Here is a 72,089-nt window from a genome sequence, read left to right on the forward strand (position 1 = left end):
TCTGATTTATTCTCTATGAAATACGTGTTATGTGGGTGTGCCTCATCTGTTATGTGGAATATGTATTGAATGAAAATGCTATACAGGTTTTAAACTATGTATAAAAATATGTATTTTTATCTACTAATATGTCAGGTAGAACATGGATAGATAGTTGGTGTGTAATAAACAGATGAGAGGCCTCGATGTTGTTTTGATCTAGTCATCTAGCGGAATTTAGATGACGACCACAGACTTTTCTAGACAGTCCAGTGGAACGCTAGCAGGCTCATAACCTGTAGGTGTTAATGAACTTGGGTGTTCATTCGCTGTATTCCATCCCCCTCATGGTTGTCTTATTTGACTTATATTGCTGAGGAACCCCCGAAGCATGTGTTGTCGCCCCGATGAAATATTCTTAGACTAGGTCCCTTATGTTAGTTGTCTTAGGGACGTAAAGTGAGAATAACGGGAATGGGTAATTGGGTTATTGTTGGTTGGTGGAAATTAAATATAATTATTTATTGTGGGTTGAAAACCCTATATGCTCACCAGGCTCCCAAGCCTGACCCACTCAGTTTATTTGTATTACAGGAAGTGGCGCAAGGGCATGAGATGGATGAATCATCAAGTTGTTTTGTTTACAAGTTTGTATATGTATATATTTGTTGAATGACTTGTAATGTTATCGTTTATGCTTTATGGTCTATATCGGAACATGACATCCCGAGTTTTGATTATATAATGAAAATACATTTCTTTATGAAATGCTTTGGTAAATATTATTTTATCACGTTTTGTTTTTGGGAACAAATTCCGCAACTCTTTCAAATCAAAAGGATTTACTTTGAAATTATTTTAAAAGCATAGATGAAAATCGGTCTTTTCTGGCCGAGATTTTGGGGATGTCACAGTTGGTATCAGAGCATTAGTTTAAGCGAATTAGGAATTTTTAGGATTTCTAGACTTAAACTTAGAATGCTAAGTGAAATTTTGAGATATGTGTCTGTTATGTTTTAGACATGAGCACTAGTTTATTTTAGGAAAGTTGCCTAAAATGTTTTATGTGCTAAATGTTATATGTTTCCATATATGATATTATTTGTTCGGATCTATGGTCTGTTGCCGACCGGATCTGGAAACCTTACGTGTGTAGGATTCTAAGCATACGTCTACGAATTTAGAACTTTCTAACTTGCAAACCATCAACCTTCAACGGAAAGGAGGATCCGATTGGAGTTATGGATTGGATTTCCGAAATGGAGTTAGCCTTCATGACTTGTGGTTGCAGAGGCAAGTTGCAGACTATCTATGCAGTGCGTCAATTCCGAGGTGGAGCTGTTAGTTGGTGGAACACTCTAGGGAAGACTTTAAGCCCTAATGAGCCACTGCAATTGACATGGGCAGAATTCTTGGTGCAGTTCAAACGCAAGTTCTGTTCGGCCCAAAATTTGTTGGAGTTGGAGAATAAGTTTTTGGCATTGACGAAAAGCAGCATGTCAGTTGATGAATACACCAATAACTTCACTGATAAGATGGAGTTTGCCTTGTGTATCGTCCCAGACGAGTTGACAAAGGTGGAGCGGTATGCGAAGGGACTCCCATGGGAGTACGAGGTGCCAGTACGTCAGGCACATACTCTAGAGGCAGCTATCTGGGCTGCCAAGTCTATTGAGAACATGATTAAGGGGAGAACCATTGACAAGGTTGAGGTTGGTGAGAAGAGAAAGTTTGAGGGAACATCTGGTTCCAGTAAGAAAAGCAAATTTTCAAAGTCTGATTCGAAAAATTTTGGTGGAGGAAAAGGAGGCGAAGCGAAGTGGTGTGATAAGTGTAAGAAAAAACACTTTGGGAAATGTAGCGAGGATGTAACCTACTACAAGTGCGGAAAAATTGGGCATTTTGCCAATGAGTGTCCGAACAACAAAAGGATGTGTTTTGGTTGTAATGAAGAGGGGCACATTTTGAAAGACTGTCCGAAGAAGAAGGAGACAGCTAAGCCCAACATTCTACCAAAGTCGAAGGCGAGAGCCTTCCAAATGACACTTGAAGCTGCGAAAGATGAAGTTGATGTCGCTTCAGGTACCTTTCTCGTAAACAAATTACCTGCTCAAATTTTGTTTGATTCTGGAGCCAATTACTCCTTTATTTCGGATGAGTTTGGTAGGAAACTAGCTTTGCCTGTTAATAGACTAGATAATGCTTTATTAGTCGAAGTTGCTAGTGGCAAGTTTGTACCTGTTAGCCATCGTATGAAAAACATCTTAATCGACCTTAATGGTAATAAGTTTCACGAGGAATTATTGCCTATCGAACTTAATGGTTTCGACATCGTTTTAGGAATGGATTGGCTTAGCACCAATGATGCCGAAATTTTATGCAAGAAGAAGATAGTTAAAGTAAACCTGCCTGGGAAAGATTCATTTATGGTGTACGGGGACAAACGGCGAGTAAATTCTGGAATCATTTCTCTAATGAAAGCCAGAAAGTGTTTGACCAAGGGATGTATATCATATTTAGAATTCGTGATCGATGCTAAGAAGGAAAAGAAGGTGATGCAGAGTATTCCAGTGGTGCGTGATTATCCGGAAGTATTTCCCAAAGATCTTCCTGGATTACCACCTGATAGACAAGTAGAGTTCAAAATAGACTTGTTACCAGGAACCACGCCAATAGCAAAAGCACCGTATCGATTAGCACCGACGGAGATGAAGGAGCTGATGATGCAACTTTAGGAGTTATTGGACAAAGGTTTCATTAGACCTAGTTCATCACCCTGAGGAGCTCCGGTGTTATTCGTGAAGAAGAAAGATAGAAGTATGAGAATGTGCATTGATTACAGAGAGCTGAACAAGGCAACAATAAAGAATAGATATCTGTTGCCAAGGATTGATGACCTGTTTGATCAATTGCAAGGTTCGAGCTATTTCTCGAAGATCGATCTAAGGTCAAGATATCATCAGCTAAAAGTAAGAGAGCAAGATATCGAGAAGGTTGCATTCAGAACTAGATATGGACACTACGAGTTCTTGGTTATGTCGTTTGGACTAACCAATGCTCCAGCAGCGTTCATGGATTTGATGAATAGGGTTTGTAATCCGTTCCTTGATAAATCTGTGACAGTGTTCATAAACGACATTCTGATTTATTCGAAAAGCCAAGAGGAGCATGACAGATACTTGCGAGAAGTGTTAGAAGTTTTGAAGAAGGAGGAGCTGTATGCAAAGTTCTCCATATGTGATTTTTGGATTCGTGAAGTCCAATTCTTGGGTCACGTGGTCAACCAGGAAGGGATAATGGTTGATCCAGCAAAGATTGAAGCTGTAATGAAGTGGGAACAACCGAAAAGTCCCACGGAGATCCGAAGCTTTTTAGGATTAGCCGGATATTACCGAAGGTTTATCCAAGGCTTTTCTTCGATCGCTAGTCCATTAACAACTTTGAACCACAAAGGAGCTACTTATGCTTGGAGTGATAAGCATAAAGAAGCATTCGAGAAGCTAGAGAAGAAGCTATGCGAGGAACCGATTTTATCTCTACCCGATGGAGTTGAAGACTTCGCTATTTATAGCGATGCGTCTGGAGTTGGATTGGGTTGTATTTTGACCCAAAGAGATAATGTGATCGCGTATGCATCTCGACAACTAAAGGAGCATGAAAAGAATTACCCGACTCATGATTTGGAGTTGGCAGCAGTAGTTTTCGCTCTAAAAATATGGAGGCATTACCTCTATGGCACGAAGTGCAAGCTTTTCACTGATCATAAGAGTCTCCAATATCTCTTTAATCAGAAAGAGCTAAATATGAGGCAACGACGCTGGCTAGAGTTACTCAAGGACTACGACTGTGAGATACTTTACCATCCTGGTAAAGCTAATGTTGTTGCTGATGCTCTCAGTCGGAAAGTCAATCTTGAAAGGAAGAGGCCAAGAGCGTTGAGAATAGAAGTTGTCTCAACAATTGTGGAGAGTATAAAGAAAGCTCAAGAAGAAGCTTTAGAGAAGAATGACTGAAAGGCGGAACGTTTGGGTAAAACGTTAGTGTTCGGTATAAACAGTCATGGACTGAAGGTGTTCCAAGATCGGATTTGGGTACCTAAGTCCGGAGGAATTAGAGATCTTCTGATGGAAGAAGCTCACAAGACCATGTACTCGATTCATCCGGGTAGCAGTAAAATGTATAGGGACCTGAAACCCTACTACTGGTGGCCGACGATGAAGCTTGATGTTGCAAAGTATGTGGCCGAGTGTGTGACTTGTGCGAGAGTCAAGACACAACATCAGAAACCATATGGGAGTTTAGAACCTTTACCTGTGCCTATGGGTAAATGGGAAGACATTGTTATGGATTTTGTCACTAAACTACCCCGAACAAAAAATGTTCACGACATGATTTGGGTGGTCGCTGATCGATTCACTAAGAGTGCGCATTTCATAGCAGCCAATGAGAAATGGTCTATGGAAAAGCTTGCAAATTCTTACGTGAAGGAAATTGTGAGGCTTCACGGTGTTCCGTTAACGATTGTATCGGATCGTGATAGCCGTTTCACCTCAAGGTTTTGGAAAAGTCTACAAGAGGAAATGGGTACCCAGTTGTGTTTAAGTACAGCTTACCATCCGCAGACTGATGGTCAGAGTGAAAGAACAATACAAACACTTGAAGATATGATGAGAGCATGTACCCTGGAATTCCAAGATAATTGGGATGATCATTTACCTTTGGTAGAATTTTCCTACAATAATAGTTTCCACTCGAGCATAAAGATGACACCTTATCAAGCTTTGTACGGACAGAAGTGGCGTACGCCGTCTTGTTGGCTTGAGGTTGTAGAAAAGCAGTTTATGGGACCCGAGATGGTCCATTAGACTGCTCAGAAGTTGAAAGTGATCAGGGAAAGAATGTTAGCAGCTCAAGATCGTCAAAAGAGCTATGCTGACAAGAAGCGAAGGTCGATGACTTTTGAAGATGGAGATTCGGTTTTGCTTAAAGTCTCGCCGTGGAAGGTACTTATAAGATTTGGTAAAGGGGGAAAGTTAAGTCCAAGGTTTTTTGGACCGTTTAAAGTTCTTCAGAGAATTAGGAACCAAGCTTACAAGCTAGAACTACCAGAAGAACTGAATGGAATTCACAACACTTTTCATGTGTGTTATTTGAGGAAGTTCACGAGAGAAGTTCCCGACATAATTTGAATTTCTGAATTGAGAATTGATGAAAACAAGAGGTTAATTGAAGAACCGGAGGCAATTTTTGACCGAAACACTAAGAAGCTTCGACGCAAGATGGTCGAATTAGTGCTCGTCATTTGGAAACATACGAATGGGCCAAATCTCACTTGGGAAACGGAGAGTGACATGTTGAGTCGCTATCCGCATTTGTTTGTTGATGTGTGATTCCGGGGATGAAATCATCCTAAGGGGTGAGAATTGTAATGCCCGCGTTTCCAGGCTAGGCATTATCATTGATGTAATAGTCTAGGTTAACTCTTGTAACTCTTTTAGGAGTATTAATGATGAAATATTTGAGTATTATGTGAATTATTTGAATTATGTGTTTATTTTCTTAATTATTATAATTTAATGAATTAAGAATAAAATAAGCGTCAAAATTAAAGTATGAGAAAAGCTCGATATCTTTGCATAAAGATGTAGTGGTCGAAACAACGATTTTGAAGATATAAAGAATGCCAAAATCCGAGTTATAACGAAGAAGTTATGACCTGTCGAAGTTTCGCGACTGAACCGGCAACGCTGAATGACGTAAAAAGTGAAATTTATGCTAGAGTGATATTTCGCCTTAGTGATCTAAATGAAAGTCGTAGAGTTCGTTAAACCGAGAGCGTGCATAAAAAGAACGCCCAAATCTGACTTCGTATGAGGAAGTTATGATTTTTCGAAGTTTCGACTTAGCGGTATGCAGCCCGAATACTCGATTTGAGACCGAGCGATTTTTAGCCGAAACAATCTAAATCAGAATCAAATATCTCATTAATTGTAGTAAAATGATAAAAAGATAGGCGAAAACGGACGTCGGATGAAGAAGTTATGATTTTATAACGGAGTTTTCCTGTCCCGGCCTACTAAAAATAAATAATAAAAATAAATTCAAAATTAGCCGACGGAGTCTAAACGAAAGTTGTAGATCGTAGTCTCACCTACGCGGGGATATAAAGTACGTCGAAAACGGAGTTCGTATGAGGAGGATATGAATTTTTGAAGTTTATTAAATATTTTCGATATTTAATTTAAATATATATTAACCGATATTATCCTTGGGGGAGTCAGCGACCTTATCGTCATTACGCCCAGCGTAATTTCATATTACGCCCAGTGTAATTCGAACTTCCATCCCCTATAAAAGGAGGTCGAGGGTAACCGAGTTCATTGCTCATTTCTTCCCTTTTTCTCGCGTTTTTGCATCTTTTTTCGTGCAAGAATTATCCCGAAGCCCCGATATCATTCCCGAGCCCCGAAGCAAGTCCCGAGGCCCCGAAAATCCCGAGAAGTAATATTCCCGAGCCGAAGCTCTGCCCGCGAGGATTCTGGTTTTTGTGAAGATCTTCCAGATCTGCCGAAGAATACTACTTCTACAAGCCGTAGTGCTGTCCGATCATCTTCTGATCAAGTGAGTGTGTAGTTACTTTCTTCTAACGCATAATTATGAAGTATTATATATAAAATACGTGTTATGTGTATACTTTGTTGTTATATGTGTGAATGTATATTCACTTTCTTCTATCTCATAAATCTGATTTATTCTCTATGAAATACGTGTTATGTGGGTGTGCCTCATCTGTTATGTGGAATATGTATTGAATGAAAATGCTATACAGGTTTTAAACTATGTATAAAAATATGTATTTTTATCTACTAATATGTCAGGTAGAACATGGATAGATAGTTGGTGTGTAATAAACAGATGAGAGGCCTCGATGTTGTTTTGATCTAGTCATCTAGCGGAATTTAGATGACGACCACAGACTTTTCTAGACAGTCCAGTGGAACGCTAGCAGGCTCATAACCTGTAGGTGTTAATGAACTTGGGTGTTCATTCGCTGTATTCCATCCCCCTCATGGTTGCCTTATTTGACTTATATTGCTGAGGAACCCCCGAAGCATGTGTTGTCGCCCCGATGAAATATTCTTAGACTAGGTCCCTTATGTTAGTTGTCTTAGGGACGTAAAGTGAGAATAACGGGAATGGGTAATTGGGTTATTGTTGGTTGGTGGAAATTAAATATAATTATTTATTGTGGGTTGAAAACCCTATATGCTCACCAGGCTCCCAAGCCTGACCCACTCAGTTTATTTGTATTACAGGAAGTGGCGCAAGGGCATGAGATGGATGAATCATCAAGTTGTTTTGTTTACAAGTTTGTATATGTATATATTTGTTGAATGACTTGTAATGTTATCGTTTATGCTTTATGGTCTATATCGGAACATGACATCCCGAGTTTTGATTATATAATGAAAATACATTTCTTTATGAAATGCTTTGGTAAATATTATTTTATCACGTTTTGTTTTTGGGAACAAATTCCGCAACTCTTTCAAATCAAAAGGATTTACTTTGAAATTATTTTAAAAGCATAGATGAAAATCGGTCTTTTCTGGCCGAGATTTTGGGGATGTCACAACGAGTCTGGTATGCCCCACCCGACCCTCAACTCGTATCTGGAATGCTCCCGAGCACACAGTATGAGTCTAGCATGCGCTACTTGGCCCCCAGCTCGTATCTGGAATGCTCCTGAGTCCTCAGTATGAGTCGGGCATTCACCGCCCGACCCACAACTCATATCTGGAATACTCTAAGGTTTGTTGTTTACCGCACGGAGCAGTACAACCTCAACCCAACCCACATAATATGTTGACATATAACACAATTACTGCACATACAAATAATCACATAATAATATAGGTAGTCCTACAGATCTACCTAATTGGCATAGCAACTAGCATACAACACTAATTCATACTACCAACATACTACCAACTACTAGGATATCATATCCAATGGGCCGGCCTTGGTTCCTTAGACCCCTTAGTATAGTTAGGATAACTCACCTCGCAAGTAGTGTTGTAGTACTGAAAATCTCTGATCGTTATCTCACCGGAAATCCCGAACTATCACATAATAAATACCAAGCCAATACACAAGATATTAGTCTTGACTAAAGGTCCACACAATCCATCATGTCCTTTCTCTTTATTGGGTTAAGGCCCAATACCAAATCTATAACCTTGAAAGTCCTTATGCAAAGCCCATTATTGGCCCAATTTACCAAATTGGTCCCAACTCCCTGATTGGGCCTCATTCCAAGATCCATATTCAAAATTGGCCCAAAACACTATATTCATAAAGTATAGCAAATTCCCAAGTCCAACTAGTCCATAAACAGCCCAAATCCCGAAGCCCAAATGTCAAAAACCCAACAGAGGACGTACGCGGGGTGTGCTCCTCTGGTACGTTGGGCGTACTCGTCCTGATGTTGACCACCATCGAGGTGGTTGACCCAGTACGCTGGGTGTACTGGATTTACGTTGGGCATACATAATGATTTTCTAAAAACCTTAATAAGTGCTTAATGGCTTAAGCACTTAAGCCCAAACTTCAGATAAAGTGACCAAATGTGCCTAGGACCCATAAAGTCACGAGCTTTATCACTTTGGACGTCTAGAAAGCTCTTAATACTTGGTATTAATCCATTAAGACCTTCCTACTCCATGCATGGGACATCTTATGCCATTGGGACCTCATTTTTATCACTTAAAACCTCTTCATGAGTCTAGAAGGACAGTTTATTTCATCCAAATCACATCGTGCACCATGTTGGGAATTTTGGGACAAAAAATGGTTCCTTAAAGCCAAAATAGCAAGATCTACAAATTGCATGTATAAAGTTTGAAGCTTTTTACCTTATGGAGCTTCTAGGGCACCAACAAACTTAAGATCTACAAGCTTGATCTTCTTCTCCAACTCCTTGATGCAACACCTTCTTCTCAAAATACACTTTATAAGCTCATACACTCAAGGAAATGGCTAGGGTTTGGGGGAAACGACTCTAAGTAGTGGAGGCTGAGGTAAGGGAGGGTTATGAGCCCATAATGTTGCTTATATAGCCCCCAAACCCTAAATATTAGGGTTTCATTGTAACATCCAGAAATAAATGGTATGACTTGAACCCCTTTAAATTAGAGTTTTTGCGTTATTAGTCCCTTAGTACGCTGGGCGTACTTAGGAGTACGCTGGGCGTACTTAGGAGTACGCTTAGCGTACTAGGACCTTTTATGGTCACGGATGTTTGGAAGTACGTTGGGCGTACCATGGATTGCGCGGAGCGTAAGCGCCAGGGACCAAAAAACCCTAATTTCGGACTTGAGGCCTATATAAACGACTTTAATCCCTTGGGACTAAACCTTGGAGGGCCTCCACTGCCCTTGAACATCATTTTCACTACTGAAAGCCTTGAGAAATCATTTTTGAGCTTTAAAAGTGTGCATTTGGGATCTTTAGTGTTCATTTCAAAGAGAAGATTTGGTCAAGCAAGCTTGGATCAAGAGGGTGCTTCAAGAAATTACATCATAATCAGAGCTCTTAGAGGTAAAAAGATTGCACCTTTCCTCTTTGCTCTTTAGATCTAGCTATGGTTCTTGTAGTTTGTCCTTTTGATGGATTTTGGGCCTCATTTGTTGGCTAGATCGTCCCCATTCGATAATAAGGTCAGATCTAAGGTCCTTAAGCCATTTAAGAGCATAAAAATAGGAGTTTGGTGGAGGTCTTAACTGTTGGATATAGTGTCTAAGTCCATAACTTTATTTGGTATGTACCTGACCCGACCCGGCATGGTCCATTTGGGTTGCATGGCATTGCAATACTTGGATAGACTAGATTAGAGAATAAGGCACTTATGATCATTAATACAATATAAGTTCTAATATATTAATAATAAGTATTGATCAATTATTAATCTAGTATTAATTTGGTGATCAAAGTGAGACTAATTAAATAGATAGGGTTGATTATGACAATCATCAATTCTTTTATGGTGGATTAATGATCCATGGTTTATGGGTTTGGTTATAACCATATGGAGCTCCATGGATAGTACATGGGAGTTACAAACCCAAGGGTCATAAGAAATGAAGAGTCATGACATTTAAGAGTATTCATGTGAAAACCCTAATTATGACAACACTATAAAAGGAACCCTTTGGCTAGCAAATCGGCTACCTAGAGTTTCTAGAGAGGGCATAACCGATTTTCAAGTGTAAGAAGTATTCTCTCAAGTTATTCCAAGTTTTGTGGTGTTGTGTGAAGCATTTGAGGCACAACATTTAGGGTGCTAGGCTCACAAAGTCTTGAAGGAATCCAAGCAACAACAAGGTATGTATTTCTACTAGTTTTTATGTTTTTTGTAATCCCCACGCCATGCTAGTTAGGAAATAACCTTGAAAAAAAATTTGCATATATATAGAGAAAACATAAATTCAGGTTATTAGGGTTGCATGTACACTTAAAAGTGTTAGAATGCTCAAAACCCATCATTAAACTTGTGCATGAATTAAAGACTTGGGGAAAGGTCTTAATGATGACTTTGGAGGTTTAATGGACATGCAAAGGCATAAAGTTAGCAATTTATGCCCTAGGAGGTGTTAATGGACTCAAATCTAGATTTCGAACGTAAAAGCAGAATGGAATAATAAGCACTTAATAGGGAAAGTGCTTAACTGAGACTTACGTCGGGTGTACTTTGAGTATGCTACGTGTAAACTTTGAAAACCCGGTACGTTGCACGTACTTGAAGGGTATGTTGGGCGTACGCGGGGAAGTTTGGGACGTTCTTGTTTTGGGTTGTCGAACTTTTGGGACTCTTTTGGGTTATTGGGCCTGAGTGGATTCTGTGAGTTAAAGGCCTTTTTATCAGTTGGACCATGGACTTATTGGTTAGGCCTTTTTGGGCCAAGGGGGCCCATTAAGGATATTGGACTTAGATCTTGGGCCCATTTGCAATGAAAGGGTGATTGGGCCTTCGGGGTAGGGTTTAAAGGTTGGGCCCTCCCTTGGGATAATTTTTGGACCAATCATTGATGATATTATTATTGTTATTATTTAGTTCGGGAGGTTGCGGGTCATTAAGAGTGCAGTATTCGTATTCTTCGGGCGAAGGTGAGTCTTTTCACCATACCCATGGGTCTGCGGCACCAAGGCCGACCCGTTATGTGTTTATGGTATATGTGCAATCACTTTGTGTTTTGATATGTAATGTGATCGTATGTTTTTCATGAAGACCCCGGGGGGGAGCCCATGGCATTGGATGTAAGACCATGTGGGGTAGCCCATGGCAGTCCTATGTAAAGACCATGTGGGGTAGCCCATGACATTGGATGTAAGACCATGTGGGGTAGCCCATGACAGTCCTAGGTAAAGTCCATGTGGGGTAGCCCATGGCATTCTTGCTGGTTCTATGTATGCATGGCCTATGCGATATGTTACTTGGATATGTGTATGTGTGGTGTGTGCTATGCTCTTGGGAACTCACTAATCATTTCGTTTACAGGTTGTTGAATTGTATCAGGTACATCGGAGCCAAAAGGCAAGGGCAAGGCGTGATGGCGCGGCGTGCACTCTATCTATCTCTCTTTTTCACTAATATGTTTGGGGACACACTCTGATAATCTATATAATGTAATGGATGGTGTTTTAAACTAAATATGGGGCTCACAGTTTTATGTCAATGTGTTATTTAAATTAAATGAAATTTTCGTTGTAAAATTTGGGCTGTTACAAGTTGGTATCAGAGCCTTGGTTTGAGGGATTCAGGCACAATCTTGAGTGTGTCAGGACTCAAACTAAGGAATGGTAGAAATGTTTTCAAAATAATAACATGAAAACGAAAAGATGAGAGCGCAACGCGCGTGATCAGCCGAGCCAAGTAAATAGTTCCTCTATATGCTTGCCATGTTATACTAATTTTAAACCATGTTGCTTATGTGAAATTTGCTACATGTATGCTTTTAAAATTGTATAAGGTTAGGAGCTTATAGCCTCAGAATGATTGATTTGGCCTTATTTCCTGTTCCTTGTTTGGTTGTGGTCTTAGGGTAGAATCTTTTATTCGAAAGTCTATTTGATCCCTTATCTGTGTATAATTTGCATGCATAAGAGCACCCTGTTATGATGATGTGATTGCTATGGGTAGAGGAACCTTTAGGATGGTATGAGAAGGTGATGTGTGGTAAATGTGGGGTATGGTTTAGTTATGGGACGAATTGGAGTTATCGGATTGAGCAGTGGAGAAAGGTACGGGTAGGTGTGGAAGGTAGTATTGGGCCCGTACTACTGGAAGCACATGATCTGTACCCAAAGCACCGATGGATCCGACAACCCCAAGGAGGACCGGTGTGGGAATATCCCTTATATGGAAACCCTGATCTTTGTTATTTCTGAAATTTCAGTTATCATGGTGGTGACACGATTTGGAGTAGGAGGGTCAGGATCGGGATCGGGATCCAGGGCAGGATCGGGAGACACTACTGATGTTATTGATGATAGGCTACGAGAGCTCATTGCAGCCGAGGTTACCAGGGGAATCCTTGACGCAATCCCAATCATTTTTTGTCACACCCCAAAACCGAGAACGGCGGAAACGTTCTGGGGCGGAGGACGTCATGTATGTATCACAACAATGTAAAGTAGTAAACAAGCAACAACATCGTCCATTGTATTAATAGTAATAGTTTAATACATGTGTGTTCTTTCATAGAAATAAGACATTACAACAAGTAATCAAAATAAAAGACGAGTCTTGACTGCTTCGTCTTCGCAAAACCTGGCCATCGCACCTGTCTACTGGTGACCTGAGAATACAAGTTATTTTGAAAGTGTAGGTCAGCATTTAAGCTGGTGAGTTCATAAGTATTTAATGTTATTGTTCGTATAAGTTTGATGATAACATTTGAAATCGTTCAATGTAATTGTTTGTATATGTTTTGAAAACTCCTAGAAAATCCCATCATTTTCTACTAGTATAAAAGTAGTCTTCTACCAAGACCTGAATGTTTTGAAAGTAGTCTTTAACCAAGACCTGACTGTTTTGAAAGTAGTCTTTTACCAAGACCTGATTGTTTTGAAAGTACGCATCACTTGAAAATGTGACGGTTTTTACTTGTTTAACTATTATTATAAAACTATAAAAGTAATAATATAATAACTTATGTTGTATCCTTTGGTACTAAGATACACACGGCGTGGGAACTCGCCGTAAACGGATCAACCGTAGACATCCGTAGATGTGCATTTACCTCTGTTGCTAACAGCCGGGTGTAGGAATAGTTAGTCCCTTAAGTATACCTGTAACGGTATCAACCGAAAACATTCGTAGATGTTCATTTACCTCTGTAGCTAACAGTGGTGATAGGAATAGTTAGTCCCACAAAGTATCCTTTGGTACTAGGATATAAAGTCCAATCTATCTCGTCGATGATGTGATTGTATCACAAGGTAAAGATAAGAAGGAGAACTATATAACAATATCTACACATATAATATGTAATAGTAACTCATCATATATTATCTACGTAAACGTACTCATCTAAGTGTATCTATGTAAACGTATTCATGTAAGCGTATCTATGTAAACGTATTCATGTAAGCGAAATCTCTGTAAACGTATTCATGTAAGCGAAATCTCTGTAAGAGTATCCCTTCATATAGCATGTAGTCTAGACTCATGAATGAACTGACTCTGGTGTAATTTCTTGTAATAGGGATAATGTTTTGTATACCCTAAACTATTCCTATAATAGTTTACTAGAATGTAATTGATGAGTTTCCAAGTAGGTTTATACACCCTTGCTACCCAAGAGCGTCGAAACTGAATTAACTGATGGAACATTTATGACTATATATGTACACATGATGTATAACTAATATTTAAAAGACCTTCGGAAGAGTACCCGATATCCCACCAGACCACATCCAAATCGAGGAAAAGGAAACAGGGTGGATAGCCTTCCTAAGTATTGTAATCATTTCTTATATAACTATACATATAGAGGCATGCAATTTATAATATAAAAGCATAAAAGAAGTTTTGTAAAACCTTTGAAAATTTTAATAAATAAGAATTTATGACTTGATGTCAGTTTATAAATCGGTTAGAAAGACCGTTTGACAAGACAGTTTAAGTGTGAGAAAACCTTTGTTTGAAGCACAACTATAATAGATTCAAAAAGGAAACCTACAGTTTGTAAGACAGTTTCTAAGAGTATTTCAACATGTAAAAACGTTTGAGAAAACTATTTGAAGTACATATGAAAATGTTCGTTTGTTCAGGTATATGAATGTATCTCCTTGAAATAGTATTTCTAGTAAGTAAAAGTTCGTGATGTTCTCGTAAAACTATACCTATTATAGTTTTCTTTAAGTGTGTCTTGTTTGTATAGTAATCCCTAGTAAAATGTTCACTTGTTATGAAAAGTATAATTTTTATAATGTCTAAGATGGACACATAAACATACAGTATAAGCAGAATGTTTGATTTATACATATATAACAACATTTTTCATTTCAAAAGATATGATGTTATCGTGATATATTTTGCATATGAATGTTTCCTTATAATAGTTATAAATCACATATGATTCCATTCATAAAAAGTGTATAATGAAACTTTATATAACACACGAAAATTATCGTGTGTTTTACTTGTATTTCCCCCTTAAAAGCATATAAAAACATTTATAAAACATTTAAAAGTGTGGATTATAGGGGTATGAACTCACTTGATTGATTGAAGAAAGCGAGACGAAAACCGAGCAGAACTTCTACTCGAGAAAGCGGATTTCTCGGGAGCGTAAAACTTCCTTCCAAACTTGGATATGAAAACCGGGCCCTTGGGATGACTCCGAGGGTTGAAACGTAGAGCTTCGGCGCGAGAAAGGAAAGAAGTTAGCAAAAAAGGCTGGCACCCTCGCATCCCTTTTATAGGGGCTGGAAACCTCGCGTACGCTGGGCGTACGTAACGTCATGCATGAGCACATCCTCGGTCGAAGCATCGAAGCAACGTGGACGAATTGAGGCCGAGCATCCGAGTACGCTGGGCATAACCTGGATTGGTCCGATGACTCCTGCTTCGGATAATACCGGATTTTGATTTTAATTTATATTTTAATTATTTAGTAAACTTCAAAAATTCATATCTTTCTCATAGGAACTCCGTTTTCGACGTTCTTTATATCCACGCGAAGGCGAGACTACGATCTACAACTTTCGTTTAGACTCCGTCGGCAAATCTTGACTTTATTTTTAATATTATATTTTAATAGGTCGGGACAGGAAAAGTCCGTTAAAGTTTCATAACTTCTTCATCCGACGTCCGTTTCCGTCAGACTTTTTACCGTTGCGCTTCTATTGTTGAGATCTTCAATTCTCATTTAGTTTGTGTCGGCTAAAAGTCTCCCGATCTCTATTTCGAGTTTTTAGTTGTCTACTGCTACATCCATAACTTAGAAAAATCATAACTTCCTCATACGAAGTCAGATTTGGATGTACTTTTCATGTACGTTTACAGTTTAATGATATCTAAAACTTTCATTTAGACACCTAAGGCTAAACATTACTATATTGAAACTTTGCGTTCTACGTCTATCAGTGTTGCTGGTTTTGCCGATAATCTTCGGTTGGTCATAACTTCTTCGTTATAACGCAGATTCTAGGGTTCTTTATATGTACGAAAACCTTGATACGATTCCTAATACTTTATTTAACCCAATTAAGATTTTAGGAAAGTTAATTTTTGACGTAAATTTGACTTGTGATCCATCATATTGTCTCGAAATATCGGGTTGTCACATTTTTGGGATGGTCAAGGAGGGTATTATGGAGATTATGGAGGAAAGGCTCAGATCCTTCAAGACAGAGTTGGCAGCGAGACAGATTGGGACCCGAACTCCCTCCTTACGGGAGTTCAAGGCGTGTGGAGCGCCAGAATTCTTCGGGGTCAGGGACCCCCTTTCCATCCGTCGCTGGGTGGCAGATATTGACAACGTCCAGCGCACGAGTTCATGCTCGAAGGTGGCAAAGGTTGGGTTTGCTTCGTGTATGTTGAGACACAGGGCTCGCGACTGGTGGGCGCGAGGTTACTAGCCAGGTGGGGCCATCCGGAGTGGCTGAGATGTCATGGGTTGAGTTTGTTCGATGGTTTGATTTGGAGTTTGCACCGCTTATTGAGGTGCAACGGCTAGTAAGGGAGTTTCATGATTTGCAGCAGACCACCGAGACTGTGGCGGAAATCACCGCCAAATTTCAGGAGCGAGCCTTATTGATACCGCAGTATGCCACTGATGAAGAAATGAGACGGACCCGATATCATTCCATGCTGAGGGATCATATCTGGGAGTTTGTGAGCTTTACAGGGTGCAAGACCCTAAACGAGATGGTGGAGAAGGCCCGCAGGAGGGAAATAGAGTTGGATACCCGCATGAAGCGGAAGACTGATCAGGCACAGGCGGCGGGGGGTCAAGCTAAGAAGACTAAGACCTCTGATTCTTCGGGTAAGGGCTGGCAAAGCGGGGGCTGGTGTGCCAAGTGTGGGAGATTCCATAGCGGGGCGTGTAGGACGGCTGGGACGACAGGATGTTACTCTTGTGGCCAACAGGGCCACATGAGTAAGGATTGCCCCAAGAAGGGCTTGATATGTTTCCACTGCAATCAGATAGGCCATAAAAAGGCTGAATGCCCTAGGTTGTAGGGAGGAGGAGGAGCGGTGGCGGCGCCTACACCCGCCACCCTGAGGATCACTGATGGCCGCCCTGCCAAGGCAGATATCCCGGCGGTGAAGAACCGCGTGTTCCAGCTGACTACTGAGGAGGCTCGGGTTGCACTAGATGTCGTGGTTGGTATGTATCTATTACTTTACTGCTTATTGTAATTGTATGGCTTATGTTTATATCATGGTTGTTTAGGAACCTTTTTAGTCAATGGTATGACTGCTCATGTTTTGTTCGACTCGGGTGCTACCCGATCATTTGTGTCTCTTGCGCTTAGCAAGAAATTCCAGGATACAGCGGGGATCTTGGACTCCCCACTCGAGGTTGAGATTGCAGATGATCGCACTGTTAGTGCTGCGAGGGTGTATCGGGACTGTGTCCTGAATGTACTCGAGGAGAGATTTCGAGTCGACCTAGTTCCGATATCGTTACGGGGGCTGAAGGTGATTGTTGGGATGGACTGGATGGGGGCCAATGGGGCCATGATCGATTGCGAGTGACATTTGGTTCGGGTTCGAACCTCCAGTGGGGGAGAGCTGGTTATTCATGGTGAGGGGGCCTCGCAGGGACCAATCCTCTGTTCGGCTGCGAGGGCAAGGAGGTTTCTTCAGCGGGGTTGCATGGGATTTCTGGCTTAAATAGCGGATAGAAGGGTAGGGACCGCAACGGATGTGGGCAGTGTGCCAGTTGTTCAGGACTTTCGGGACGTTTTCCCCAAAGAACTGCCGGGGTGCCTCCGGAGAGGCAGGTGGAGTTTCGTATTGACTTGGTGTCGGGTGCCGCCATAATAGCAAAGGCACAATATCGGTTGGCACCACCCGAGATACAAGAGTTATCTACCCAGCTTCAAGAAATGTTAGACCGAGGGTTCATTCGTCCGAATAGTTCACCGTGGGGCGCACCGATCGTTTTCGTGAAAAAAGAAAGACGGGACGCACCGGATGTGCATTGATTATAGGGACCTGAACAAGTTAAAAGTGAAGAACTGCTATCCTTTGATAAGGATCGATGATCTTTTTGATCAACTTCAGGGTGCATCTTGGTTCTCCAAGATTGATCTCAGGTCCGGGTATCATCAAATGAGGATTAGGGAAGAGGATATACTGAAGACAACTTTCAGAACTCGGTATGGGCATTATGAGTTTGTGGTGATGCCATTCGGACTCACCAATGCCCTGGCAACATTCATGGATCTCATGAATAGGGTATGCAGACCGATGTTGGATCGGTCAGTGATCGTTTTTATAGACGATATCCTGGTTTACTCCAAAACCAGAGAGCAACATGAACAACATTTAAGGGAGGTACTGGAGACTTTGAGGGCGGAGAAACTTTATGCAAACTTCTCCAAATCTAATTTATGGCTACAGGAAGTGCAGTTTTTGGGATATGTCATCAATCAAAAAGGTATTTCGGTTGATCCAGCAAAGGTGGAGGCTGTGATGTGATGGGGGTACCGAGAAACGCCTCGGAGATTCATAGCTTTTTGGGTTTAGCGGGTTACTATCGGAGATTCATCCAGGATTTCTCCAAGATTGTTATGCCATTGACCCGTTTGACCAAGAAGAATGTGACTTTTCGGTGGGATGAGGGTCAGCAGAAGGCTTTTGAGACTCTGAGGCAGAGATTATGCGAGTTCCAATCCTCGTACTGCCCGAGGGGTTGGACGATTTGGTGGTATGTTGTGATGCATCGATTTTCAGGATTGGGTGTAGTATTGATGCAGCGAGGGCATGTGATTGCCTACGACTCGAGGCAGTTGAAGCCTCACGAGGCAGATTACCCCACACATGACCTGGAACAGGGGGCGATGGTGTTCGCCCTCAAGATGGTTGGATGTACTTAAAGATTATGATTGCGAAATCCTGTATCACCCAGGGAAGGCCAACGTGGTGGCTGATGCCTTGAGATGTAAAGCGGTAGGGTCCCCAGTTAGGGACATTTGTATGAGGATGACGGTGATGTCACCTTTGTTGGATATGATCAGAGGGGCTCAAGTTGAGGGGGTAAAGAAGGAAAACTAGAAATTAGAGAATATACGGGGTCAATATCCATTGTTTGTTAACGATAGCCGCGACCTTTTGACTAAGTGTGGACGAGTGTGGGTACCTTTGGCTGGGGGAGTGAGGCAAAGGCTATTGGAGGAGGCTCATAAGTCTAAGTTTTCTATACATACTGGTGGCCCTGCATGAAGCGAGAAATCGCTTGGTTTGCGGAGCGATGCTTGACCTGCAGGAAGGTCAAGGCCGAGCACCAGCGGCTAGGGATGGAAAAAAAACCCGAACCCGACGGGGAAACCCGATTCCCGAATTTTTCGGGTCGGGTCGGGTCAGTACTATCGGGTATCGGGCCGGGTTTCGGGTTCTTATCGGGTATTTTTTCCGGGTTCGGGTCAGGGAGTGGGTTGTGTCTGCCCCGACCCGCCCCGCCCCGAATATATATATATATATATATATATATATATATATATATATATATTACACTTCAGCCCTAACAGTAACAAAACTCGTTCACAACAAATCACACTTCTCACTCTTCTCTTCGTCTTCTACTAATCTCCTCTTCTAGGTTACAGCCGAGACCGAGAGCCGACATTCCAAATCGACTGAAATCAAATCGCAAGCTACGAGCCTGCGATAGACGATAGACGATAGTGCGATAGACGAACGACTTTGTCTTCGATAGTTCGATCGACGCCACACAGTGACGCTCACGCACAAGGAACAATCACAGGTAATCGATCATTCGGTCGCATCTTTCTTTAATTCTCTTCATTTTTCTTGAAATTGAGCATATGTAATCGATCACTACTTGTATCTTTCTCTTCAATCGGTCACTGTGACCCTGTATCTTTTTCATTCCATGTGGTAATTTGGATTCTTGAAATCAATTAGAATATGTGTCCTACAGTCCCACTGTAATCTGTATCTTTCTTTCCCTGTATCAATTTCTTAAAATCAATTTCTTATTTAGAAATCTGAATAACTTGTAAATGTGAATCTGGGCTGGCCATTGAAAAGATTGGTGTTGAGATGAGATGAGATGGGAACAGTTTATGCGTCTACACACTTTTGGTGTAGTATAATTTTACGCATCCTACAGTCCTACTGTAATCTGTATATTTCTTTCCCTGTATCAATTTCTTAGAATAATGTCCTGATGGCTGTGAATCTGTAAAGTATGGCTGTATCTTTTTCATTTGTGTGACCCTGTATGGCTGTATCTCTAAAGTAATTTCTCTTCAATCGCTCACTGTGACCCTGTATGGCTGTATCTTTTTCATTTGTGTGGTTAAGAATAATGTCCTGATAGGTAAACTAATATTTTTCAGGAAATATGAATTCAACTAGTCAAAATCATGCTCCAACTGCAAGTAGTCAAGATGTGGGAGGTTCGGGTTCTAATCAACAAAATACTGATTCTGTGGATCAACAAGATGGAACAAATATTAATGATACAGTTTTTGATGAAGATGGAGATGAAGTTGTTGGTTCGAAAAGGGCAACACGTTCACCGGCATGGCAACATTTTATAAAATTTAAATTGAATGATGAAGTTAAAGCAAGATGTAAACATTGCTCTAAAGTGTTGGGTGCAGATAGCAAGAATGGCACAAAACATTTACTTGCACATTATCAGCGTTGTTTACACAAACCTTATCCAGATATTCGTCAATCTATCTTGGTGCAAGAAAAAAAGAAATTAGATGGTACTACAATGCATGTTTCAAATTATACATTTAATGCTGATACTTCTAGGAAGGATTTGGCTGAAATGATTATTGTGCATGAGTATCCGCTTTCAATTGTAGAGCATCATGGATTTAGGAAGTTTGTGGGAGGTCTTCAACCTTTGTTTAAGGTTCCTTGTCGAAACACCATCAAGGACGACATCAAAAGAATTTATGATTACGAAAGGGATAAAACTATGAGTTTGTTAGCAAAGACCAAAAGCAAAATTGCAGTTACTACTGATATGTGGACATCTAATCATCAAAAAAAAGGATTTATGGCAATGACAGCACATTTTGTAGATCAAAACTGGAACTTGCAAAGCAGAATTATGAGGTATATTATACTTATTTAACTACAATTTATACGTACTTATTATTTATATGTTAATATTAACATATATATATATATATATATATATATATATATATATATTTATATATTCTTAAACAGGTTTATTTACGTGCCTTGTCCGCATACATCTGATGTTCTTGCCGACATACTTTATGCTACTTTGTGTGATTGGAATCTTGATAGGAAAGTGTCAACTCTTACTGTGGATAATTGCACCACAAATGATGCAATTATCAGGATATTATTAGAGAAACTTCCTCTAAAATCACTAATGATGAATGGTGATTTGTTTCATATGCGTTGCTGCGCACATATTCTCAATCTTATTGTCCAAGATGGCTTATCTCTCATTAAATTTGAGATTGAGAGAATCAGAGAGAGTGTTGCATTTTGGTCTGCATCACCAAAGAGGGAGCAAAATTTTGTGACAGCGGCAGAACAATTAGGAATACCATACTCAAAGAAGTTGATACTTGACTGCAAGACACGGTGGAACTCTACATTCTTGATGTTGAGTGTTGCTATAAGCTACAAAGAGGTTTTCGATCGGGTAAAGACAAGAGACTCGAAGTATACATGTTTTCCTACAGAAAAGGATTGGGAGTTGGCTAGTGAGATTTGTGAAAGATTACAACTTTTTTATGAGGTGACTGTTATGTTCTCTGGTTCAAAGTATCCTACAGCTAATGTTTTCTTTCCTTTGATATGTGAGATTGGGTATTCTTTGCGTGAGTGGACGAAATCTCCTATTGAGGAGATTAAGATGATGGCTGACCAAATGGTTTCTAAGTTCAATAAGTATTGGTCTGTAATTCATGGGGTAATAGGAATGGCAGCGGTTTTAGATCCACAATACAAATTAAAGTTTGTGGAGTTACTTTTTCCTGTGCTTTATGGAAAAGAAAAGGCAAAGATTGAATTTCAAAATTTGGAGGCGTTTGTCCAAACTTTGTTTCAAGAGTACGTGTCAAGTAATGCATCTAAAAAAGGAAGAGTGAAGGTATTATATTCTTCTTATTGTTTGTATAATAAATAGATCATATCTTAAATTATTAACATTTTTATAATAAACATTAGGTTTTTATGGTGGTTCAGTTCCTGGTTCATCTTCATTTGGTTCTAGTATCTCTTCCGGTCATCGTGTTGGATTCAAAAAGCTCTTATCGGATATTGCTTCTATTACTAGAGATGATGATGAATCAGGAGGTATGAGTGAGTTGGATAACTACTTGAAGGAGAAATTGTTGCCTAAAGATATGGAACTTGATTTGTTGGCATGGTGGATAACAAATGGGATTAAGTACCCGACACTACAAAGGATAGCTAAAGATATATTAGCTATTCCTGTTTCCACTGTTGCCTCGGAATCAGCTTTCAGCACTAGTGGAAGATTAGTAAGTCCTCATCGTAGTCGACTTCATCCAAAGACATTGGAGGCTTTAATGTGTGCTCAAAGTTGGTTGTTGAATGAAATTCGAGGTAGTATACTATTTTATATTAATTATATAAAATTGTGATTTTTTTTTTTGCATATTAATAATATTAATTTTATGTAGCAACTTGTTCTGAAGAGACCGAGGCATATTGTCGTTCTGTTGAATTTGATTATGATGTGGAAGAGGTAAAACGACACTTCTAAAAATATTAATTTTATATCGTTTCCATGATTTTGTTTGATTTTGAGTTTGTTTAATATTTTGTAGGAAAACACTAAAGAAAGCGGGACAACAAGTTTGGATGATTTTGTTTGATTTTGAGTTTGTAACTTTGTTTTAATGTTAATTGGTAATGTATTATTGTGATGAATTAGTTTTTCATGTTGTGTACTTGGATGTTTTGGTTGGTTGGTTGATGTTACAATATTAGACTATTAGTAATTTCTATTTGGTTAAATGATTTAAGAACTTATTTGGTATTTTAAGCCTATGCAACGTCTTAATTTATCATTATGTATTTGTAGTTTTTCCTTCTTTTTTTTTCTGCCATATTTCGGGTTATAGGGTCGGGTTATCGGGTTTCGGGTTTAGGGTCGGGTTCGGGGAAAGTTTCAGCCCCGACGGGGCGCCCCGATAAGAAACCCATCGGGTATCGGGTCGGGTTCGGGTACATATGTGAAAATCGGGTTCGGGTTTGGGACACCATGCCCCGCCCCGAACCCGCCCCATTGCCATTCCTACCAGCGGCCTCATGGCAAGGTTCAGTCGTTACCCATTCCCATGTGGGAGTGGGAAGAGATCACTATGGACTTCATTATGAAGCTACCGAGGACGACGAGGGGATTGGATGCCATATGGGTCATCGTAGATAGACTGACAAAGAGTGCCCACTTCATTCCAATCTCCAAGATCATATATGCAGAGAAGTTAGCAGACATCTATGTTCGAGAAGTGGTGGCCAGGTACCGGGTGCCGGTGTTGGTGGTTTCGGATAGGGATGTTCGGTTTACATCCAGGTTTTGGAAAAAGTTTCACGAAGAACTGGGTACTCAGCGACATTTCAATACAACATATCACCCTCAAACTGATGGATAGAGTGAGAGGACAATCCAGACATTAGAAGACATGTTGCGAGCATGCGTGCTAGATTTTGGAGGAAGTTGGGATACAAATCTCCCACTGGCAGAGTTCTCATACAATAACAGTTATCATGCCAGTATCGATCGAGCTCCATTCGAGATGTTATATGGTCGGAGGTGAAGGACCCCCGTATATTGGGACGAGGTTGGTCATCGGGTCATGCGGAGCACGGAGGTGGTGCTCAAGACCATCGGGTTGATCTAGCAGGTACGCGACCGACTGCGGGTCGCGTAGATCCGACAAAAGAGTTATTCTGATCGACGGCGATCGGATCTTGAGTTTCAACTGGGGGATTTTGTCTTATTGAAGGTGTCGATTTATAGGTTCGTTCAGGATCCTAGCCCGAGTAGGCAAGGTGACCTATCGATTAGAGCTCCCTAAGTAGCTTAGTCAGATTCACAACACCTTCCACGTATCTCAGCTTCGGAAGTGTATTGCTGACGAGTCCGCGGTTATACCTTTGGATGACATTCAGGTGGATGGGGGACTGAATTATGTCGAAAGGCCGATTTCCATACTAGACAGGAAGACGAAAACACTTCGGAATAAGGAAGTAAAGTTGGTGAAGGTGCAATGGCAACATCGAAAGGGCTCCAAGTGGACTTGGGAGCCAGAGGAGGAGATGCGGGAGCATTACCCTGATCTGTCTTCATCCATGGACTTTGAGGGCGAAGTCTAGTTCAAGTGGGGGATAGTTGTAACATCCAGAAATAAATGGTATGACTTGAACCCCTTTAAATTAGAGTTTTTGCATTATTAGTCCCTTAGTATGCTGGGTGTACTTAGGAGTACGCTTAGCGTACTAGGACCTTTTCTGGCCGTGGATGTTTAGAGGTACGCTGTTCGTACCATGGATTGCGCGAGGCGTACACGCCATGGACCAAAAAACCCTAATTTCGGACTTGAGGCCTATATAAATGACTTTAAGCTCTTGGGACTAAACCCTGGAGAGCCTCCACTGACCTTAAATGTCATTTCACTGCTGAAAGCCTTGAGAAATCGTTTTTGAGCTTTAAAAGTGTGCATTTGTGATCTTTAGTGTTCATTTCAAAGAGAAGAGTTGGTCAAGCAAGCTTGGATCAAGAGGGTGCTTCAAGATCTTGCATCATAATCAGAGCTCTTAGAGGTAAAAAGCTTGCACCTTTCCTCTTTGCTCTTGAGATCTAGCTAGGGTTTTTGTAGTTAGTCCTTTTGATGATTTTGGGCCTCATTTGTTGGCTAGATCGTCCCCATTCGATAATAAGGTCAGTTCTAAGGTCCTTAAGAAATTTAAGAGCATAAAAATAAGAGCTTGGTGGAGGTCTTAACCTTGTGCATGAATTAAAGACTTGGGGAAAGGTCTTAATGATGACTTTGGAGGTTTAATGGACATGCAAAGGCATAAAGTTAGCAACTTTATGCCCTAGGAGGTGTTAATGGACTCAGATCTCGATTGTGGACGTAAAAGAATGGAATAATAAGCACTTAATAGGGAAAGTGCTTAACTGAGACTTACGCCAGTCGTACTCTGAGTACGCTACGCGTAACCTTTGAAAACGTGGTACGCTACGCGTACCTGAAGGGTTCGCGAGGCAGTTTGGGTCGTTCTTGTTTTGGGTTGTCGAAATTTTGGGCCTTTTTGGGTTATTGGGCCTGATTGGATTCTGTGAGTTAAAGGCCTTTTTATCAGTTGGAACATGGACTTATTGGTTAGGCCTTTTTTGGCCAAGGGGGCCCATTAAGGATATTGGATTTAGATCTTGGGCCCATTTGCAATAAAAGGGTGATTGGGCCTTTGGGGTACGGTTTAAAGGTTGGGCCTCCCTTGGGATAATTTTTGGACCAATCATTGATGATATTATTATTGTTATTATTCAGTTCGGGAGGTTGCGGGTCATTAAGAGTGCAATATTCGTATTCTTCGGGCGAAGGTGAGTCTTCTCACCATACCCATGGGTCTACGCCACCAAGGCCGGCCCATTATGTGTTTATGGTATATGTGCAATCACTTTGTGTTTTGATATGTAATGTGATCATATGTTTTGCATGAAGACCCCGGGGGGAGCCCGTGGCATTGGATGTAAGACCATGTGGGGTAGCCCATGGCAGTCCTAGGTAAAGACCATGTGGGGTAGCCCATGGCATTGGATGTAAGACCATGTGGGGTAGCCCATGGCAGTCCTAGGTAAAGTCCATGTGGGGTATCCCATGGCATTCTTGCTGGTTCTATGTATGCATGGCCTATGTGATATGTTACTTGGATATGTGTATGTGTGGTGTGCGGTATGCTCTGGGGAACTCACTAAGCATTTCGCTTACAGGTTGTTGAATTGTTATAGTTACATCAGAGCCAAAAGGCAAGGGCAAGGCGTGATGGCACGGCGTGCACTCTATCTATCTCTCTTTTTCACTAATATGTTTGGGTACACACTCTGATAATCTATATAATGTAATGGATGGTGTTTTAAACTAAATGTGGGCTCACAGTTTTATGTCAATGTGGTATTTAAATTAAATGAAATTTTCCTTGTAAAATTTGGGTTGTTACATTCATCCTGAAATAAGTACGCCCAACGTATTCCTCTTGATCCAAGGTTGCAGCCTTGGCCCTTATACTTATCTTGGCTCTACACTTTCAACCCTAAGGACTACAAATGACTAGTAATGATAGTAGGAAGGGTTCGAAAATACCTGCAAAATCTCGGGATGTTACAATTCTCCCCCACTTGACCTAGACTTCGTCCTCGAAGTCTGCTGCGATAAATAGATCCGGGTAATCCTCCGGCATCTCGAACTCGGGCTCCCATGTCCACTCGGATCCCCTCTGATGCTTCTACTATACCTTTACCAAAGGTATCCCCTTGTTTCGTAGAACCTTCATCTTTCTCTCCAGTATGGCCACGGGCCTCTCCATGTAATCCGGACGTTCATCGACCTAAATATCATCCAACGGTACTACTGACTCCTGATCCACAATGCACTTTCGCAATTATGAGACGTGAAAAGTGTTGTGGATCCGACTAAGCTCCTCCAGTAGCTCTAGCTTGTATGCCACCTTGCCAATCCTGGCAACGATCCTGAACTGTCCAATGTATCGGGGACCCAATTTCCCTTTCTTTTTGAAGCGAATCACTCCCTTCCAGGGCGAGACCTTCAGGAGTACCATGTCACCGACCTGGAACTGTAACTCAGATCGGCGTCTGCCAACGTAACTCTTCTGTTGACTCTGAGCGGTCTGCAGTTGCTATCTAATCCGTTGAATCTTCTCGATAGTCTGCAAGACTAACTCCGTCCGCCCCATCATCCTGTGTCCAACCTCACCCCAACAAACTGGGGTGCGACATCTTCGCGCATATAACAACTCGAAAGGTGAGGCGCCAATGCTGGAATGATAGTTGTTGTTGTAGGCGAACTCTGCAAGGGGTAGGTGGGAATCCCAGCTCCCACCGAAGTCAATGACACACGCCCTCAATATGTCTTTGAGGGTCTGAATGGTCCACTCGCTCTAATCGTCGGTCTGAGGATGATATGTTGTGCTAAAATGCAGCCGCGTGCCCAGTTCCTCGTGGAATTTTTGCCAGAAACGGGAGGTAAATCTAACATCTCGGTCAGAAACAAAGGAGACCAGAATCTCGTGGCGAGCGACGATCCCGCGGACATATACGTTGGCCAACTTCTTGGCCGATGAAATCTCCCATATGGCCAAGAAATGGGAACTCTTGGTCAATCGATCGACGATGACCCATATAGCATCCAACCCCTTCGTCATCCTCGACAGCTTGGTAATCTAGTCCATCGTGATATGTTCCTATTTCCACATGGAAATCACCAGGATCTACAGCGTGCCATGCGGTCTCTGATGCTTGGCCTTGACCATCCTACAGGTCAAGCACCTCTCGACGTACCAAGCGATTTCTCGCTTCATGCACGACCACCAGTAACTCAAACTCAAGTCCCGGTACATCTTGGCGGGCCCCGGGTGAATATAGAAGTGAGACTTGTGAGCCTCCTCCATAATCTTCTGTCTGATCCCACCAGACATCGGAACCCATACCCGACCGCATCATGTCAATAATCCCCGCCTATCCTGCACAAACCGGGCATTCTCACTGTACCATCCGGATTCCCAGGTATAATATTTTATTCCTTTATTTTTGGAAGTTGTGAGAGGACTTGGCGAGTTGGTGTTTAAACTCGCCGAGTATGGTCGCAGATTCGTGTCCGGGTTCACAGCCGGACTCGGCGAGTCCACGCTGTTTAATGAAACCTAATTTCTTGGGTTTGGGACCTATTTAAAGGCCCTTAGGGCCGTCATTTGTGGCTACCAAACCCCAGAGAGAAACCCTAAGAGATCTAGAGCGTTTGTGAGGAAGGAGAGGCCATTTGTGATCATTTTGTTGGTGAAATTGCAAGAAGGAGGAAACCAAGGAAAGAGGAGGCTGAAGGAGGTGTGATTATGGTGATTTCAGAGCTCATAGACTTCATCTTGAGGTATTTTTCGGACCTTCTTCAGTTGTGGTGTTGATTTCCTAGAGTTAGGGTTTTCTAACCCCCTTTAGAGGATGGATTGTGGAGCAATTGGTCCCTTCTCGAGTTCATGCTTTGGATCTGGACTCAAAGGAGTCCAGAGACCTTAACCCTTAGGGCTTTTTGGAGTTATTTTGGGAGTCATGAACTTAGGATGTTATTTTGGGACTAAATCACCAAGTAAGACCATATAGATGCTATTTGAGTGTTAAGGTCTGAACTTTACGTGATTATCATGCTTGGGAAAGTCAGATCTATGGATTTAGGGAACAGATCTGACCTCAGGAGGTCTATAGAGTTTGTGCATGGCATGAACTCGTCGAGTCCGAAGATCAGACTCGGCGAGTAGGGTGAGGGTTTTCCGTAAATCACTCAGTGTGTAGACTTGCCGAGTTGGGGATAACTCAATGAGTCATAGGGGGGATTGGAGGACTGGAGTTCAAGGCGGAACTCGCCGAGTTGAGTCGGGGTGGCCCCACGATTCATGCCAGGTGTGACTCGTCGAGCAAGAGTAGGAACTCGACGTGCCAAGCGGGACTAAAGAGTTAGTGGACACGTGTAGACTCGCCGAGTTGCCCAAGTGCACTCGACGAGTCGGGTCAAAGTTTGACCGTTGACTTTTGTTGACTTTTAGGGTTTGGTCAACAGTGAGGCCTTTAAGCCAAGACAGGGGTAAAATGGTCTTTTACCCTTCTGAGGGTGTTAAGAAAGGTTTGAGTATAGTTATATTTATGAGAGTATTTACTTTATGTGATTAGGCGAAGGCTAGATCATATTTCTACCGAGTCAGAGACTTACCGAGACACCTAAGGTGAGTCTTCTCACTATACGTACCTAGAGTGGTATTATATGTTGACCAGAGGGTCCAACGATACAGACCGGGCCGGAGGGTCCAACGAGTTATGACCGGACAATAGGGTCCAAAGAGCTACGGGACTGGAGGGTCCCGCTGAGACACATCGACCGGAGGGTCGTATTATAGCCTCGAGTTGCGTATGTGTTATATGCGGTATTCTGGGGAACGCACTAAGCATTTATGCTTACAGTTGTTGTGTTATGTGTTTCAGGTACTAGCGAGGACCGTGGAAAGGCGCCGGCGTGATTCGTACACACTAGAGAGAGAGTTTGATTTTTATGATCTTGAAATATATTATGTTTCAAAAACTACTGTTGGAAATATTTGAGAATATTTTTTATATGAAATTGGTTGATGAAAAATGAAAATTTTATTTTGAAATTTATGTTGTTACACTCACCTTTGATCATCTCCATAAAAATAAAAATTAACTCATATATTTAGGGTTCATCTTATCTAAATGAAAGTAAAGGGTTATTAGCCTATGATTACAGCAAAAACATACATAACCAAAGAGTAAAATAGGTTAAACATTTTAAAAACTAGGAAAAACGAATGATTAATGTTGAATCTTCACTTCAATCTCCCTAATTCTCTCTCTCCAATCGAATTAAGTCCTTCTAAGGGTTTCTCATAGGTTTGTGGCTGCTTTTGGTCGAAGAAATCAGCAGCTCCTCCTCGGATTTTATCTAATGCTCATTATACATACTTTCCAAAAAAAATAGAAGCCAGGTTGTGGCCATATGTCTGTTACATTATGGAAGACATCTTAAATAAGTACTCGTTAACTCTTCATGCAAACACTAAGAAAGGTTCTAGGTATGACATGTCACCACATCATGGAAATAAGCAGGCTATGATGTGACATATAATTTATGCTCGTCTTATACTTTTCTTCCCCTCTTAATTGCATGCCTCAACCTCCAAGTTTCTATCTTTGTCCAATTTTTGTCCTTTTCATTGAGAATGCCTTTCTTTGGCAACAAAATAGAGTTTATACTTATTAAGCACCAACTATCTTTGTAATTAACCAAAATATAACTAAAATGTATTGAAATAATGCATAAATATATGTATAAATATAACAATATCATCAAAATCTTGTATTGTTTGACTTAGGGGTCAGCCGATTGTTTGTATCTCTTACTTTCAGTAAGAATTCGATGTCACTCTAGTTGAGTTAGATCATGCTTTGGTGGTAGATATTGTCAGCGACCACACTGTGAGTGTTTTGTGGGTCAACCGGGATTATGTGCTTGAGATGTTTCAAGAGAGGTTCCCGATCGATCTTGCCCCTTCCCTTAAGAGGGATGATGGTGATTACGGGTATGGATTGGCTCAATCGATTTGAAGCAGTGATTGATTATGCACGTCAGATGGTGCAACATAGGTTGACTATTTATTCAGCCATAGGGCTAGGAGGTACTTGCAACACGGGTGTTCAGGGTTTATGGCTTATATCATTGATACTTGGTTCGAGGGGAAAATTATATTAAGGATGTACTTTTTGTTCGAGATTTTTCTGACGTGTTTCCCGATAATTTATCGGGAGTGCCTTCTGAGAGATAGTTCGGAATAACCTAGTTCAGAGTGTAGCTCCAATATCTAAGGCACCTTATCACCATGCACCTCCTGAGATGAAAGAGTCGTCCACGTAATTAAAAAGATGTTATTAGAAAGGGATTCATCAAGCCGAGCAGTTCTCCGTGTGGAGCCCTATTTAAGCGCCAATTCACCGACTATACCCTTTTGAATTCCAACAGTTCTTTTTTAAAACCTAATGTTTCTAAAATTTGCAATTTCCTAAATTAGATACTAATCTAATAGAAAATATTTTCAATAAGGCTTCATTTATTCCTACCCATCACTTATCTCTACCCTCTAATCATTTTCCCTATCATTGGTTTTACTAATTATTACTATTTTTAATTATTTTAATAATTAAATTATGATTACATAGTTATTATTAATAGTTTTTTTAAATATATAATTATTTAATGAAAAACCTGAAGGAGACTAATAATATTACTCGTTTTTTTTATTAAGATATTATTTTATTTCAATTCTAGCCCTTTTATTTTTATTAAATTTACAAAATATATCCTTTTACTCTTAATAATTAGTTCATGATGATATATTTCTACAAATATATTTATAATTAATTATTTATAAATTATATTTACTAAAATATTATTTATTTAATTTATTAAATAGATAATTTATAATACTATTTTTATAAAAGATGTGTAAATATTTTTATTCAAGTTTTTTTTAAAAAATAAAAAAGTTAAAACACGACACAATAATAATAAAATAATATTTTAACGCAACAAATAATAAAAAAATTATATAAAATAATATTTTGACGCAAAAAATAATAAAAAAATGCAAATACATTCGACACTTAGTCTTTAATATGTATTCAAGGTGTTTTAGAAGTACGAGACCTAAGTTGATTATATAAATCAAAACGCGGCCAATACATAGTTTGCCATGTAGATGCAGACAGACTTTTATGGGCATTCCAATATGTTGTGGTAGGAGGCATTGGGTAATTCTCTTTCAAAAACACCGACATATAATGAATATTGTTTACAAGTACCAACGTAATGGCTCGGTGGGGTTGGAACTCTTCGGGACCTCTCCAAAAAGGGAAACATGTCGTAGATGGTTCGTGGCTTAAACAATGAACGATCACACCAAACTTGTTGTGTAACAACCGGTAAAAATTGGTTAGAGTTCGACGGTCAAACCACCGTGAACCGTTATGTATCAAATACCAATTATGTGTAAAATTTATACTTATAATGTACATTAAAAATATTATATTCACGATTACCTTTTAAAACGTCTCAAAGTGTTTAAAACATCTATCGTTAAGAATAGAATTAAAAATTTACAAAAAAAATTAAATTTTTTGATGACATTAAAAATAAATTTTTGCATCAAATACATTTGAGAGTTATGGATAAGATATCTGAATAAATTATGTTCTCCTGATTTTGTGGATAAAAAGAATGACTAGAACGGAGGTCGTATGAGAAAGTTACAATTCTTAAAAGTTATAAATAAATCGGTATTTATCTAATTTTCTTGAAACGAACCGTGCATTGTTTCGCTTGGAACATCTACGAGTCTCGTAAACCGTATTTGAGCACGTTTATGAACTTAGACTATGTTCTCTTATTTTATTATATTTTTATAATATTTTTAAACTCAACCGAAATCAGATTTATCAAATATGTCAAAACCGATCCTACAAATCGCAGAACTTTAAACAGATTTTCCCGGGATTCTACTTATCAGATTTAAGTTCCGTCTGACTTTTTGGAAACCTCACAGCCAAGACTATCGGTCGTCATTTCAGAAAAATTATTTGATATCCGGCTCAAAGGCACACGAATCAAGAAAGTTAGAAAACATCACTGTTATAGATATTCCAAACATGACATTGTACTTTGACACTTTGAGTCATGCATAGTTGAATTTACACTTTGAATCTACATTTATATTTTTACCACATCACTCAATAATATACAAAATACATGTTTATACATTTCAAATTCATGTTAATACATACAAAAATACATGTTAATAATTGAAGCAATATAGTGCTTCTAAATTTACCTCAAAGTACAACAATAAATAAAATTGACAAGGATCTTAAATTGGTTCATACTTCACCTTATCTCTTTTCTTTATTCTTTCTTCTTCGTGATTGACTACTCAAAGAAAAACCACCGGTGGTGGTAGCTGTTTCCGGCGAAGACCAAGAGGGGGCAGCATCCCCGTTTTCTTCCTCCATCTCTTTCCTGTCAATTGAAGCAAGCCAAACACACCCTATTGTTGCTATTGCTTTGCCCATTGGACTAACCTGTAGCGAGAAAGGAACCCACAAGGTTTCATCGGAGAACGCCCCCTGCCACTTTGCTCCGCCACCACCAATTTCAGATTTCGACTCTCCCTCTACCTTGCTTCGTCGAGCATCCCCACACAACCACCAGTCCTTCTATCTCTTTCCTTTTGGCTGTGTATGTTACCGAATCGGACCAGAAAAGGAGAAGACGCCGGCGACAGCCACCTCGACATCTGCTCCACAGTCGGCAGTCGCTGCTACTGTTGCCCTTCGTTTTCCTGCTGCCGGCGACGAGAAAGAACCCTAAGAAGGTTCGCCGGAGATAGGCTACTCCTCCTCCTTGCTCGACAGATGAACCGCCGAACCACCCTCCCTTGATCGATGTTTCGATTTCTCTTCCTGCCCACGCATTCTTTTTGTTTGCTTCGTTCTTCCCTTGCGCAATCTATCGGAAACGAGGGCACCAAAATAAAACCCCGATCCCTTTTATTAGTTTGATGGATTTGGCAGAACTAACCCTCCAGTTGTATCTTTTAATTTCAAACAGCCCCATTTTAATAGATAGATCAAAAATGGTCAATGTTGGTTAATTTAAGTTATTAAACAACCATCCACTTGTCGAGTTATTACCAAAACAGTCCCACCAGCCTTGTGTTTTATTTGAAACATCCCTACACTTGTCTAGTAATACCAAAAATCCCCCTTTTTGTTAATTAAGTGACAAAAATAGTTATGGTGGTTTGTTTTAAACTCAAAGAGCGTCAAGTTGCGGTTTCTCACGACAAACTTCACGAACCGAGCCTAGATCGAGATCACGCATCGAATGTGAGTTTCTACGACCCCTCTTTTACTGTTTTAATATCCGGGGGAGAATACATGAGTGTCTATTTAAAGTTTGATGATTTTCAAGTCTTATACATAAAATGACATCATACTTTATTATTGGTTAAGAGTTCATGAAAATAACAATCTAAAAGGTATAAAGCATTAATAAATTATATAAGTTATAGTAGAATGCTATAAATGATAAAATCATACCTTGTTGTGATATATTAGTTAATATTAATAAAAATCACAGGATTATAAGTAGATTCATGTAAAGATATAAGTTATTCGGCGAATTCCAAACTGTAATATTCGTCGTATATGTGCACGAAAATATTGAGAAAGCATAAAAAGACATTATACTCATAACAAAATATGTTATTCTATATAAGTGTGTACAAAGGAAATGTACATTGTCTTAAACGGCTATAAACGAAGATTTGACAAATATATATAATAATTAATTGAAGGTATACCAAAATTCAATTATTATGATTATACTCCCGATCATAATGTGGAAACGATTGCTAAATAAATGATATAATTTATTTTTATAATTATTATAAAAATATAAATTATTTTAGTTGTGATACGAAACTCGTCACATATGATAATATAATTAATTCTCTGGTTTTTGGGGATTATAACCTAATAAATTATATATCATATAAATTATGCAACTTATCGAACATCGACATAAGTGAGTATTCGGCTACGCGAACGAACATCCTCCTTATCGGCTGAAGTAAGGAACTAATCAAATTATTATCGCCACAATAGTCGAAAGCTAGGTTAATTTCACTAAGCTTCGAAAATCTTAATAATATAAGATTCACGTTAGTGACCCTAGTGAACGACGGATTTTATGAGTTGAAGAATTGTCGTCATGGATTTTGTGGATTGTGTATCCCGTGTGTGCTTGTGAGAGGAATGTATCGAAAGGGGTGAAAGAGAGAGTTTTATGATGGTGTGTTTTTCCTTTGTAAGGATCAAATCATGGAATTGACACCTATCTCTATAACCGTTAATCCAGGAGGAATCATATATTGTAGGTCTATGTACACGGCAAATATTTATAATAAAGAACTTTGGTATAGATCTATTTCTAATGGAAAGATTTATGTGAATCGTTATTTTTCGTCTGTGGTTGCTAGCTACAACTTCGTCTGACGAGGCAACAGACGTCAAGTGTTTCTTTCTTCGTTACTATACGACTGCTTTTGAACGTTAGTAATGATCTCGATTCCTCCATTTTTATTTATGTTGTGCCTGCGTGTCTTGTTTATCGTGCCTGTGTGGCTTGTTTATTGTGCCTATGTGGCTTGTGGAGGAGCGACGAATAGTGTCGGTTATAGACAAATTGTTATATTGAAGATTTTTACTCGACGAAGTATAGGTCTAGATTGAGTCAATCCTCCCAATTTGGGCCGAGTGTGTGAGAGTGTTTAGGTTGTTAACTACCTCTCTCTACGACACAATTCTCTGTAAGCAGAGACGTTTTAAAGAATAGAATCGTAAAAAGAATGGTTAATAATTGTCGTTGAAATTATATGAGTGATAAAAATATGTGTTTATAATTTACCGATTATTGAAAAGTATTTTGGGATGAGTTTGCCCCACTGGTTAAGTGTCGATTTCCAAATTAAGTAAGATAATGCTTAATTAATTATACGACACAGATTCACAAAGTTTATAAAATTTGAAACTTATGAGTTTTCTATATTAACTATACCAACATTTGTACAAAGTTTTAAGAGTAAATTTGGTTATTTTGTGTTCTCACAAAATGAGACATGACTTTATTTTATATAAATTTTTTTTTTCAAAATCTTTATATAAAGAGCATTTCAGTCATGAGAACCGTAAGAATTTGTTATAATTTTGGTTTATTTATATATTTTACAAAAGGTGTATTTTTGGATTTGAGCAAATGACATTTCTAAATGAGTTTAAATATATTTTTATGACTCTATTATTTTATACTTTTTATAGAAAAATATGTGTTTATAAAAGCTGGTCAACCAAATAAATTTTATAAAACATTTTTGAGTGTAAAAATACTTTGTGTCAAAACCTGTAGAACTCACCAACAATTTTGTTGACGTATCTTAATGCATGTATTCTCAGGTTATTTATAAGGTCGGAAGAGTTTGTACAGAAGATTTTCCGATATTCTTATCATACAAATGTGAACGCCGGATTGTTAGGCGTGTGTAGCGTTTCAGCAATAACTATTGTCAATGTAATTTCCATTTCGGTAATAATAAAAGATTATATTTGTACTGTTCAATGTATGTTTAATAACTGTGATTACTAGTTTACGTCATGCACCTCGGCGTTTCCGTCGTTGGCCGAGGGTGTGACATGTTGACAATCAAGTAACCAGTCAAAGGCATATGCAACCAATGTTTGTAAAAGTTATTATGAAGTGATATGTTATTCTTTTAAGTTGCAAGTTATAAAAAGTAATTAATTATTTTTAGAAATGTGTAAACGTTATATTGAAAAAGTATGTATGTTTGTAGTTTTAAAGTTTTCAAGTTGTAAGAAATTATAAATTATTATACAAAAATAAATGTATAAAAACCAATTTATAATAACGTTCAAGTAAATACAATAAATTAATAGGGCTATATAAAATTTAAGTTATTGTTGTGTTATAAAAGAATAATAAAAATATTGTTAATAACTATAAATAAAGGGACCGCGAATGTAAAATAGAGAGTTTGTATGCAAAAGAAAAAAAAATAAACAACGGCCATATAGGTTTTATGGGGGGACCCATTGTTTAGATATTTCGTAAATTCCATAGCACATTTTTCAACGTGTTGAAAATAGTAACTTTCATTAATTTGTAAAAAATCGAAAAAGCTGCCGGTGCTACTAATAAAATAATGATGAAGGGCGTAGGTATATAAAATCGGGGGTATGTATATCAGTTCCCATCTCCAAGGAGCGGAGTTATCTCTCCGGTGGATGAGTGAAGAGTGGAAGAACGAAGAAGATGGTAATATTAAGCGTCAATACACCGACTGAACCCTTTTGACTTCCAACGGTTCCATTTTAAAACCTAATGTTTCCAAAATTTGTAGTTTCCTAAATTAGGATACTAATCTAATAGAAAACATTTCCAATAATCTTAAGCCAACTTTTGACTTTTACCTTTTTAATCCACTTTTTATCTTTTATTTTGAAATTGGTCCTTAACTTTTATTTTTCCATTTTGATCCATCTTCTAAACTTTTATTACAAAAAATATTAAGTTTTTTTCTAGAAAATTATCTTGTTATAGCTTTGTTTTCTATGAAATCTTTTTTTATAAATTTAGTTTTTTTACAAATTCTTTTATCTATATTTTACATACATTTTTTTCTTTGTTTTTATAAATTACAATTTTTTAATTTATTTTCTATAATTATAAAACTAGGAAAAACCCCGCTTTGTGGGGGTTGGATTTGTTAAAGGAAACCACTAAATAGGTCAACTTTATTAAGGTACATGGAAACTATTACATTAAAGATGGTTTCTAGTCGAGGGGTTTATTGTTTATCACACATTTATACTTTGTAATCCTTTTGTGGATAGATCCAATCATGAAAGTTATATTGTTCTTCTTGTGTTGAAATGATGTTGTAAGAGCTGTTGTCCATGATGAAACTTCCGTAAGTTTGGTTTGAGTTGCTTCTATGAGATCTTGAATTTATCATAAGTAGGCGATGAGTGAGAAGAGCACAGTTTTAACAGTTATGTTCTTCATGGGTTATGTGTTTTCCTTAAGATAAGCCTTACTAATTTTACTAAAATACATAAATTTATCATACCCATAATATACTTTGTTATATAATCACACCATATGTCTCAATTCTGCCATGTCATCCAACAATTTCAAGTTGTCCTACATGATTGAAAATATAGTGAGCACATCATCTAGTTTGGTTGACAAAAAGGGTGATGCTTGTTAATTCCCAAAATTCATATGATGTTGGCAAAATTAGGGTTTGCGGTGGAGATCTGGATACCAACTTGGATCGTGATATCACTTTCCGAACTGATATTTCTACCCTATGCCTGGGTTACAAGAAATTCAGCCTACGATAATCCAAACGGACACTTACGTTTCTAGGCACAGAAAACGTAAGCTAATATGCTAAAGGGTTTTGTGAATGTGTGATGAAAAACAAGAGCTAAAGAACGTCCTCTTCTGGAAAGAAAGAGTTGTTTATATACTAAACACGATTAGGGTTTCATTAGGGTTGGGCCGTCATTAGTTGCTTTGGAAGCAAGTAATATTAATCCGGATTAGGGTTACCAAAAACTAACGAGTTTCGTCAGTTTTACCATAATCACCCTCAAGAAATTGAGTTTTCCATTATGTTCCCACATGCAAAATTCGGTGAGGTTTTGGGGCGCTGCCCCTTTGGACCCCGCTAGGGGCGTTGCCCCTAGACCCCGCCAAAGGGGCGCTGCCCTCGAACCCCGACTAGTCGTCAAACCGACTTCTGACTCGATCTTATATATGCGTGCACTCCGCACAACCCCGTACATGGATTAGAGTACAAATCATGAAGCCCCTTAGCTCACATGTTAGTTCCAGTTACTTAAAATGACATGGTGACACTAAAATCACCAACATATGACAAGTAAATCAATAACCAAAATGGCAGAAAAAATAAAAATAAACTCATATCGAAGAAACTCATGACATTGAAGATTTATAACAGGGAGAAAAGTTGAGCAATGTCAAATGATCACTGAATTTGTAATAAAGTTTTGAAAACGTTACAACCTTAATCCCAGTTGTTGATTAAAGAGATAACATTAGCTCATCAACCACATGTAAATATATATTACTAGTCAACACGAGTTGTTAAAATGAAACAAATCATACCACTATCAAACACACAGAAGGGTGAAGCAACTAATCACAAATTTAACCATTTAAAAGCATTAAATGGTGAAGCTTACAATATGCAATCTCTGTGGCATACAAAAAACGGCTTGTGCAGAAGAAAACTTAGTCTATGAGACAGACATTTTACATGTATATTACCATCAAACACAGATCAATCATAGCCTAAACATTGTTTTACCACTTCCATAACATCAATCACAATTCAATTGACCAATTTATCTTAATGAATAAGCTATTAGCCATATATTTTATATTAACCGTATATTTCGTATAATGATGAAATTATTTTGTAAATATTTTCCTAACTTAGATTAGGTCAACCATTCTTGTCTTATAAAGACCATTGTGATTGGTGGAATAAGACACGAAAGATTTTATCAACTATCATGGTATCAGAGCACACCTACATCCAACCTAATCGCAACCTTCTTCTTTTCTATCTTCTTCAAACCTGCGATTTATATTTCTTTTCTGTCTTTGTTTTCTATCTTCTCCTTCAAATTGTAATCTATCCTCTATCTTCTCCATCAACCTGTGACTTACATGGCTGAAAAACTTCACCCCACTCTCATGATCACCAACATTCAGAACTTTATTCCGATCACTCTCGAGATGGAGAATGCACAATATACCTCATGGGCTGAACTCTTCAAGATTCACTGTCGTGCATTTGAAGTAATTGATCACATTCAACCTAAAGCCGAATCCGCTGCTACTGTAGATGGCAAACAACCTCCTTCAGTCATGTCTAAAGAACTTTGGAATCGCCTTGATGCAATTGTCATCCAATAAATATACAACACCATCTTAAATGACCTCCTCCAAATAATTCTTAAATCGAACTCCACTACTACTCAAGCTTGGACTGACCTTGAAAGTATTTTTCAAGATAATCAAAATGAACTGGCACTCTATCTTAAACACAAACTGGTCACCACCAAACTTGCAAACTTACCAAACTGTTCGGCATACTGCGAAGCCCTCAAGATATTATCTGATCAACTTTCTAACGTGGGTTCACCGGTTTCAAATCAGCGTCTTGTCTTGCAACTAATTGTTGGCCTTACTGAGTCTTATGAAGGAATTGCCATGATGATACAACAAACGAAACCTGTCCCGGATTTCTATGAGGCTCGTTCCCGCCTTATTCTGGAAGAAACTAGAAAGGATAATAATGCAACCCAATCGGATAGTATTGATGCAACAACTCTTAATACTCAAACCTCCTACAACACACGCCCTACCTACCAGGTTCAAGATTCAAACAACAACAACAACAACAGGGGGCGTGGTTGTGGTCGTGAGAGAAGGGGAGGTGGTAACTTCGGTGTGGGTCGTGGCCAAGAGCAGCCACTATGGCCTTCTCCCTACACCCTATAATGGTCAACTTCCCACTCTTTATCTCCTTTCTCCCAACCTTAGGCTGCTCCATATTCATGGCCTCCTACACACACACCACCTTGTCCCCACCCAACCAACCATCCCCGCTCCATTGCTCCAGGTTTGTTATGCCCAAGACCTTCTACACAGCAAGCATATGCCACATTTGAAAGTTCCTATACCCCAACTGACTTGGAACAAACATTTCATACCATGAGCCTCCACCCTCCGGACAAGAACTGGTACATCGATACGGGTGCGACCTCACACATGTCAAATAACTTAGGTATTCTCGCCTTATATGTCAATAAAGGTCTTTTTAGGAATATCATTATAGGTAATGGCATGCATCTTCCAATCCAAGGTACCGGTAACCACACATTACCCCGACCTTTCCATCCTCTTAAACTCAACCATATTCTTCATGTTCTTCATTTTATTAAAAATTTAGTTTCTGTCCGAAGACTCACAAAAGATAACCAAATTTCTATTGAGTTTGACCCCTATGGTTTTAATGTGAAGGATTTGCGGACACGGACGCCACTCCTTCGATGCACTAGCAACAACGATCTTTATCCTCTTACTTTCATGCATCCTTCTCAACTCACTCATCCATCACAGGAGATCTTTGGCACTATCGCTTGGGTCACCCCGGGGCCGATGTTCTTAGCTCTTTGAATAACTCATTGTCTTTTCCTTTTAGAAACAAATTGTCATTTTCTGTTTGTGAACCATGCGTTTTGGGTAAACATATCAAATTACCATTTCATTCATCTAGTTCTGTTACTATTTCCCCATTTGATATTATGCATAGTGATGTTTGGACCTCCCCGATACTTTCATCCGATGTTCACAGTTATTATTTACTTTTCTTGGATGATTACACAAACTTTTTGTGGACTTTTCCCTTATCTCATAAATCACAAGTCTTCCCCACTTTTCAAAAACTTCATACTCTTATACAAACACAATTTAATAAAAATATCAAGTTACTACAATGTGACAACGGAAGGGAGTACGACAACAAACTCTTCCATGAGTTTGCCTCTCAACATGGCATCAACTTCCATTTCTCTTGTCCGTATACATCATCCCAAAATGGAAAATCTGAAAGAAAGATATGATCCATAAACAATATAATTCGAACCATTCTATCACACTCCCAAGTCCCTTCCCACTTCTGGCACTATGCTCTCTCCCATGCTACCTATTTGCTCAATATCTTCCATCCATAGTGCTTTCTTACGACACATCCATTCATAAACTTTACCATCGCCATCGCTCATACTCTCACCTAAGGGTTTTCGATTGCCTTTGCTACCCTCTCCCAAGCTCTACAACCATTCATAAACTTCAACCCCGCTCCCATTCTTGTGTCTTCCTCAGTTACCCACCCGACCACCGTGGGTACATGTGTTTCGATACATCCAAACAGAAAATCATTACATCTCGCCATGTCATTTTTTACGAACATTCTTTTCCCTTTCAACATTCCTCTCCTTTACATCCTAACTACTCCATATTCACCGATGAACCACATCACCCTCTAACGTGGCTCAGTTCTCCCACCAGTACTACTCCAACATCGCCCCCACCCAACAACACCACCGGCCCCTTCAAGAATTCCCAAACCTCTCATACAATTCACTTATAGTCGGCGTCCCAAACAAACTGGACATTCAAACACCACAGAAACCACCAACACCACCGAACCCATCATCACCTCCAATATTCCTACCCGTACCATAGAAACCCGTAGCATGTCCGACATCTCCAAGCCTAAATGTAACCTTAACCTCTATGCCTCCACTCTTATCTCTCCCATTCCTAAAAACCCAATCGAAGCCTTGAATAATTTGGATTGGAAGAACGCCATGCTTGATGAATTTCGGGCACTTATCGACAATAAGACATGGGAACTTGTACCAAGACATCCTTACATGAACATTGTCCGAAGTATGTGGATTTTTCACCACAAAATGAAATCTGATGGTACACTGGAAAGATATAAGGCACGGTTAGTTTGTGACGGGTGGTCTCAACAGGTAGGTGTGGATTGTGGTCAAGCCAGAAACCATTAGAACCATGCTTACCATCGCTCTCTCTCAATCTTGGCCTATTCACCAATTAGATGTCAAAAATGCGTTTCTTCATGGGCATTTGCATGAAACAGTTTATGCATCAACCAATGGGATTTCACGACACACAATTTCCCAACCATGTACTTCTCTTAAAGAAGCCCCTGTATGGTCTAAAACAAGCCCTGAGAGTGTGGTATCAAAAGTTCGCTGAATACGCCTTCCAAATTGGGTTCCAACATAGTCGCTTCGATCATTCACTATTCATCTACCGACATGGAGGTGATACCGCCTACCTATTGCTATACGTGGATGATATTCTTCTTGTGACATCCTCAGATTCTCTATGACATAAATTAATGGCTCTCCTTGCCAAGGAGTTCGCAATGAAAGACCTTGGGCCCTTAAGGTTTTTTTTTTTTTTTTTTTTTTTTTTTTTTTTTTGGGGTATTGCAGTCACACGCCAATTTGCAGGTTCGATGTTCCTTTCATAGCAAAAATATGTTGCAGAAATTCTAAAAAGCGCAGGCTTCAAAAATTGAAAACCTCTTGCAACACCGGTCGACTCATCAGGAAAAATTAGCACCAAAATCGGCGAACTTTTGGAGAATCCGACTAAATTTCGGCAGCTAGCAGGGGCCCTTCAATATCTCACTTTTACACGTCCGGACATTAGCTATGCGGTTCAACAAATTTGCATGCACATGCATGCCCCTCGAGTTCTTCATTTCACGACTCTAAAAAGAATACTTTGATACATTTGTGGCACGATAGATCATGGCTTAACACTTACCGACTCCAACACTACATCGCTTTTATCCTACACCGATGATGATTGGGCGGGCTGTACCGACACTGTAACGTCCCAATTTTCAAGTCCAAAAATTTCATTTTTTATTAACTGACTCATAAAAACATTCATAAGAAAATACTGTGAAATCACATCATCTCATAAAACAATGTATCATGTCTGAAAGATCAAGTCATAAACTTAGTAACATGTCAGAGTACAATCCCAGAATATCCATAGTGCGGAAAACAAAGAGTGTGTGTATGATCTGCCGCTACCGCACTAGCTCCTTCCCCTTCGCTGAAGAGGTACCTGAAACCAAAACTGTAAACTGTAAGCACGAAGCTTAGTGAGTCCCCCCATCGTACCACATAACATACATACTGTCGGGCAATTCTGGGGTGCCGACCTACCTGTGTCAAGCCATTCTGGGGTGCCGTCCTACCCGTGTCAAGCCATTCTAGGGTGCTGACCTACCCGTCAGTCCTAATAAGCGACCCTCGGGGACTATTCCACCCCTACTGCTACTATCACATATATCATAACATAAACATACTATCAGACATATTTGGGGTGTCCGAACTACCCTTCGGTCCTAACAACCGAACTTGGGGACTATTCCCCTCCTACTGCCACTATCATGTATAACATATCATGCCAACATATAAACATATCATCACATACTGTCAGACATATCTGGGGTGTCTGACCTACCCTTCGGTCCTAACAACCGAACTCTACTACTATCACATATAACATATCATGCCAACATGTAACATATCAGGTAGTAGCAAACCTAGATGACATCACAAAGACAATCATCTAACATACAACTCCTACTGGTGGGCCGACATTGTGGCCGTAGACCAAACCGCTACTGGAGGTAACTCACCTCGTATGAGTATCTGCTGATAATCTGTGCGGGAAACCTCTATCTGCTGTTGCTCCAGAAATCCTCCGGCTATAATCCCCACAAAACACTCAGTCAGAATCTGATATCTACTCTTAGGGTAAAATGACTATTTTACCCCCAACCAAGTCCAAGTCAAAGTCAACTTCCAGTTGACCCAACTCGCCGAGTTGGTCCGTCAACTCGTCGAGTCCCTACCCTTTACTCGTCCTTATCCACAACTCGACACGTCGATATGAACATCGAATGAACCTTCATCTGACTCGTCGAGTTGTATGAGCAACTCGACAAGTTCACCTTCATCTGATGAACAAGTCCTGTCCTTGACTTGCCGATTTATATGAACAACTCGTCGAGTTCGTCATCAACCATAAGGAGATTGCCTTGGACTCGCCGAGTCTGTTCTAGCACTCGTCGAGTCCCATGAACTCCAGGTCTAAGGCTAAATCCAATACGTTGGGTCACTCCTTCGGACCTTCTACAACCCTTCTAACACCCAAATGAGTTCTTTTGACCCTCAACAGATATGGGACTTTATGCCTTGGACTCATCGAGTCCCAAGAACGGACTCGTCGGGTCGATAACGTCCATGCCCTAATTCCTCGATTTCTGATGTACAACCTTTGACCAAAAGATAGATCCAAGCCCCTAAGCTCGATCTAGCACGTAAAGTTACGAACTTTACGTGTATACATGAGACTTTTGAGCCTAAAAGGCTCTAAAATGGCTCTTATGTTGCACGGGACCTTCCTTCAGTGCAAAAGCAAACCCAAATCTGCCTTGTGACCCCTCCCAAGACTTGGATCCAAGGTCTTGACCCCCCAACCATGTTTGCAATCATGGTTGGCCACCTCATATGGCTTAAAAAGCCCTAAATCTTCCCCAAAAAGGGATCTAACAAATGAACAAGCAAGGTACAGACTTTATACCTTTCAAAGACTGCAAATGATGCACCAAACTCGAATCCTTTAGTCTCCTCTTGATCCTTATATGCTCTTCCTTCTTCCTTGAGGTCAAAACCCATAAAAAAATCATTCAAAAGCCTTAGATCTTGCACAAAACACTTAGGGTTTGCTATGGAGGGTTTCTGGGAGCAATAGGGACGAGTGGTGGCTGAAAGAGATGATTAAATGGGGTGCAAACCCTCATATTAGGGTTTTTGTCCAGTCATGTGACAACCCGAAATTCTATTCTGTACAAACAATAGCACTTCAATAGAAGTCAGAACAGTTGCAGTAAATTTTCAGACTTTTAGTATAAGTTTGAGTATTTCAGGATTTACACTTAAAGAGATATCAGGAGAGAGGATGCCCTAGGGTTTTGTGCAACTCTGTTATTTCAAAACGCTATGAAATTAGAGTTCATTGCTTGAATAAAATATTTTCTGCCAAAAACCCCAGGAATATATATATATATATATATATATATATATATATATATATATATATATATATATGATTCTGAGCCATAATTATTCATTTGTTACATTTCCAACTAGAGAAAAGCCAAATTCTCTTTCTCGGATCTTCGGACTTTCGTCCCAAAATGTGAGTACCTCTATCTAGTTGTATTATAAAGCTTATTATGTGCTTAATAACCTAGAAATCATATCAAAACCACAAGATTAAAGAGTTTACGGCCCAAGAACATCTTGGACCGTAAACCCTTCTTTAAGGGCCAAATGAGTGCCTAAGTCCCTTCCTTATGCAATAAAACTATGCTAGGTTTGTACCCTAATGTGTATAGAACTAGAAAACACCCAAGAACACCAAGAGTAAGGTGTTCACGGCCCAAGAAGTTCTTGGACCGTGAACTCCAAACTCAAGGGCCAAAAGGTGCTTTAAACCCTCCAAAAGCCTTGGACACTAGCCTAGATTCACTTCTAGTTAAATTAGGGACTTGAAATCACCAAAAACCTATCCCCATCAGAGATTACGGCTGTAATCTCTAAGGGAATTGGTCCCAGGGCCGTAAACTCCTCAAAGGAGTGTATTAATGCCCTAAACCCTTCCAAGGATTAAACCATCAAGTAGAAATGCTTCTAGGGAATATGTAAAGCTTCAATGCACCAAATAACCTAAGGCTTAGGAGCTTACGGCCGTAAACTCAAGGGTTTATGACCATAAACTCCTTGTGTGTTGGTTCTTGGAGAGTAAACTCAAGAATGGGGTCCTTTGGAACCCTAAACCCCCTAGCCTTGACCTACAACAACTTAGATGCCATCCTTAGGGCTAATAACACTTATGTAAGGTGTTTAGCATGTTATAGGAGGTCTTATCATTATCAATTAGTTGTTTAAAGTATAATTGGATACATATATGTGATATTATATGTTAACTAGGATCATAGAGTGTGTTCAAGACTTCACTTGACACCTAGCAATCCTACATCTTCAGTTCATCCGTAGCACTCACTACAGGTGAGTTCATACCCCTTAATCAATGGTTTAAATGTTTTTAAATGCTTTATGGGGGGGGGGGATACAAGTTGAATACTTATAGTTATTACATCAATCACATGTGATTAATAACTACAAAACCAATGATTTTCTTACTGTTCAAACTGTTTATCAAACTGTTTTGCTTCAAACTGTTTTACAAACTCTTTTACTTATCAAATACTTTTACTTAAACTCTGTTATACTTATTATAAATTGCATGTCCATGTATGTATAGTTATATAAGCAATGTTTAAAAGGCTTATGAAGGCCGCCCGCCTTATTTCCTTTTCGCCGTTGAGATGTGGTCTGGTGGGGTATTGGGTGTCCGTCCGAAGGTCGTTTAAATATTAGTTATATATCATGTGTACATATATATAGTCATAAAAGGTACTTCCAGTCAATTCAATACCCTTGGGTAGCAAGGATATACTTCTATGTTCATACGTACAAGTTATATTACTAGTAAACTACAATAAGCGTAGTTTAGGGTTTTACTAATACTAATACAAGAACAATGAATCATACAAAGAGTCAATTCATACATGAGTCATAATACATAGTGATGAGAAACAAACATTATACATAGTGATGAGAAACAAACATAATACATAGTGATGAGAAACAAACATTATACATAGTGATGAGAAACAAACATAATACATAGTGATGAGAAACAAACATACAGGTTAGACAGAGGAAGAACACACAATACAACTAGCACATACATTAAATATACATTATGTTCAGTTATGTGAGCCATTAAATGGGTCATGACACTACCTGTCATGACCGTTTTTGTATCCAGAATCTCCTTAATTGGGGAGCGTATGAGTTTGCGTATAGATCTATACTGGATATCCTACACCTTGCTGCTTGCTACAGTGGGACTTGTAAGTCTATGGGTGCCAAATGTCATTTCTTATGGCGTCTTACATCGTCGTTTTACTATTGAGTTAGTAGCAGGGTACATGCCAATCACATGGTACTTTAAATAACAATTGGTTTAAGGTAGTTAGTATAGCAGTAGTTACTTAATACAACACTACAGTACTATAATATTTATCCCATTACATTCATTTCATGAACATTCACACGATGCACGGTAATGTAAAAAAACTATATTTGTGGTTAATGATAGTTGGAGTTGAGAAAATACACACTCTTACAAGAGACACACACACAGTTACTAGATGCCTTGGTAGAAGGCTACTCTTAGTAGGAAACATAGGGTTTTCTAGGATAGTTCAAACAAACACAAACTTTACAAAACTTATACATTACATCTTACAAATGCTTTCATACAAACTAAGACACTAATATACTTATGATCTCACCAGCTTTAAAAATGATACCCGCTTTCAAAATAACTTGTATTCTCAGGTCACCACTAGACAGGTACAGGTGCCAGGCATTTAAGAAGATGGAGTTCGTTCAAGACTCATCTTTTATTTTGATATGTATATTTTTGGTGTCTATAACTTTGATAGAACACACATGTATGCAATTATATTATTAATGCAATGGATGATGTTGTTGCTTGTTTACTACTATTCATTGTTGTGATACTGTACATGACGTCCTCCGCCCCATAATGTTTCCGCCATTCATGGTTTTGGGGTGTGACAAGTCAGAGCCTACTCGTTGAGTCCGGGACCCGACTCGACGAGTCCAATACTTAAATCTCGCGTCCCATCCCGCTTCTACTCGACGAGTTGGTCCTTCAACCCGCCAAGTCCTATGTCAAAAATGCAAAACACTTAAATAAAAATTCATACCAAGAAACACGTGCTATAGAAACTCAGCGTTCGACATCTGGATACTGCATCTTTATAGGAAACAATCTCCTTTCTTGGTCCTCCAAACGGCAGACCACTATTTCCAGTTCGAGCGCCGAAGCCGAATACCAAGGGGTTGCAAATGTTGTCTCCGAATCTTGTTGGCTACGAAATCGTTTATGTGAGTTACATCATCCCCCTCGCAAAGCAACCATAGTCTACTGTGATAACGTGAGGGCTGTTTATTTGTCAACCAATCCGATTCAACATCAACACACTAAGCACATAGAAATCGACATCCATTTCGTTCGCAAAAAAGTGGCTAGGGGTGAAGTTTGAGTTTTTCACGTGCCATCACGGTTTCAAATTGTCGATATTTTCACAAAGGGACTCCCACGTGTTCTGTTTGATGACTTCAAATCCAGTCTCAACATCCGGCTACCTACCGTTTTGACTGTGGGGGTGTATTAGCCATATATTTTATATTAACAGTATATTTTGTATAATGATGAAATTATTTTGTAAATATTTTCCTAACTTAGATTAGGTCAACCATTCTTGTATTATAAATACCATTGAGATTGGTGGAATAAGACACGGAAGATTTTATCAACTATCATAAGCAACATAAAATGATTCAAAAAAATCAAAATCCATCTTATTTTTTGTACGAGATCCAACAAATCCATTGCATAAGCCACACCCACAATGTTCTCATTCCATTGCACCATAATCAACCGTAACTACATCAACAGGAGTCATAAAATAATTATAATATAATAATATTTCAAGAAATACTGAAACTTGGAAACAAAAAGTGACATGAACTATATACATTCTTGCTCTTCTTCCTCATTAGCCCGAATCAACTCTGCAACTCTAAACATCAACTTGAGTTCATCTTCTGTCACATATGGCTCGCTGGTGCAAAATTTAATTGGAAATCATTAACTTAAATTAAATTCAAGTTACTTAAGTTAAAATAAAAACCCTTTAGTCCAAGAATTTAAGCACTCCCACATCCCTAGCAACCATGTTGACCACACTGGAAAAAGATTCAGCTTGTTAAAATGATTATTTAATTGAAAATGAAATGAAATTTATAAAACATGGGGAATCTATGCATTGATAATAACCCCCTGATGACAATGTTCTTGCATTGACTTGGCTTTGAGTCATCAATAAAATTTGTCAGGAGTTTCCTCATGTCTATCAGAAAAGCATACCATGTGTTTCCAACGAGGGTAATAACGTAAATTCAACAAATCTGGCGTATTATATTCTCATATAATATTTTCATTCACAAAAGAGAATTGATTATTACCTCTTTTATAATATAAACCACTTTTTCTTAACATTTCACAAAAGAATATTTTTTGATTGATTCAACATGAAGTGTGTTCATCCCATCACTTCCTGAAGATAATAAATAACCACAAGTTTTAGGAACAGAGGGGTATTTTTGGAAATACATAAACATGGTCAAAGGCTCATAGCTAAAGCTACCTGTACACCAGCATATCATTTCCATCAAGGCATAATCGCCCAACACAACAACCTTACTTGAGATTCAATGGAACTATAATTGTACCTCTAAACTTTAACCAAAAAAAAGATAATTAAAAGCATGAAGTGTTTTAAAGTGTTAAGGGTAAAAACACACATGTTAACACTTTCATTAAAAGCATGAAGTAAGGTAATGCTATAACGGTTATGAAAGTATATATAATGTTATAATGGAAGGTTTTATACCTTAATAGGAAAAATAATAAAATTACAATGTGTTAATAGGTTTGATTATGAAAGTATAATGGAAGGTTTTATACCTTAGCATTTAAATAGCATTCAGTTGCAGCTTCTTTTCATCCCAGATTTATGGTTATCCTCTCAAATAACCAGCAACGACAATGTTGTTGTTAACCAAAAGTACAGTAGGATTAGAATATGAGTGAAAATGCTAAAAAACACAAATGAAAGAAAATAAGTTGTTATTTATTGCATTTTAGGCTTTAAGAAAATCCATGATATAATTGGGTAAGATTCTCAAACCATAAACCCATGTAGGGATGAGATTTAGAACCGGAAAACCGGACCGGAACCGGAACCGTTAGTTAGAACCAGAATATATAGAACCGGTTCCGGTTTCGGGTTTAAAAATTGGTTGTATCCGGGTTCCAGGTAATCCGGGTTTGGGTCTATCGGGTCCAGGTTAACCGGGTCTAAAAACCGGAACCGTTGTTTGGAACCGGAACCACTTTTAGGGCCGGAACCGGTTTTTGTGAAACGTATAAAAGATACATATCTCATCCGTTTCAACTCCGATTGACATGCGGTTTTTTCCAACATGTAGTTTAGAGTTTGTACATGATTTTATACTATAAATTTGCCATTTTTAGTATTATATTCATTGACTTACAGAGATATCAAAGCTGGAAGTTTTTAGCTTTTCAGTTTTTTTGTATTCGGTGAAAGTTTTAAAACATGCATATCTAATTCGTTTGAAGTCAGATTGACATGTGGTCTTTTCCAACTTGGAGTTTACAGTTTGTACGTGAGTTTAGACTATACTTTTGTCATTTTTGGTTTAACATTCAATGATCTACAGCTCTCCAAAGTCGGGATATCAAAACTGAAAATTTTCAACTTTTCAGCTATTTGTTTTTGTACTTTGTATTATGTGAAAATGTTAACACATAAAAATATCATTCGTTTAAAGTCGAATTGACATGCGGTTATTTCCAGAGTGTATTTTAGAGTTTGTACATGATTTTGGACTGTAATTTTGTTAATTTTGGTTTCATATTCAATGAGTTACAGTCACCCAAAGTCGGGATATCAATATGAAAATTTTCAAAGTTCAACCCACTAAGTAGTAAGTAATTACCAAAAAATTCCGGTTTTTCCGGGTATAAACCAATTTATCCGGTTCCAACCTACCCACTTTGATGTTTCCGGGTTTTCCGGTTCTAGACTCACTTTACCCGAAACCATACCCAAAACCAAACCGGAACCGGTTCCTATATACCGGTCCGGTTTTCGGTTCTACAAAATCCCGTTAACCGGTTCCGGATTTTCCGGGTCCGGGTCCATCCGATCCGGGTTTGGACCCACTTTCATCCCTAAACCCATCCCACCCATCAAGACAAGTTTAAATTCAAAGAGAAAAAGATAAAGTTTGAAAATCATATGAAAAAATGCAGATTTTGTTATCATGTATCTATATATAGAAGATCTACTTAGGTCCCTTCATCTCTGCTCATATTATCATAGCCATCAAAAACACACATATAAGATGACTTGCCAAAACACATTTTCTTTGTTAAAAAAGCATAACCATATTATGTTTATGATCTATACAAATTATGAAAACCCATCAACTTTTATATCATTTTGCCTAATTTTGTGGTACATATTTATCCCAATTTCTATATTTTCTTCAAAATCATAACAATCCTTGTGCCTAGCAGTCATATTCGGCTCTCTCATCAACCACTATGAAGTTGTATATAATAAAATAATAAAGATATACCATATATAAACCCTCTTCAACCACATATAGTTCTCATATAAAAAAAATACTCCATTTGGTTCATTGTTCCAAGAAAGAAAAAAATTACGGATTTACATTAACAAAAGCCTTTGATCAATAGGCATTCCAACAAAGAAAGCAAGAATAGACTGAATTTTAGACATGGCCCATACGATAAGTATGTCCCCCTTTGAAAACTATTAGACTGAATATGATCAAAAAATTGGAAATTAGTATAAACATAAAAATTGTATGTATTTTGCTACTATGTGTGCAGCCAATGGTGATCTTGAAAGATAGTGACCAAGGGTGTTTACACATGAAATCAAACATAAGAATATAATATAAGCACACAAACATAAGTTGTTTATCTGGTTTCCTTGTTGCTGAGCAATGAGTGGAGCTTGTTAAAGGAATTGGAATTAAGCATAGCAATTCATCTCAGAGTAATGTAAGGGAGCTTGTGGTTCACAGAATACTTTTGTGAAGAAAGGAATTTTTGAAAAGAAATGGAATAAGTTTTGAAAGTAGAGAGATTTAATGGGAAAAATAATAAAATTACAATGTGTTAATAGGTTTGATTATGAAACTAGAATGTTTTAATGATGGTTTTTATACCTTAACATCTAAATAGCATTAAATTACAACATACAAACTAAAATACATAAAGTTGTCATACCCATCATATACTTTGTTATATAATCAGACAATAGGTCTCAATTCTGCCATGTCATCCAAAAATATCAAGTTGTCCTACATGAACGAAATTACAGTGAAAAGTTTGTCCCACATTAAGTCAAAAAGAAACAAGAGTTTTGTCATGATGTAATCAAGTAGAATAAAGAAATCATTATCATCAAAAAATTAATTTGGGAAGAGCATATATGTGATGTTTTCCAATCAGATTTCCATTAGAAAGCACCTTTGGTGTTAACTTGTATAATAGATTATCTAGTTTTGGTGGACGAAAAGGGCGATGGTTGTCATTTCCATAAAAAACAGCAAACACTAACATGTGAATCAACAAAAGGATTTGAAGTTTTGAAAATGATACAACCTTATTAACCCCAGTTGCTGATGGAAAGATGGCATTACCAGTATAATTAATGGAGGACAAACCAGGGTAAGGGTGTCATCATATAAAAGGACAGAAATGTATGTATGTATATATAGTGGATCCCTGTTGCAATGTTATACAATTTCAGTGAAGAAAGTATAATACAGACATGTAGACACAAAACAAATGTACCTGATACATGTTCTTATGCAGTCAGTACAACTATTCATATCTCCAATATAATGTCTTAAATAGGTTAGATTATGAGAGTAAAAAGCTATAACTATAAATATACTATAATAACTGAAAACAAAACAAATGAAGTTTAAGTTTTCAAAGTTCAATGCATATATAGTTTATATATTAAAAAAATGAATGCTACAAAGTGAAGTTATAATTTGGTATATTCTTAATAGAAAAATATATAATAAAAAATATAATTTCCTAATAAGAAAAATGTATAATGCAATAAAGAGTAACAAAAATCAGAAAGGGTAAAATTTTAAAAAAACAATATCTTAATAAAAAAGATTTTGAAAGTATAATACTAAAGATATAAATGAGATCATAATGCCATAATTGGTTAAATTTCGAAAGTAGAGTCTAAAAACTGAAATAATAATAATAATAATAATAATAATATTAATAATAATAATAATAGAAGTCCAATGTCCTATGAGAAATAATTGGATGTATAATGCTATTAGTGGTAAAAAAACAATTTTCCTGTTTCAAAATAAAATGTATAATGCTATAATGCTAAAGTTGGCTGGATTTTTAGAATACAATGTATTTAAAAGTGCAATATTATATATGGTTACCTCATCAATGTACAATTAAGTTATTTTTAGCTTTTTTCCAGATTTGTAGGTGCTCTCAACTGCTCTATTCTTCTATTAAAAAGCCACAAAAGAGGATTTGTTAGTTGATAATAATTAAAATACATAAATGCGGCAGACTATGTGAGCCTAATATCAACCCATGATGTGTCACACCCCCAAACCTGAACGGCGGAAACGTTCGGGGGCGGATGACTTCATGTGGTAGCGTAACAAATGAATACATAGTAAAGAAAGCAATACAACCATCATATATATAATTGAAAGTTTACATTTGTCAAAAGTTACTTGTTCAAAACTCAATTACAATATGATGTCAAAAATACGAGATTAAACTGGCGCCGCAGCATCTCTTCTTCAAAAGCATATTAGTACCTGAAATTACTGAATCCCTGGGACATACAAGTAATTTTGAAAGAGTAGATCAGCATTTAAGCTGGTGAATTTCATAAGTATTTAAGTGACAATGTTTGAATGAAATGAAATGTTTTATCTTTGTTTGTTTGTGTTTAGAAAATCCTATATTTTCTACTAGTATAAAAGTAGCCTTCACTCAAGACCAATGTTTGTTTCCAAAATGTATGTAAATGTAAAATAACCAATGAGTTTGAAAACCTTGTAAATCAATGCATTTTTAATACCCCTTGTGAGTTTTATAACCATACTATTGACTCTGAATGCCTATACACAACGTTCTTCAGGCGTTGGAATGTTATGACGTTTGTCACCCCAAACGGTGGACTGCAGCTAACAATCAGGGCGCGGGTTGTCAAGCCCGTATAGATCTATACACAAACACCATGCTCCCCCTCCAAGGGATTCTGGTATATAATACAGGACTTGAAATGTGTACTCGAACGTACATGAAGTTAGTGTCTCACAAATCCGTGGTATAAAAACAGATCTACTTGTTAAAATGTTACGTTTGTTCTTGTATACGAAAGTAAACTTTTTGAAATATGTGTTTCTAGTACATAAGAGTTAGAAATCTGTTCGTAAAACTATACTTATTATAGTTTCCAAAAAGTGTGTCTTGTTTGTTTAGAAATATTGAGAAAAGGAATCACTTGTTTATGAAAATATAGATTTTTGGTGTAGAGTCTAGGATAGACAAGAAAAATCTAAGAACAGTTTAGTTTATACATGCATTACAACAACATTATATTTTAAAAGGTAAAATGCTATTGTGACATATGTTATATATATATAAAAGTTCCTTTAAATGTTTATAAATCGCATGTGATTTGAATATATAACAGTATATAAAAGAGTTTCTTTATGTAACACACGATAATACTCGTGTGTTTTACTTGTAATCCCCCCTTTGAAAGCATATAAAAGTATTTAGAATAATTAAAATGGTTGATTAAGGGGTATGAAACTCACTTGAAAGTTTTGGAGATAGCGAGATGGAAAACCGGGCAGAGTTTCGTCTCGGGAAACGGATTTTCCTCGGGATTCTCGGGAATCTTGGGAGTAAAATCGACCTTCGGGACTTGAGCCAAAAAGACCAGAGCTTCGGGTTTGAACGGACACGGAAAACGAGGCAAAGTTGAGAGAGAGAGAAGAGAAATGAACCCTTTCTTTGGAAACCCTCGCATCCTATTTATAGTAAGGCTGGTCTGCCTCGGTACGCGGGGCGTACGCTCGTACGCAGCGCGTACGCGTACGTCATGCATGACCGAAGCCTCGACTGCCTCGGTTCGGATGGGATGGGTTGCTGGGTACGTGGGTCGGATGGGACGGCGGGTCGGATGGGACGTCGGGTCGGACGGGTCGGGGCTTCGGACGGGTCGGATGGGTCGGTTTCTTCGGATAGCGCGACGTGGACGATCAGAGGCCAATCCTCTCGGTTACGCGGGGCGTACTGGGGTACGCAGCGCGTACCTCGGATGAGGACGCTGACTCCCCTTCGGATAATATCCGAATTTTGAATAAAATAAATAATTAATTTATTTAATAAACTTCAAAAATTCATATCTTCTTCATACGAACTCCGTTTTCGATGGTCTTTATATCCTCGCGTAGGTGAGACTACGCTCTACAACTTTCGTTTAGACTCCGTCGGCAAATTCCAAAATTATTTTTTTATTATTTATTAAAAATCCATCGTGTTTAAGGAATTTCTTAGAAAATTCATAACTTCTTTATCTGATGTCGGTTTTTGCCAGACTTTTTACCGCTGGAATACCATTGTCGAGACCTTCGATTCTCGTTTAGGTCATTCCGGCCAAAAGTCGCTCGATTTCCGATTCGAGTTTTTAGTTGTCTGTTGCTAATCCGAAATTGGAAAAATCATAACTTCGCTATATGAAGTCGGATTTGGGCGTTCTTTTCACATACGATCATGGTTCAAAGACATTTAATCATAGAAGGAAATTAAGTAGAACTTATTTATACATTTTATTATGAAAGTAACTTTTTATTATTCAGAAGTGGTTACAATACTTGACCCATTTTGGTCGTTATAAATAGTTGAAATATCGGGTTGTCACATCATCCCCCCGTTAGAGAGAATTTCGTCCCGAAATTTAAAGTAGTAAAGATACTAGTGAACATGAATGAGATGAGGGTACTTTTGTTTCATCTCATCCTCGCGTTCCCATGTGAATTCGGGTCCCCGCTTGGCGTTCCAGCGAACCTTCACGATGGGTATGCGACTTTGTTTTGTTTGTTTGACCTCTCGGTCCATGATTTCTACTGGTTCTTCCACAAAGTTGAGGCTCTCGTTGATCTCGATCTCGTCGAGTGGAATAACAAGAGTCTTGTCGGACAGACACTTTTTCAAGTTTGAGACGTGGAAGGTTGGATGGATGTTACTAAGTTCGCGCGGTAGGTTAAGCTTGTAAGCCACAGGGCCGATTCTGGCAAGAATCTCGAAAGGCCCTATGTATCTTGGATTTAGTTTCCCACGCTTTCCAAATTGTATTAAACCCTTCCACGGTGAGACCTTTAATAAGACGTGGTCTCCTACCTGGAATTCCAAAGGTTTCCTCCTTTGGTCAGCGTAGCTTTTCAGTCGGTCTCTTGAGGCTTTCAATCGTTCACGAATCTGAACGATCTTTTCTGTTGTTTCACGTATGATCTCCGGACCGGTGAGAGTGCTTTCAGGAACTCTTCCTCTAGCTAACTGGGTATCGCCAACTTCAGTCCAGCACAGAGGGGATCTGCACTTTCGACCATAGAGGGCTTCAAACGGAGCAGCCTTTATGCTTGTATGATAACTATTGTTGTATGAAAATTCGACAAGGGGTAAATGAATATCCCATGCCTTTCCAAAGTCAATCACGCAGGCTCTCAGCATGTCTTCTAAAGTTTGTATTGTTCTCTCACTTTGTCCGTCTGTCTGTGGGTGGTAGGCTGTACTCATGTCTAGCCTAGTTCCCAGGGAACTTTGTAGTGACTGCCAGAATCTTGAAGTGAATCTACTATCTCGATCGGAGATAATGGATATCGGAACACCATGCAGTCGCACTACTTCCCTTAAGTAAGTTCTTATAAGCTTCTCCATTTTGTCAGTCTCCTTGATGGGTAGGAAATGTGCGGATTTGGTCAATCTGTCGACAATGACCCATATGGTATCGAGTCCACTTGTCGTCTTGGGTAACTTGGTTATGAAGTCCATAGTAATCCGCTCCCATTTCCATTCCGGTATATCTGGTTGTTGTAGTAGTCCTGACGGTTTCTGATACTCGACCTTAACCTTAGCGCAAGTAAGACATTTACTCACGAAGGTAGCAATTTCTGCTTTCATGTTAGGCCACCAGTACAGTTTCTTAAGATCCAGATACATTTTATCTGAACCCGGGTGAACAGAATATCTTGAGTTGTGAGCCTCGGTCATGACTACGTTTCTGAAACACCATGATTTGGGGTCCAGATTCGGTCCATGAGATAGTAGGCTCCGCCACCCTTGACTTCTAGATTCTTCTCCATTCCTCGCAGGGATTCACCCGCTACATTTTCAGGTTGCAAAGCTTCCATTTGTGCTTCCTTAATTTGTGTGGATAAGTGGGAATGGATAGTCATGGTCAGAGATTTGACCCTCCGACCAGTGTATTCCTTTCGAATGAGGGCGTCAGCTACTACGTTGGCCTTGCCAGGATGATAACGAATTTCGCATTCGTAGTCATTCAGTAACTCAACCCATCGTCGTTGTCGCATGTTGAGTTCCTTCTGATCGAAAATGTGTTGAAGGCTCTTGTGATCGGTGAATATAGTACTCTTTGTTCCGTATAAGTAGTGCCTCCAGATCTTCAGAGAAAATACCACTGCTCCTAACTCGAGGTCGTGTGTTGTATAGTTCACTTCGTGTGTCTTAAGCTGTCGGGAGGCATAAGCGATAACCTTCCCTCTCTGCATAAGAACACAACCAAGTCCTTGATTTGAAGCGTCGCAATACACTACGAAGTCTTCTATCCCTTCGGGGAGGGATAGTATCGGTGCGGTGCACAAGGCCTGCTTTAGTGTTTGGAATGCCTTCTCTTGTTTTGCTTCCCAGTCAAAGGCCACACCTTTCTGGGTTAATGAAGTAAGAGGTTTCGCAATGCTCGAAAAGTTCTTTATGAATCTGCGATAGTAGCCAGCTAGACCTAAAAATTGACGAATTTCTGTAGGTGTCTTTGGTGCCGACCAGTTCTCAATAGCCTTAATTTTGGAGGGGTCCACGTGTATACCTTTCTCGCTAACAACGTGACCTAAAAATTCGACTCTTCGAATCCAAAATTCGCATTTAGAGAACTTCGCATAGAGTTTCTCCGTTCGCAGTGTTTCTAGGACTTTTCATAGGTGATGACTATGCTCTTCCTCACTTCGAGAGTAGATAAGTATATCATCGATAAAGACGATGACGAACTGATCCAAGTAAGGGCGGCATACCCTATTCATTAGGTCCATAAATACTGCTGGTGCATTGGTTAATCCGAACGGCATCACCACGAATTCGTAGTGTCCATAACGAGTTCGGAAGGCTGTCTTTGGAATGTCCCCCTCTAGAACTCGTAATTGGTGATATCCGGATCGCAGGTCTATTTTGGAGAAGTAGTTCGCCCCTTGAAGTTGATCGAATAGGTCGTCGATACGGGGTAGAGGATAGCGGTTCTTGACAGTAAGTTTGTTCAGCTCTCTGTAGTCGATGCACATGCGGAACGATCCGTCTTTCTTCTTTACAAACAAGACCGGTGCTCCCCAAGGTGAGAAACTTGGTCTTATGAATCCTTTGTGAAGGAGTTCATTAAGCTGACTGGAAAGTTCCAGCATCTCTGCTGGTGCAAGACGATAAGGCGACTTCGCTACTGGGGTAGCTCCTGGAATCAAGTCGATTCTGAACTCGACTTGGCGTTGCGGTGGTAATCCTGGTAGTTCTTCTGGAAAGATATCGGGAAAGTCGCGTACTACCGAGATGCTCTTGATGTCCTTCAGTTCTTGACTTGTATCAACGATGTGCGCTAGGAAAGCTCGACAATCCTTCCGCAAGCACTTTCGAGCTTGGATGCACGAAATGATGCGAAGGTTTGTACTAGATTTGTCGCCGTAGATAACTAATGTTTCGTTGTTAGGGAGGTTAAGACGGACTGCTTTCTCAAAGCACATGATGTCGGCGCGAAGAAGACTCAACCAATCCATGCCGACTATGACGTCGAAACTTTTAATTTGAACCGGGATGAGATTGATTGGGAAAGAATGGCCGTCTAATGTTAACGTACAGCCCATGTAAATGCAATTTGTGTTTTCGGTTTTTCCATTGGCCATCTCTACAGTGAATGATTTTTCTAACTTGCTAGGTTTAGGTTTAAGTAAATGAATAAAGTTTTGACTCACGAAGCTTCTCTCCGCTCCACTATCGAATAATATGCATGCGTATGAATTATCGAGAAGGAACGTACCAGCAACTATAGTTGGGTCAGCTACAGCTTCGTCGTGGCCTATTGCCAAAACTCGTCCCACACCTCCGGTGCCTGCTGTCTTAGGACAGTTTCTCTTGTAGTGGCCCACCTCGCCACAACCGTAGCAAGCCTGCCCTACACCCGCACCGGGAACTTGAGTGATCGGCTTTGCGGTTTCCTTGCAGAAACGGGCTGTGTGTCCTTTCCTGCTGCAGTTGGCGCACTGCATATCTCGACAAGGTCCATGGTGGTGGTAATTGCATTTGGTGCATTTTGGGAGGTTACCTATATAAGGCTTTGTTGGGTAGGTATTTGTAGGGGCTGTAGCAGGTACAGTGGCAGCATTTACTGACACCAGTTGTTTCTTTGCGGATTCTTGGGAAGACCCACCCTTCCCTTTAATCCACGCTCTCTTCCTGCCATTGTTGTTGTTGTTGCTGTTGTTGTTGTAGTTGTTGTTGTTGTTGTAGTTGTTGTTGTTGTTGTTTCCTTTCTGTGGTGCTGGTGCAGAAGTGGTTGAGTTCTGATGACCTCCGTAGTCGATCAGAGATTGTGCCAGTTCCTTAGCACTTTCAAAGGTGTCAGGTTTAGAAGCTAACACGCTTGATCGCATTTGGGGCGTCAGTCCCCAGATGTACCTTTCTATCTTCTTGCTCTCGGGAGCAATCATATCTGGACAAAGGATTGCCAGTTCGCAGAATCTGTTGGTATAAGTAGTGATGTCGGTACCCACCATTCCGAGAGTCCATAGCTCGTGTTCAAGCTTTTGAATTTCTCCCCGTGGGCAGTATTCTCTCATCATCATGGCCTTCAAGCTCTCCCAGCTTATGGAGTTTGCCACGATTAGGGTAAGTACTTTAACGTGGCCATTCCACCAAGTTAAAGCTTTATCGAGAAGGGTGAAAGTTGCAAATTTGACCTTGCTGTGCTCCGTCCTTTCAATCCACTGCCTCAGGGCCATCACACCACCAGTACCATAAAACATCCGGGGCTTGGCATTAGTGAAGTCCTTATAGGTGCATTCTCGAGGTGGTCCATGACTCTCGCCATGGTTGGATGGGTGTGGGCCAGATCCCGAGCCATTAGCACTTGAGTTATTGATCTGTGACATGGCAGCTGCCACCGCTGCGGTGACTGCTGCTTGAAACATTACAACATCAAATTGGGGTGGTGGAGGTGGTGGTGGTATAGGTGCTTCCTCACCGTTGTTTCGCCTTGGATTCCTACGCGGAGGCATCCTTCAACTATAGATTGAAAAGACAAGGATAAGAATTTCATAGAATGGAAAATGTATGTGTCTCATGAACTAAATCGCTATAGTTCAACAACAGATGATAGTATGAGTCTTAAAATAGAAGAATGAAAGTTATTTGTAAGACTGAAGGTATGAAACAAGTATTTGGGTTCACAAAGACCATTCAAGGTTCGAACGAAATACTTAACATAGTAGTAATAGTGCCACTTATATTAATATAAAAGTTGTTACAACGATCATGAAAACTTGACCCCTATAAGGGTCTCCGATTACAAAGTTCGAGAAATTTAAAGACTTTTAGCCGAGGTCCTAAGCTATAACAAAATTTGAGTCCTTGACAAGCACTACTTGCGTCGAAGGTTGCGATTGGAGCTTGACTCCGTATCTGATTGCTTTGACTCCATTAGACGCCTATCGAAAACGGATTGTTGTTCCCTTAGTTCGGCGAGGGCTGCAATCATTTGCGCTTGAAACGCTTCGGTTTGGAATTGAGCGTTGTCTTGCATCTTGTCCAGCCTACGGATGTCAGAAGTGTGAACCTGCACTTCTACGTTGATATCCCGGAGTCGACTAGCTTGTACTCCAGACTGATAGGACTGATTGGCTAACTTACCCACCATTACCGGGAGTGCTCGATCAGCCGAACCTCCGCCGCGGACATCATAGAAGTCCCGGCACATGCCGTAGGGAGGGCGTAGGTTTTGCTGTTGGCTCCAATGGTGGAGGTGACTTCCCCAGACGGGAGTCGGTCCTTGAAAGTTCCTTACGAAGACGGGAGGTTGAATGGGTGGTGGATCGATAACTTCCGGCTCTGAGTCGGTACCGGAGTCATCACCCACTTCTATGGGTTCCTCGTCCTCTTCGGGATCATCTTCGATCCATCCTCCGTTGCCTTGGTTGGGAAAGTAGGGGTCGCCAGGGTGGTGAAATCCAGCCATTTGACTGTACGAGAAATAGGGTTATAAGAATTGAGTAAAGTCGGAACATGTAAAACATGTAAGTTAAACTAGTTTAGATAGCAAATACTCCTATAGTATTTAAATTCTTGTGTTTGATTCTTGTAATGGTTTGGTAAGGTTTGACTTGTTGCTTACTACGATCATTCCTCGATATACGTTGGTCCAATCTTGGGCAAATATAGTTGATCACGCTATATTTGTCCAAAATTTGATTACATATATCGAGTCTCAATCGTAGTGTCAACTTGTCTAAATACTTGTATAGTTGTATAACATGAAAATAGTTTGCATGTAATTGTACTTAAATGAACTATCAATTTAAGTTGAACGAAATGCTGCTTAAGTGTAAAAAGAAAATTTGTTTTGTCAGAGAGTATTAGTCCCTTAAGCATTTATAGTTTGTATATCTTATGTGGTTCGATATACTTAGTTCACTATAAACATTGCTCTGATACCAATCTGTCACACCCCCAAACCTGAACGGCGGAAACGTTCGGGGGCGGATGACTTCATGTGGTAGCGTAACAAATGAATACATAGTAAAGAAAGCAATACAACCATCATATATATAATTGAAAGTTTACATTTGTCAAAAGTTACTTGTTCAAAACTCAATTACAATATGATGTCAAAAATACGAGATTAAACTGGCGCCGCAGCATCTCTTCTTTAAAAGCATATTAGTACCTGAAATTACTGAATCCCTGGGACATACAAGTAATTTTGAAAGAGTAGATCAGCATTTAAGCTGGTGAATTTCATAAGTATTTAAGTGACAATGTTTGAATGAAATGAAATGTTTTATCTTTGTTTGTTTGTGTTTAGAAAATCCTATATTTTCTACTAGTATAAAAGTAGCCTTCACTCAAGACCAATGTTTGTTTCCAAAATGTATGTAAATGTAAAATAACCAATGAGTTTGAAAACCTTGTAAATCAATGCATTTTTAATACCCCTTGTGAGTTTTATAACCATACTATTGACTCTGAATGCCTATACACAACGTTCTTCAGGCGTTGGAATGTTATGACGTTTGTCACCCCAAACGGTGGACTGCAGCTAACAATCAGGGCGCGGGTTGTCAAGCCCGTATAGATCTATACACAAACACCATGCTCCCCCTCCAAGGGATTCTGGTATATAATACAGGACTTGAAATGTGTACTCGAACGTACATGAAGTTAGTGTCTCACAAATCCGTGGTATAAAAACAGATCTACTTGTTAAAATGTTACGTTTGTTCTTGTATACGAAAGTAAACTTTTTGAAATATGTGTTTCTAGTACATAAGAGTTAGAAATCTGTTCGTAAAACTATACTTATTATAGTTTCCAAAAAGTGTGTCTTGTTTGTTTAGAAATATTGAGAAAAGGAATCACTTGTTTATGAAAATATAGATTTTTGGTGTAGAGTCTAGGATAGACAAGAAAAATCTAAGAACAGTTTAGTTTATACATGCATTACAACAACATTATATTTTAAAAGGTAAAATGCTATTGTGACATATGTTATATATATATAAAAGTTCCTTTAAATGTTTATAAATCGCATGTGATTTGAATATATAACAGTATATAAAAGAGTTTCTTTATGTAACACACGATAATACTCGTGTGTTTTACTTGTAATCCCCCCTTTGAAAGCATATAAAAGTATTTAGAATAATTAAAATGGTTGATTAAGGGGTATGAAACTCACTTGAAAGTTTTGGAGATAGCGAGATGGAAAACCGGGCAGAGTTTCGTCTCGGGAAACGGATTTTCCTCGGGATTCTCGGGAATCTTGGGAGTAAAATCGACCTTCGGGACTTGAGCCAAAAAGACCAGAGCTTCGGGTTTGAACGGACACGGAAAACGAGGCAAAGTTGAGAGAGAGAGAAGAGAAATGAACCCTTTCTTTGGAAACCCTCGCATCCTATTTATAGTAAGGCTGGTCTGCCTCGGTACGCGGGGCGTACGCTCGTACGCAGCGCGTACGCGTACGTCATGCATGACCGAAGCCTCGACTGCCTCGGTTCGGATGGGATGGGTTGCTGGGTACGTGGGTCGGATGGGACGGCGGGTCGGATGGGACGTCGGGTCGGACGGGTCGGGGCTTCGGACGGGTCGGATGGGTCGGTTTCTTCGGATAGCGCGACGTGGACGATCAGAGGCCAATCCTCTCGGTTACGCGGGGCGTACTGGGGTACGCAGCGCGTACCTCGGATGAGGACGCTGACTCCCCTTCGGATAATATCCGAATTTTGAATAAAATAAATAATTAATTTATTTAATAAACTTCAAAAATTCATATCTTCTTCATACGAACTCCGTTTTCGATGGTCTTTATATCCTCGCGTAGGTGAGACTACGCTCTACAACTTTCGTTTAGACTCCGTCGGCAAATTCCAAAATTATTTTTTTATTATTTATTAAAAATCCATCGTGTTTAAGGAATTTCTTAGAAAATTCATAACTTCTTTATCTGATGTCGGTTTTTGCCAGACTTTTTACCGCTGGAATACCATTGTCGAGACCTTCGATTCTCGTTTAGGTCATTCCGGCCAAAAGTCGCTCGATTTCCGATTCGAGTTTTTAGTTGTCTGTTGCTAATCCGAAATTGGAAAAATCATAACTTCGCTATATGAAGTCGGATTTGGGCGTTCTTTTCACATACGATCATGGTTCAAAGACATTTAATCATAGAAGGAAATTAAGTAGAACTTATTTATACATTTTATTATGAAAGTAACTTTTTATTATTCAGAAGTGGTTACAATACTTGACCCATTTTGGTCGTTATAAATAGTTGAAATATCGGGTTGTCACATCATCCCCCCGTTAGAGAGAATTTCGTCCCGAAATTTAAAGTAGTAAAGATACTAGTGAACATGAATGAGATGAGGGTACTTTTGTTTCATCTCATCCTCGCGTTCCCATGTGAATTCGGGTCCCCGCTTGGCGTTCCAGCGAACCTTCACGATGGGTATGCGACTTTGTTTTGTTTGTTTGACCTCTCGGTCCATGATTTCTACTGGTTCTTCCACAAAGTTGAGGCTCTCGTTGATCTCGATCTCGTCGAGTGGAATAACAAGAGTCTTGTCGGACAGACACTTTTTCAAGTTTGAGACGTGGAAGGTTGGATGGATGTTACTAAGTTCGCGCGGTAGGTTAAGCTTGTAAGCCACAGGGCCGATTCTGGCAAGAATCTCGAAAGGCCCTATGTATCTTGGATTTAGTTTCCCACGCTTTCCAAATTGTATTAAACCCTTCCACGGTGAGACCTTTAATAAGACGTGGTCTCCTACCTGGAATTCCAAAGGTTTCCTCCTTTGGTCAGCGTAGCTTTTCAGTCGGTCTCTTGAGGCTTTCAATCGTTCACGAATCTGAACGATCTTTTCTGTTGTTTCACGTATGATCTCCGGACCGGTGAGAGTGCTTTCAGGAACTCTTCCTCTAGCTAACTGGGTATCGCCAACTTCAGTCCAGCACAGAGGGGATCTGCACTTTCGACCATAGAGGGCTTCAAACGGAGCAGCCTTTATGCTTGTATGATAACTATTGTTGTATGAAAATTCGACAAGGGGTAAATGAATATCCCATGCCTTTCCAAAGTCAATCACGCAGGCTCTCAGCATGTCTTCTAAAGTTTGTATTGTTCTCTCACTTTGTCCGTCTGTCTGTGGGTGGTAGGCTGTACTCATGTCTAGCCTAGTTCCCAGGGAACTTTGTAGTGACTGCCAGAATCTTGAAGTGAATCTACTATCTCGATCGGAGATAATGGATATCGGAACACCATGCAGTCGCACTACTTCCCTTAAGTAAGTTCTTATAAGCTTCTCCATTTTGTCAGTCTCCTTGATGGGTAGGAAATGTGCGGATTTGGTCAATCTGTCGACAATGACCCATATGGTATCGAGTCCACTTGTCGTCTTGGGTAACTTGGTTATGAAGTCCATAGTAATCCGCTCCCATTTCCATTCCGGTATATCTGGTTGTTGTAGTAGTCCTGACGGTTTCTGATACTCGACCTTAACCTTAGCGCAAGTAAGACATTTACTCACGAAGGTAGCAATTTCTGCTTTCATGTTAGGCCACCAGTACAGTTTCTTAAGATCCAGATACATTTTATCTGAACCCGGGTGAACAGAATATCTTGAGTTGTGAGCCTCGGTCATGACTACGTTTCTGAAACACCATGATTTGGGGTCCAGATTCGGTCCATGAGATAGTAGGCTCCGCCACCCTTGACTTCTAGATTCTTCTCCATTCCTCGCAGGGATTCACCCGCTACATTTTCAGGTTGCAAAGCTTCCATTTGTGCTTCCTTAATTTGTGTGGATAAGTGGGAATGGATAGTCATGGTCAGAGATTTGACCCTCCGACCAGTGTATTCCTTTCGAATGAGGGCGTCAGCTACTACGTTGGCCTTGCCAGGATGATAACGAATTTCGCATTCGTAGTCATTCAGTAACTCAACCCATCGTCGTTGTCGCATGTTGAGTTCCTTCTGATCGAAAATGTGTTGAAGGCTCTTGTGATCGGTGAATATAGTACTCTTTGTTCCGTATAAGTAGTGCCTCCAGATCTTCAGAGAAAATACCACTGCTCCTAACTCGAGGTCGTGTGTTGTATAGTTCACTTCGTGTGTCTTAAGCTGTCGGGAGGCATAAGCGATAACCTTCCCTCTCTGCATAAGAACACAACCAAGTCCTTGATTTGAAGCGTCGCAATACACTACGAAGTCTTCTATCCCTTCGGGGAGGGATAGTATCGGTGCGGTGCACAAGGCCTGCTTTAGTGTTTGGAATGCCTTCTCTTGTTTTGCTTCCCAGTCAAAGGCCACACCTTTCTGGGTTAATGAAGTAAGAGGTTTCGCAATGCTCGAAAAGTTCTTTATGAATCTGCGATAGTAGCCAGCTAGACCTAGAAATTGACGAATTTCTGTAGGTGTCTTTGGTGCCGACCAGTTCTCAATAGCCTTAATTTTGGAGGGGTCCACGTGTATACCTTTCTCGCTAACAACGTGACCTAAAAATTCGACTCTTCGAATCCAAAATTCGCATTTAGAGAACTTCGCATAGAGTTTCTCCGTTCGCAGTGTTTCTAGGACTTTTCATAGGTGATGACTATGCTCTTCCTCACTTCGAGAGTAGATAAGTATATCATCGATAAAGACGATGACGAACTGATCCAAGTAAGGACGGCATACCCTATTCATTAGGTCCATAAATACTGCTGGTGCATTGGTTAATCCGAACGGCATCACCACGAATTCGTAGTGTCCATAACGAGTTCGGAAGGCTGTCTTTGGAATGTCCCCCTCTAGAACTCGTAATTGGTGATATCCGGATCGCAGGTCTATTTTGGAGAAGTAGTTCGCCCCTTGAAGTTGATCGAATAGGTCGTCGATACGGGGTAGAGGATAGCGGTTCTTGACAGTAAGTTTGTTCAGCTCTCTGTAGTCGATGCACATGCGGAACGATCCGTCTTTCTTCTTTACAAACAAGACCGGTGCTCCCCAAGGTGAGAAACTTGGTCTTATGAATCCTTTGTGAAGGAGTTCATTAAGCTGACTGGAAAGTTCCAGCATCTCTGCTGGTGCAAGACGATAAGGCGACTTCGCTACTGGGGTAGCTCCTGGAATCAAGTCGATTCTGAACTCGACTTGGCGTTGCGGTGGTAATCCTGGTAGTTCTTCTGGAAAGATATCGGGAAAGTCGCGTACTACCGAGATGCTCTTGATGTCCTTCAGTTCTTGACTTGTATCAACGATGTGCGCTAGGAAAGCTCGACAATCCTTCCGCAAGCACTTTCGAGCTTGGATGCACGAAATGATGCGAAGGTTTGTACTAGATTTGTCGCCGTAGATAACTAATGTTTCGTTGTTAGGGAGGTTAAGACGGACTGCTTTCTCAAAGCACATGATGTCGGCGCGAAGAAGACTCAACCAATCCATGCCGACTATGACGTCGAAACTTTTAATTTGAACCGGGATGAGATTGATTGGGAAAGAATGGCCGTCTAATGTTAACGTACAGCCCATGTAAATGCAATTTGTGTTTTCGGTTTTTCCATTGGCCATCTCTACAGTGAATGATTTTTCTAACTTGCTAGGTTTAGGTTTAAGTAAATGAATAAAGTTTTGACTCACGAAGCTTCTCTCCGCTCCACTATCGAATAATATGCATGCGTATGAATTATCGAGAAGGAACGTACCAGCAACTATAGTTGGGTCAGCTACAGCTTCGTCGTGGCCTATTGCCAAAACTCGTCCCACACCTCCGGTGCCTGCTGTCTTAGGACAGTTTCTCTTGTAGTGGCCCACCTCGCCACAACCGTAGCAAGCCTGCCCTACACCCGCACCGGGAACTTGAGTGATCGGCTTTGCGGTTTCCTTGCAGAAACGGGCTGTGTGTCCTTTCCTGCTGCAGTTGGCGCACTGCATATCTCGACAAGGTCCATGGTGGTGGTAATTGCATTTGGTGCATTTTGGGAGGTTACCTATATAAGGCTTTGTTGGGTAGGTATTTGTAGGGGCTGTAGCAGGTACAGTGGCAGCATTTACTGACACCAGTTGTTTCTTTGCGGATTCTTGGGAAGACCCACCCTTCCCTTTAATCCACGCTCTCTTCCTGCCATTGTTGTTGTTGTTGCTGTTGTTGTTGTAGTTGTTGTTGTTGTTGTAGTTGTTGTTGTTGTTGTTTCCTTTCTGTGGTGCTGGTGCAGAAGTGGTTGAGTTCTGATGACCTCCGTAGTCGATCAGAGATTGTGCCAGTTCCTTAGCACTTTCAAAGGTGTCAGGTTTAGAAGCTAACACGCTTGATCGCATTTGGGGCGTCAGTCCCCAGATGTACCTTTCTATCTTCTTGCTCTCGGGAGCAATCATATCTGGACAAAGGATTGCCAGTTCGCAGAATCTGTTGGTATAAGTAGTGATGTCGGTACCCACCATTCCGAGAGTCCATAGCTCGTGTTCAAGCTTTTGAATTTCTCCCCGTGGGCAGTATTCTCTCATCATCATGGCCTTCAAGCTCTCCCAGCTTATGGAGTTTGCCACGATTAGGGTAAGTACTTTAACGTGGCCATTCCACCAAGTTAAAGCTTTATCGAGAAGGGTGAAAGTTGCAAATTTGACCTTGCTGTGCTCCGTCCTTTCAATCCACTGCCTCAGGGCCATCACACCACCAGTACCATAAAACATCCGGGGCTTGGCATTAGTGAAGTCCTTATAGGTGCATTCTCGAGGTGGTCCATGACTCTCGCCATGGTTGGATGGGTGTGGGCCAGATCCCGAGCCATTAGCACTTGAGTTATTGATCTGTGACATGGCAGCTGCCACCGCTGCGGTGACTGCTGCTTGAAACATTACAACATCAAATTGGGGTGGTGGAGGTGGTGGTGGTATAGGTGCTTCCTCACCGTTGTTTCGCCTTGGATTCCTACGCGGAGGCATCCTTCAACTATAGATTGAAAAGACAAGGATAAGAATTTCATAGAATGGAAAATGTATGTGTCTCATGAACTAAATCGCTATAGTTCAACAACAGATGATAGTATGAGTCTTAAAATAGAAGAATGAAAGTTATTTGTAAGACTGAAGGTATGAAACAAGTATTTGGGTTCACAAAGACCATTCAAGGTTCGAACGAAATACTTAACATAGTAGTAATAGTGCCACTTATATTAATATAAAAGTTGTTACAACGATCATGAAAACTTGACCCCTATAAGGGTCTCCGATTACAAAGTTCGAGAAATTTAAAGACTTTTAGCCGAGGTCCTAAGCTATAACAAAATTTGAGTCCTTGACAAGCACTACTTGCGTCGAAGGTTGCGATTGGAGCTTGACTCCGTATCTGATTGCTTTGACTCCATTAGACGCCTATCGAAAACGGATTGTTGTTCCCTTAGTTCGGCGAGGGCTGCAATCATTTGCGCTTGAAACGCTTCGGTTTGGAATTGAGCGTTGTCTTGCATCTTGTCCAGCCTACGGATGTCAGAAGTGTGAACCTGCACTTCTACGTTGATATCCCGGAGTCGACTAGCTTGTACTCCAGACTGATAGGACTGATTGGCTAACTTACCCACCATTACCGGGAGTGCTCGATCAGCCGAACCTCCGCCGCGGACATCATAGAAGTCCCGGCACATGCCGTAGGGAGGGCGTAGGTTTTGCTGTTGGCTCCAATGGTGGAGGTGACTTCCCCAGACGGGAGTCGGTCCTTGAAAGTTCCTTACGAAGACGGGAGGTTGAATGGGTGGTGGATCGATAACTTCCGGCTCTGAGTCGGTACCGGAGTCATCACCCACTTCTATGGGTTCCTCGTCCTCTTCGGGATCATCTTCGATCCATCCTCCGTTGCCTTGGTTGGGAAAGTAGGGGTCGCCAGGGTGGTGAAATCCAGCCATTTGACTGTACGAGAAATAGGGTTATAAGAATTGAGTAAAGTCGGAACATGTAAAACATGTAAGTTAAACTAGTTTAGATAGCAAATACTCCTATAGTATTTAAATTCTTGTGTTTGATTCTTGTAATGGTTTGGTAAGGTTTGACTTGTTGCTTACTACGATCATTCCTCGATATACGTTGGTCCAATCTTGGGCAAATATAGTTGATCACGCTATATTTGTCCAAAATTTGATTACATATATCGAGTCTCAATCGTAGTGTCAACTTGTCTAAATACTTGTATAGTTGTATAACATGAAAATAGTTTGCATGTAATTGTACTTAAATGAACTATCAATTTAAGTTGAACGAAATGCTGCTTAAGTGTAAAAAGAAAATTTGTTTTGTCAGAGAGTATTAGTCCCTTAAGCATTTATAGTTTGTATATCTTATGTGGTTCGATATACTTAGTTCACTATAAACATTGCTCTGATACCAATCTGTCACACCCCCAAACCTGAACGGCGGAAACGTTCGGGGGCGGATGACTTCATGTGGTAGCGTAACAAATGAATACATAGTAAAGAAAGCAATACAACCATCATATATATAATTGAAAGTTTACATTTGTCAAAAGTTACTTGTTCAAAACTCAATTACAATATGATGTCAAAAATACGAGATTAAACTGGCGCCGCAGCATCTCTTCTTCAAAAGCATATTAGTACCTGAAATTACTGAATCCCTGGGACATACAAGTAATTTTGAAAGAGTAGATCAGCATTTAAGCTGGTGAATTTCATAAGTATTTAAGTGACAATGTTTGAATGAAATGAAATGTTTTATCTTTGTTTGTTTGTGTTTAGAAAATCCTATATTTTCTACTAGTATAAAAGTAGCCTTCACTCAAGACCAATGTTTGTTTCCAAAATGTATGTAAATGTAAAATAACCAATGAGTTTGAAAACCTTGTAAATCAATGCATTTTTAATACCCCTTGTGAGTTTTATAACCATACTATTGACTCTGAATGCCTATACACAACGTTCTTCAGGCGTTGGAATGTTATGACGTTTGTCACCCCAAACGGTGGACTGCAGCTAACAATCAGGGCGCGGGTTGTCAAGCCCGTATAGATCTATACACAAACACCATGCTCCCCCTCCAAGGGATTCTGGTATATAATACAGGACTTGAAATGTGTACTCGAACGTACATGAAGTTAGTGTCTCACAAATCCGTGGTATAAAAACAGATCTACTTGTTAAAATGTTACGTTTGTTCTTGTATACGAAAGTAAACTTTTTGAAATATGTGTTTCTAGTACATAAGAGTTAGAAATCTGTTCGTAAAACTATACTTATTATAGTTTCCAAAAAGTGTGTCTTGTTTGTTTAGAAATATTGAGAAAAGGAATCACTTGTTTATGAAAATATAGATTTTTGGTGTAGAGTCTAGGATAGACAAGAAAAATCTAAGAACAGTTTAGTTTATACATGCATTACAACAACATTATATTTTAAAAGGTAAAATGCTATTGTGACATATGTTATATATATATAAAAGTTCCTTTAAATGTTTATAAATCGCATGTGATTTGAATATATAACAGTATATAAAAGAGTTTCTTTATGTAACACACGATAATACTCGTGTGTTTTACTTGTAATCCCCCCTTTGAAAGCATATAAAAGTATTTAGAATAATTAAAATGGTTGATTAAGGGGTATGAAACTCACTTGAAAGTTTTGGAGATAGCGAGATGGAAAACCGGGCAGAGTTTCGTCTCGGGAAACGGATTTTCCTCGGGATTCTCGGGAATCTTGGGAGTAAAATCGACCTTCGGGACTTGAGCCAAAAAGACCAGAGCTTCGGGTTTGAACGGACACGGAAAACGAGGCAAAGTTGAGAGAGAGAGAAGAGAAATGAACCCTTTCTTTGGAAACCCTCGCATCCTATTTATAGTAAGGCTGGTCTGCCTCGGTACGCGGGGCGTACGCTCGTACGCAGCGCGTACGCGTACGTCATGCATGACCGAAGCCTCGACTGCCTCGGTTCGGATGGGATGGGTTGCTGGGTACGTGGGTCGGATGGGACGGCGGGTCGGATGGGACGTCGGGTCGGACGGGTCGGGGCTTCGGACGGGTCGGATGGGTCGGTTTCTTCGGATAGCGCGACGTGGACGATCAGAGGCCAATCCTCTCGGTTACGCGGGGCGTACTGGGGTACGCAGCGCGTACCTCGGATGAGGACGCTGACTCCCCTTCGGATAATATCCGAATTTTGAATAAAATAAATAATTAATTTATTTAATAAACTTCAAAAATTAATATCTTCTTCATACGAACTCCGTTTTCGATGGTCTTTATATCCTCGCGTAGGTGAGACTACGCTCTACAACTTTCGTTTAGACTCCGTCGGCAAATTCCAAAATTATTTTTTTATTATTTATTAAAAA

At 39.7% G+C, this 72,089-nt stretch overlaps 1 protein-coding gene and 1 long non-coding RNA gene across 2 annotated transcripts; both read left to right on the top strand.

The window, feature by feature from the left end:
- Nucleotides 1–17,965: 17,965 nt before the first annotated feature.
- Nucleotides 17,966–22,765, top strand: LOC145098586 (zinc finger BED domain-containing protein RICESLEEPER 2-like). The gene is made up of 6 exons (XM_079036213.1): nt 17,966–18,155; nt 20,080–20,815; nt 20,933–21,804; nt 21,911–22,312; nt 22,390–22,454; nt 22,537–22,765. Exons 1-6 carry the CDS (start codon nt 17,966–17,968, stop codon nt 22,582–22,584), a joined length of 2,313 nt encoding a protein of 770 aa, XP_078892339.1. The 3' UTR covers nt 22,585–22,765.
- A 9,701-nt stretch (nt 22,766–32,466) lies between these two features.
- LOC145102067 (uncharacterized) lies at nt 32,467–35,742 on the top strand. The gene is made up of 2 exons (XR_013705999.1): nt 32,467–33,452; nt 35,580–35,742. It is a non-coding gene; the product is annotated as an uncharacterized LOC145102067 (long non-coding RNA).
- The last annotated feature ends 36,347 nt before the right edge of the window (nt 35,743–72,089 follow it).

The sequence above is a fragment of the Lactuca serriola genome, chromosome 4 (genome assembly GCF_051521515.1).
Source record: "Lactuca serriola cultivar US96UC23 chromosome 4, Lser_US96UC23_V15, whole genome shotgun sequence".
Lineage (NCBI taxonomy): Eukaryota > Viridiplantae > Streptophyta > Magnoliopsida > Asterales > Asteraceae > Lactuca > Lactuca serriola.

Excerpts from the sequence above, each read along its gene's own strand:
- LOC145098586 (XM_079036213.1), top strand. The coding sequence starts at position 17,966 with ATGTTGGATCGGTCAGTGATCGTTTTTATAGACGATATCCTGGTTTAC. Across the intron at positions 18,156-20,079 it reads ATATGTCATCAATCAAAAAG|GAAATATGAATTCAACTAGT; the intron begins GTATTTCGGTTG and ends AATATTTTTCAG. Across the intron at positions 22,455-22,536 it reads TTGATTATGATGTGGAAGAG|GAAAACACTAAAGAAAGCGG; the intron begins GTAAAACGACAC and ends AATATTTTGTAG.